The following is a 72,089-nucleotide window of genomic DNA, read 5'->3' as shown; positions in this document are numbered from 1 at the left end:
AGTTCTCACAAGATCTGATGGTTTTATAAGGCGCTTTCCCACTTTGCTCTGCACTTTTTGCTGCTGCCATGTGAAGAAGCATGTGTTTGCTTCCCCCTTTGCCATGTTTGTAAGTTTCCTGAGGCCTTCCTAGCCCTGTGGAACTGTGAGTCAATTATACTTCTTTCCTTTTTCAATTAACCAGCCTCAGATATGTCCTTATGGCAGCGTGAGAATGGACTAATACAGTCAATTGGTACTTGCAGAGTGAGGCGCTGCTGTAAAAATGTAGATATGACATTGGAACTTGGTAACAGACAGACATTGGAACAGTTTGGAGGGCTCAGAAGAAGATGAGAAAGTTTGGTACTTCCTAGAGACCTGTTGAATAGCTTTGACCAAAAGGCTGATAGTGATATGGACAATAAAGTCCAAGCCGAGGTGGTCTCAGATGGAGATGAGGAATTTGTTGGGAACTGGAGTAAAGGTCACCCTTGCTATGCAAAGAGACTGGTAGCATTTTGCCCCTGCCCTAGAGATCTGTGGAACTTTGAACTTGAGAGAGATGATTTAGGCTATCTGGTGGAAGAAATTTCTAAGCAGCAAAGTGTTCAAGAAGCAGCAGAGCATAAAAGTTTAAAAAAATTGCAGCCTGATGATGTAGTAGAAAAGACAAACTGATTTTCTGAGGAGAAATTCAAGCCAGTAGCAGAAGTTGGCATAATAATGAGGAGCCAAATGCTAATCATCAAGAAATGGGGAATATGTCTCTAGGGCATGTCTGAGACTTTCTGGCAGCCCCTCTCATCACAGACTCAGAGGCCTAGGAGGGAAAATGGTTTCCTGGGCCGGGTCTAGCGCTGCACTTCTGTGTGCAGTCTCAGGACTTGGCGCTGGGGTCCCAGCTGTTCCAGACATGGCTAAAAAGGGCCAAGGTACAGCTTGGGCCATAGCTTCAGAGGGTGGAATCCCTTAGCCTTGGCAACTTCCACATGGTGTTGAGCTTGTGGGTGCACAGGAGTCAAGAATTGAGGTTTGGAAACCTCCACCTAGATTTCAGAAGATGTATAGAAATGCCCGGATGTCCAGGTAGAAGTTTGGAATTACTTGTTTTCTTGTTATTGAGTATTTGAGTTCCTTGTATGTTTTGGATATTGGCCCCTTATCTAACATGTTTTGCAAATATCTGTCAATCTGTGGGTTGTCTCTTCACTCTGTTGTTTCCTCTGCTGTGCAGAAACTTTTTAATTTGATGTAATCTCATTTGTCTATTTTTGCTTTCACTGCCTGTGCTTTTGGGGTCATATGCAAGAAATCTCTGCCCATTCCAACATCATGGAACTTTTCCCCTGTTTTTACTAGTAGTTTTACAGTTTCAAGTCTTAAATTTAAGAATTTAATAAATTTTGAGTTGATCTTTCTGTAACTGGTGAAAAAGAGTCTATTTTTATTTTTCTTTATATTGATATACAGTTCTCCTATACCATTTAAAGAAAACTATCCTTTCTACATTATACATCTTTTTTGGAAGTTAATTGACCATAGATATTTGGGTTTACTTTTGGGCTCTCTATCTTATTCCATTGTTTGATGTGTCTGTTTTGAGTATCATGCTGTTTTAATTATTATAGTTTGTAATATATTTTAAAATTCAGTAAGGTAATGCCTCCAGCTTTGCTCCTTTTCCTCAAGATTACTTTGGCTATTTAGGGTCTTTTGTGGTTCCACATGAATTTTGTGGTTGTTTTTTTCTATCTCTGTGAAAAATAGTATTGGAATTTTGATAGGGGTTGCACTGAGTCTGTAAATTGCTTTGTGTAGTATGGATATTTTGACAATATTAATTTTTCCAATCCATGAACACAGGACATTGTTCCATTTATTTGTATCCTTTTCAATTTCTTTTATCAATGTTTTATAGTTTTCAGTGTACAGATTTTTTAGAACTTTTTTTTCCCATAAGTTATTGGGATACAGGTGGTATTTGGTTATATGAGTATGTTCTTTAGTGGTGATTTGTGAGATTTTGGTGTATCCATCAGCAGAACAGTATACACTGCACCATACTTGCTGTCTTTTATCCCTCACCCCCTCCCACTATTGCCCCCAAATCCCCAAAGTCCATTGTATCATTCTAATGCCTTTGCGTCCTCATAGCTTAGCTCCCACATATTAGTGAGAACATACGACGTTTGGTTTTTCATTTCTGAGTTACTTCACTTAGAATAATAGTTTCCAGTCTCATCCAGGTCACTGCAAATGCTGTTAACTCATTCCTTTTTTTTATGGCTGAGTAGTATTCCATTATTTACACACACACACACACACCCCCCCCCCACAATTTCTTTATCCACTTGTCGATTGATGCACATTTGGGTTGGTTCCACAGTTTTGCAGTTGTAAATTGTGCTGCTATAAACATGCATGTGCAAGTATCTTTTTGTAATAATGACTTATTTTCCTCTGGGTAGATACCCAGTAGTGGGATTGCTGGATCAAATGGTAGTTCTACTTTTAGTTCTTTAAGGAGTCTCCACACTGTTTTCCATAGTGGCTATATTAGTTTACATTCCCACCAGGAGCATAGAAGTGTTCCCGGATCACCGCATCCATGCCAACATCTACTGTTTTTTGATTTTTTGATTATGGCCATTCTTGCAGGAGTAAGGTGGTATCACATTGTGGTTTTGATTTGCATTTCCCTGATCATTAGTGATGTTGAGCATTGTTTCATATGTTGGCCATTTGTGTATCTTCTTTTGAGAATTGTCTGTGTTCTTTGCCCACTTTCTGATGGGATTGTTTGTTTTTTTTTCTTACTGATTTGTTTGAGTTCGTTGTAGATTCAGGATATAGTCCTTTGTCAGATGTATAGATTGTGAAGATTTTCTCCCACTCTGTGGGTTGCCTGTTTACTGACTGTTCCTTTTGCTATGCAAAAGCTCTTTAGTTTAGTTAGGTCCCAGCTATTTATCTTTGTTTTTATTGCGTTTTTTGGGGGTTCTTGGTCATGAAATCCTTGCCTAAGTCAATGTCTAGAAGTGTTTTTCCAATGTTATCTTCTAGAATTTTTATAATTTCAGATTTTAGGTTTAAATCCTTAATGTGTCTTGATTTAATTTTTGTATAACGTGAGAGATGAGGATCTAGTTTCATTCTCCTACATGTGGTTAGCCAATTATCTCAGCACCATTTGTTGAAAAGGGTATCCTTTCCCCATTTTTTTTTTTTTTGGAGATGGAGTCTCGCTGTTGTCGCCTGGGCTGGAGTGCAATGACGCGATCTCGGCTCACTGCAACCTCTGCTTCCTGTGTTCCAGCAATTCCCCTGCCTCAGCCTCTGAGTAGCTGAGATTACAGGTGCCTGCCACCATGCCTGGCTAATTTTTGCATTTTTAGTGGAGATGGGATTTCACCATGTGGGCCAGCTGGTCTCGAACTCCTGACCTCAGGTGATCCACCCATCTCAGCCTCCCAAAGTACTAGGATTACAGGCATGAACCACCATGCCTGGCCCCTTTCCTCACTTTATGTTTTTGTTTGCTTTGTTGAATATCAGTTGGCTGTAAGTATTTGGGTTTATTTCTGTGCTCTCTATTCTGTTCCATTGGTCTATGTGCCTAGTTTTATACCAGCACCATGCTGTTTCGATGACTATGGCCTTATAGTATAGGTTGATATCAGGTAATGTGATGCCTCCAGATTTGTTCTTTTTGCTTAGCCTCGCTTTGACTATGCAGGCTCTTTTTTAGTTCCATATGAATTTTAGAATTGTTTTCCTTTATTCTGTGAAGAATGATGGTGATATTTTGATGGGGATTTTATTGAAGGCAGTATGGCCATTTTCACAATACTGATTCTACCCATCCATGAACATGGGATGTGTTTCCATTTGTGTTGTCTATGATTTCTTTCAGCAGTGTTTTGTAGTTTTCCTTGTAGAGGTCATTCAACTCCTTTGTTAGGTATTTTCCTAAGTATTTTTTTTTTTTTTCAGCTATTGTAAAAGTGGTTGAATTCTTGACTTGGTTCTCTGCTTGGTCGCCGTTGGTGTATAAAACAGCTACTGATTTGTGTACATTAATCTTGTATCTGGAAACTTTGCTGAATTATCAGTTCTAGGAGCTTTCTGGAGGAGTCCTTAGGGTTTTCAAGGTAAACGATCATACTGTCAGCAAGTGGTGACAGTTTGAGTTTGTCTTCACCAATTTGGATGGCCTTCATTTCTTTCTCTTGCCTGATTGTTTTGGGTAGGACTTCCAGTACTGTGTTGAAGAGGAGTGGTGAGTGTGGGCATCTTTGCCTTTTTCCAGTTTTCAGAGGGAATGCTTTCAACTTTTCCCCATTCAGTATTATGTTGCCTGTCAGTTTGTCATAGATGGCATTATTACATTAAGGTATGTCCCTTTTATGCCGATTTTACTGGGAGTTTTAATCATAAAGCAATACTGGATTTTGTTGAATGCTTTTTCTACATCTATTGAGATGATCATGTGCTTTTTGTTTTTAATTCTGTTTATGTGGTGTATCACATTTATTGGCTTGCATACATCCCTGCATCCCTTCTATGAAACCCACTTGATCATGGTGGATTATCTTTTTGATATGTTGTTGGATTCAGTTAGAGAGTATTTTGTTAAGGATTTTAGCATCTATATTCATCAAGGTTATCGGTCTGTAGTTTTCATTTTTGGTTATCTGCTTCCCTAGTTTTGGTATTAAGGTGATGCTGGCTTCATAGAATGAATTAGGGAGGGTTCTTTCTTTCTCTGTCTTGTGCAATAGTGTCAAAAGGATTGGTACCAATTCTTTGAATGTCTGGTAGAAATCTGATGTGAATCTATTTAGTCCTGGACTTTTTCTTTGTTGGTAGGTTTTAAATTACCATTTCAATCTCGCTGCTTGTTATTGATCTGTTCAGGGTATCAAAGTCTTCCTGATTTAAGCTGGGAAGGTTGTATTTTTTCCAGGAATTTATCCATCTCTTCTAGGCTTTCTAGTTTATGTGCATAAAGGTGTTCACGGTAGCCTTGAATAATCTTCTGTATCTCAGTGGTGTCAGTTGTAATATCTCCTGTTTCATTTCTTAGTGAAGTTATTTGGATTTTCTCTCTTCTTTTATTGGTTACTCTTGCTAATGGTCTATCCATTTTATTTATCTTTTCAAAGAACCAGCTTTTTGTTTCATTTATCTTTTGTATTTTTGTTTGTTTGTTTCAGTTTCCTTTAGTTCTGCTCTAATCTTGGTTATTTCCTTTCTTCTGTGGGGTTTGGGTTTGGTTTGTTCTTGTTTCTCTAGTTCCTTGTGGCATGACCTTAGAATGTCAGTTTGTGTTCTTTCTGTCTTTTTGATGTAGGTGTTTAGGGCTATGAAATTTCCTGCTAGCACTGCCTTTGCTATATCCCAGAAGTTTTGGTAGGTTGTGCCATTATTGTCATTCAGTTTGAAGAATTTTTAAATTTCCATCTTGATTTCATTTTTAACCCAATGCTCATTCAGGAGCAAGTTATTTAATTTCCATGTATTTGCATGGGTTTTGAAGGTTCCTTTTGGAGTTGATTTCCAGTTTTATTCCACTGTGGTCTGGGAAAGTGCTTGATGTAATTTCAATTTTCTTGAATTTATCGAAGCTCCTTTTATGGCCTATCACATGGTTTCTCTTGGAGAAATTTCCATGCACTGTTGAATAGAATGTATATTCTGTGGTTGTTGGATGAAATGTTCTGTATATATGTGTTAACATTCATTTGTTCCAATGTATAGTTTAAATCCGTTGTTCCTTTTTGACTTTCTGTCTTGATGACCTGTCTAGTGCTGTCAGTGGAGTATTGAAGTTCCCCAATATTATTGTGTTGCTGTCTATCTCATTTCTTAGGTCTATTAGTAATTGTTTCATAAATTTGTGATCTCCAGTGTTAGGTGCATATATGTTTAGGATTGTGATATTTTCCTGTTGGACAAAGCCTTTTACCATTATATAATGTCTTTCTTTGTCTCTTTTAACTGCTGTTGTTTTAAAGTTTGTTTTGTCTGATATAACAGTAAGTTATCCTGCTCACTTTTGGTATCCATTTTCATGAAATACCTTTTTCCACCGCTTTACTTTAAGTTTATGTGAGTCCTTATGTGTTAGGTGAGTGTCCTGAAGGGAGCAGATATTTGGTTGGTGAGTCCATCCATTCTGTGGTTCTGTATCTTTTAAGTGGAATATTTAGGCCATTTACATTCAATGTTAGTATTGAAGTATGAGGTACCATTGCATTCATCATGCTCTTTGTTGCTTGGGTAATTTGGTTTTTTTGTTTATTGTTTTTGCTTTTTAACTCGTATTTTTGTTTTATAGGTCCTGTGTGATTTATGCTTTAAAGAGGTTCCGTATCAATGTGTTTCCGGGATTTGTTTCAAGATTTAGAGCTTCTTTTAGTGGTTCTTATTGTGGGTAGCCTGGTAATGGCGAGTTCTCTCAGCATTTGTTTGTCTGAGAACAACTGTATCTTTTGTTCATATATGATGCTTAGTTTCGCTGGATAAAAACTTCTTGGCTGATAATTGTTTTGTCTGAGGAGGTGGAAGAAACCCTTCTAGCTTGTAGAGTTTCTGATGAGTTATACGCTGTTAATCTGATAGGTTTTCCTTTATCGGTTACCTAGTGCTCCGTCTCATAGCTCTTGAGATTTTTTTCCTTTGTCTTAACTTTTGATAACTTGATGACAATGTGCCTAGGTGATGATCTTTTTGCAATGAATTTCCCAGGTGTTCTTTGCGCTTCTTGCATTTGGATGTCTAAGTCTCTAGCAAGGCTGGGGAAGTTTCCCTTGATTATTCCCCCAAATATGTTTTCCAAGCTTTTAGAATTATTTTCTTCCTCAGGAACACCAATTAGTCTTATGTTTGGTTGTTTTACATAATTCCAGACTCGTTGGAGGCTTTGCACATATTTTCTTATTTTTTTTTTCTTTGTCTTTGTTGGATTGGGTTAATTTGAAGACCTTGTCTTTGAGCTCTGAATTTCTTTCTTCTACTTGTTTGATTCTATTGCTGAGACTTTCCAGAGCATTTTGCATTTCTAAAAGTGTTTCCAAAGTTTCCTGAATTTTTGATTGTTCTTTTCTTTAAGCTGTCTATTTTGTTGAATATGTCTCCCTTCACCTCTTGTATCATTTTTTGATTTCTCTGCATTGAGCTTCACCTTTCTTTGGTGCCTCCCTGATTAGCTTAATAACTAACATCCTGAATTCTTTTTCAGGTAAATCAGAGATTTCTTCTTGGTTTAAATCCATTGCTGTTGAACTAGTGTGATTTTTTGGGGATGATAAAGAGCTTTGTTTTGTCATATTACCAGGGTTGGTTTTCTGATTCCTTCTTATTTAAGTAGGCTCTGTCAGAGGGAAGGTCTAGGGCTGAATGCTGTTATTCAGATTCTTTTGTTCCACAGGGTGTTCCTTTGATGTAGTACTCTCCCCCTTTTCCTATGAATGTGGCTTCCTGTGAGCTGAACTACTGTGATTGTTGTCTCTCTTCCGGGTCTAGCCACCCAGCGAGTCTATTCAGCTCTGGGCTGGTGCTGGGGGTTGTCTCCACAGAGTCCTGTGATGTGAACCGACTATGGGTCTCTCAGCTCATGGAGGTGGTGGTAGGAGGTTGCAATGAACTCCGTGAGGGTTCTCAGCTTTGGTGGTTTAATGCTCTATTTTTGTGCTGGTTGGCCTCCTGCTGGGAGGTGGCACTTTCCAGAGAGCATCAGCTATGGTAGTATGGAGAGGAACTGGCAGTCGACAAGGCCCTAGAACTCCCAAGAGTATATGCCCTTTGTCTTTAGCTACCAGGGTGGGTAGGGAAGGACCATCAGGTTGGGGCAGGGCTAGGTGTGTCTGAGCTCAGACTCTTCATGGGCAGGTCTTGCTATGGCTGCTGTAGGGGATGGGGGTGGGATTCCCAGGTCACTGGAGTTGTGTACCTAGGAAGATTATGGCTGCCTCTGCGAAGTCATCCATGTTGTCAGGGAAGTGAGGGAAAGCTGGCAGTCACAGGCCTCACCCAGCTCCCATGCAAATTGAAGGGCCAGTGTCACTCCCACCATGGCCCCCAAAGCAGCCTTGAGTCTTTTTCCAGGCTGTGGGCAAGAAGAACTTGAAAACTTGTCCGGGGCTACCTGCCTCCAGTTGAGAAAGAAAGAGCTTGATTCTTACCTGCCTGTGGAGTCTGTGCACTGGATTTGCACCCTCCCCTGAGGTCTGGCCAGGAGGCTTCTTGCCCCATTCAAATTGTTACAAAGTTCAAAAAGAGATTTCCTTCTCCCTGTGTAGTTTTACTGCCTGTTCCTCTGGCTGCCCTCCTGATGGATCCTTGTGGTACCAGGCAGGAATGGGCTGCTTGAGGACCCAGTGAGCTCCTAGAGCCTTTCTGCTGCTTCCTCTACCCCTGTATTTTTCCCACCTCTCTAAATTGACTCAACTCCAGGTAAGGTTGGAAACTTCTCCTGCAAACAGACCTACAGTTTCTCCAGTGCAGGTGTGTGTTTGGGAGCGGAGAGTCTCCCTTTCCCACTTCCGCAGTTGCGGCTCTCATAGTATTTGGTGTGTCTCCCAGGTTCTGCAGGAGCCGTCTGCTTCCTTCAGAGGGTCTGTGGGTCCTTTCAGGATTGGTAGTTTGTTCTTGCAGTCGATCTGGAGTTTAAATTCACAATGCGAGCCTGCATGCTGCTTTGTCCTGAGCTGCAATCTAGTCCTGCTTCCTGTCCACCATGATGATCCTTCAGTGTACAGACTTTTGACCCCCTGGTAAAATTTACTCCTCTGTACTTTTTGGATATGATTGTAAGTGGGATTGCTTTCTTAGTTTCTTTTTCAAACAACACATTGTTAATGTACAGACATACTTCTGATTTTTTGTACATTGATTTTGTATCTTGCAACTTTACTGAATTTTTTATCACTTCTAACAGTTCTTTGGTGGAATCTTTACAGTTGTTTTTATATGAGACCCTGTTGTCAGCAAGCAGAGACAATTTCACTTTTTCCTTTCCTAATTGAATGCCTTTTATTTATTTTCTTTGCCTAGTTGCTCTGGCTAGGACTTCCAATATTATGTTGAACAGAGGTGGTGAGAGTGTGCATCCTTGTATTATTCCTTATCCTAGAGGATAAGTCATCATGTTTTCACCATTGAATATGTTGAAAAGTCATCATGTTTTCACTGTTGAATATGTTGAAAAGTCATCATGTTTTCACTGTTGAATGTAATGGGTGTGGGCTTCTCATATATGGACTTTGTGGTGTTGAGGAACATCCTCAATTTGTTGAGAGTTTTTATCGTGAAAGGAGGTTGAATTTTGTCAAATGCATTCTGTGCACCTATTGACATGATCGTACGTTTTTTGTCCTTCATTCTACCAATATTGTGAATCACATTTATTGATTTGTGAATGTTGATCATGTTCACATCCCAGAGATAAGTCCCATTTGATCGTGGTAAATGATCCTTTAATGTACAGTTGAATATAGTTTGATAGTATTTTGTTGGTAGTATTTGTTGCATCTTTGTTCATCAGTGATATTGACCTGTACTTTTCTGATAGTGACTTTGTCTGGCTTTGGTATCAGGGTAATTCTGGCATTTTCTGCTATGAAATTCACTCTTAGAACTGCTTTTGCTACCCCCATAAATTTTGCCATGTTGTGTTTCCATTTTTGACTTAGTGTTTTCATTTTTAAATTTCCCTTTTAACTTCTTTGACCAAATAGTTGTTCTGGAGCATATTGTTTACTTTCCATACAGCTGGCAATTTTCCTGATTTCTCCTGTTACTTACTTCTAGTTTTATGCCATTTTGGTTGGAAAAGATACTTGATATGATTTTGATACTTTTACATTTGTTAAGTTTTCTTTGTGGCTTAACACATGATATATCTGGGAGAATATTCTGCATCCACTTGAGAAGAATGCGTATTCCATTGCTGTTGGGTAGCATGTCATGTACATGTCTATTATGCCCATTTGGTCTAAAGTGTAGTTCAAATCCAGTGTTTCCTTATTGATTTTCTATCTGGGTGATCTGTCTTTTGTTGTAAGTGGGGTACTGAAATATCCTGTTATTGTGTTGCAGTGTGTGTCCTTTCAGATCTCTTAATGCTTGCTTTATTTCGTCATCTTTTTTTTTTGGCAGGATTTTGCCCTGTTGCCCAGGCTGGAATGCAGTGGCACAATCACAGCTCACTGCAGCCTCGACCTCCCAGACCCAAGCAAACAGCTGGAACCACAGGTGTGCACTACCATACCTAGCTAATTTTTAAGTTTTTTGTAGAGCTGGGCTCTCCCTATGTTGCCCATGATGGTCGTGAACTCCTGGGCTCAAATAATCCTCCTGCCTTGGCCTCCCAAACTGCTGGGATTATAGTCATGAGTCACCATGCCCAGCCTGCCTTATGTATTTAGATGCTCTGCTATTGGGTGCGTGTACACACACACACACACACACACACACACACACATACATATTTATGTATATATTTACATATATATTTATACTTGTTTGCCCCTTTTAATGAATTAAACCCTTTACCACAATATAATGACCTTCTTTGTCTCTTTTTACAGTTTTGACTTAAAGTCTATTTTTTTTCTGAAATAAGTATGCCTACCCCTGCTGTGTTTTGTTTTCTATTAGAAAGAAATATATTTTTCCCTCTCTTCATTTTCAGTCTAGGAGTATCCTTTAAGATGATGTGAATTGTAGACAGCATACAGTTGGGTCCTGTTTTTTAGTACATACATTTTCTCTGTGCATTGTGACTGAAAAATTTTGTCCATTTACTTTCAAAGTAATTATTGGTAGGTGAAGACTTACTAGTGCCATTTTGTTAATCGTTTTCTGGTTGTTTTGTAAATCCTTTGTTTCTGCTTTTCTCTGTTACTTTCTTCCTTTGAGGCCTGATGGCTTTCTGCTGTAGTATGCTTTGGATCTTTTCTTTTTATCTTTTGTATATCAAATATAGGCTTTTGCTTTGTGATTATCCTGAAGCTTACATAAATCATCTTATACTTATAATGTGTTGTTTATCTTGGAAACAACTAAATTTTGATTACATACAAAACGTTAAACTTTTACTCCCCTTCCTCTCACATTTTATGTTTTTGAGGTATCACTTTCCTCTTTTTGTAATTTGTATCCCTCAACAAATTATTGCAGCTTTAGTTGTTTTTAATAGCTTTGTCTTTTAACCTTTATACTAGAGATATAATGGATTTACCCACTGCCATAACAGTAGCAGTGTTTTGGTTTTGACAGTGTAGTTGTTTTTTATTACTGGGTTTTATACTTTCATATGTTTTTGTATTACTAACTAGTGTCCTCTTCAGCTTGAAGAACTCCCTTGGCATTTCTTTAAGGCAAGTCTAGTGGTGATAAACTAATCTTTTTTTGTCTGAGAAAGTATTTATCACCTCTTCATTTTGCAAAATAGGATTGCTTGGTATAACATACTGGATTGGCGGTGTTTTATCTTTCTGGATTTTGCGTATATCATCCTATACTTTTCTGGCTTGCAAGGTTTCTGCTGAAAAATTCATTGACAGTTGCATGGTGGTTCCCTTATAAATGATGTTCACTTTTCTCTTGCTGCTTTTAACACTCCATTTGCTTTTAGCTTTCGACAGTTTGATTTCGATATAGCTTGGTGTGGGTCTCTTTTGATTCATCTTATTTGGTGTATTTTGTGCTTCTTGGATCTGGCTTTCTATTTTCTTTTCCAGTCTTGGGAATTTTTCTGCTACTATTTCTTTGAATATGTTTTCTGTTTCTTTCCTTCTCTAGTCTGCTTCTTGTACACTGATAATATGTAACCTATCTTTTTTTTTTTTTTTTTTTTTTTTTTTTTTTTTTTTTTTGAGACAGAGTCCTGCTCTGTAGCCCAGGCTGGAATGCAATGGTGTGATCTCGGCTCACCGCACCTCTGTCTCCCGGGTTCAAGCAATTCTCCTGTCAGCCTCCTGAGTAGCTGGGATTACAGGCAGCCACCACAATACCTGGATAATTTTTGTATTTTAGTAGAGATGGGGTTTCATCATGTTGTAGCCAGGCTGGTCTGAAACTTCTGGTGATCTGCCTACCTTAACCTCCCAAAGTGCTGGGATTACAGGTATAAGCCACCGCGCCCGGCCTTATGTAACCTTTCTTTACTTTTTCATTACTTTTTCTTTTTGTTCCTGAGATTGAATGATTTCTGGTGGTCTGTCTTCAAGCTGATTGATCTTTCCTTCTGCTTGATTAGTCTGCTACTCAACTCCTCTGTTGAATTTTTTAGTTAGGGTTCAGTTATAGTATTCTTCAGTCTATAACTTTTGCTCAGTACTTTTTATTACTATCTTTTATGTATCAATGCTCTCGTTTTGTTTTTGTATTGTTCTCCTGACTTCATTGAGGATCTGTAATACCATTAATTTGAATTCCCTGTCAGATAAACTACAAATCTCCAATTAATTCAGATTGGTTTCTGTAGATTTACCTTGTTCCTGTATTTGGGAAAAATATAAATCTTGATCTTAATTTCCCTTGACTCTCTGTTATGATTTCTTATTTTTTTTTTTTTTTTTTTTTTTTTTTTTTTTTTTTTTTTTTTGAGACAGAGTCCTGCTCTGTAGCCCAGGCTGGAATGCAATGGTGTGATCTCGGCTCACCGCACCTCTGTCTCCGGGTTCAAGCAATTCTCCTGTCAGCCTCCTGAGTAGCTGGGATTACAGGCAGCCACCACAATACCTGGATAATTTTTGTATTTTAGTAGAGATGGGGTTTCATCATGTTGTAGCCAGGCTGGTCTGAAACTTCTGGTGATCTGCCTACCTTAACCTCCCAAAGTGCTGGGATTACAGGTATAAGCCACCGCGCCCGGCCTTATGTAACCTTTCTTTACTTTTTCATTACTTTTTCTTTTTGTTCCTGAGATTGAATGATTTCTGGTGGTCTGTCTTCAAGCTGATTGATCTTTCCTTCTGCTTGATTAGTCTGCTACTCAACTCCTCTGTTGAATTTTTTAGTTAGGGTTCAGTTATAGTATTCTTCAGTCTATAACTTTTGCTCAGTACTTTTTATTACTATCTTTTATGTATCAATGCTCTCGTTTTGTTTTTGTATTGTTCTCCTGACTTCATTGAGGATCTGTAATACCATTAATTTGAATTCCCTGTCAGATAAACTACAAATCTCCAATTAATTCAGATTGGTTTCTGTAGATTTACCTTGTTCCTGTATTTGGGAAAAATATAAATCTTGATCTTAATTTCCCTTGACTCTCTGTTATGATTTCTTATTTTTTATTTTTTTTGAGACAGTGCCTTACTCTGTCACCCAGACTGGAGTGCAGTAGTGCTATGTCAGCTCACTGCAACCTCTGTCCCCCAGGCTCAAGTGATTCTCTTGCCTCAGCCACCTGAGTAGCTGGGATTATAGGCATGCGCCACCACACTCAGCTAATTTCATATTTTTAATAGAGACGAAGTCTAACCATGTTGGCCAGGCTGGTCTTGAAATCCTGACCTCAAGTGATCCACCTGCCTTGGCCTCCTGAAGTGCTGGGATTATAGGCGTGAGCCACTGTGCCCAGCTGTCTGTTATGACTTCTAATTAAAAAGAAATACATGTATCAAATAGGCATGGTAAGACATCCAAACATTATAAAAAGGCATGTGGATGAAAAATGGGCCTTCCTGATACTCCAGATCTCTAGTCTGTCTCTCCTAATGAAACAAACAAAACAACAACAACAACAGATATTTTATGTACCATTAGGCTAGGTGATGGAAATACAAGAATAACAAAATAATGTGGTTTCTGCCCTGAAATGTTTTTAGTGTTGTAAAGAAGATAGACACCAGACAGCATTGTTAATTTTAGAATAGGGAAGTCCAAGTTCTGATAGGGAATTCCAGGTTACTCTCCCGACAATAGGCAAGAGAAGTATGCATGATAATTTAATGAAAGTGATGTCTGTAGAGGTTAGGTAAATTGCCAGAAGTCACAGTTTTGTAAATTATAGAGATAGGATTTCTGAACACATCTGTTTGAATCAAAGTTCATATTATTTCTGGGAACTACTTGATTTATCAGTAGGGTGCTTCAGTTTCAGTTTTACTTTCTGTAATGTCTGAGGAGAGAAACTTAGTAACAAGAGGGAATTTCCCAGCTACAAAAAGGCAGGATTGGAAAAATATTTATTATTAATAGACATTACATAGGAAATTCCATTTTCGTTTTATATTTTACTTGGCAGGTTTCCAAGAATGTGGAAGGACATGTAACTAGTAGTTTGGTTTGCATTAAAACATTCTAGCTTTTGAATTTAGCAGGATAATTTGCTTTTTAATTTTTTTTCAGAATTCAAAATTATATTTTTCACCTGTCACTCCTGGATTGTAAACAAAATATACTAAGGTATATTAACTTATTAGGCAACACACACACACACACACACACACATACATTTTCTTTTTCTTAAGAAGTGACTGTGAAAGGAGGTTATAAGTTCAGTAACCTTTTTAGCATCCTGTTTTGGGCACATATAGTTGTGGAAGAAGGCGGAGCTTTTCTTATTGTAGTAGCCTGTGTAATATAGGTCATCACAGGGCAGGCTGGTGCAATTATCTGGAAGGGGGAACTATGACTGCATCAGGGATCCAACGTCAGCAGCTGAACATGACAAAACTCTGGAGTTTATTGGGAAATAAAGAGCACTCAGGAATCTTCTTTGTCTCAATTTTAATAGTTGTCAAACAGAATAGAAATGTCTGCCCCTCCAGGGCAGCTATTTTTGCACAACTCCAGTGGGGACATTATTCACAATGGGGAGGTATCATTCACATGGAATACATGATCATTGGGGCCCCTGGAGTTGTGCAATGTGGGGGTACTGTGGTCTACTTATCTTCCAAGATTGTTCTGAGAGGCTCAAGTTACACAATGAATATATAAGGACTTTATAAACTTGTCAATGTATGTAAATAATGACAATAATAGTTGTTGTTTTCTGGCCAGTTCAGCCCTTTGAGCAAAGCTTTCTTATCTAGTTTGCACTACTGGCCAAGACTTGGCTTAGCACTCAGAATGAAGCTGTGGAGTTCTCTTGTTGAATATATACATTTTCACAGAACACAAACTTCACATATGATCTCTTTGTGACCATAATGGAGCAAGATAGAAATTAGACTACTTCATGATCATTTCAGAACAGAGAAAAATAAGAACACTGTCCAATCCATGAAAATGAGTGAACAGTCCCCTTTCCTGGCTAATAATGAATATCTGCTGATTCTTTCCAATTATAGCATTAGCTTACTTCATTCCTCTCAGGCCTCTGAGCCCGAGCCGAGCCATCGCATCCCCTGTGACTTGCATGTACGCGCCCAGATGGCCTGAAGTAACTGAAGAATCACAAAAGAAGTGAAAATGTCCTGCCTTACCTTAACTGATGACGTTGCACCACAGAAGAAGTGAAGATGGTCAGTCCTTGCCTTAAGTGATGACATTACCTTGTGAAAGTCCTTTTCCTGGCTTATCCTGGCTCAAAGAGCTCCCCCACTGAGCACCTTGCAACTCCCCCTCCTGCCAATCAGAGAACAAACCCCCTTTGACGGTAATTTTCCTTTACCTACCCAAGTCCTGTAAAACGGCCCCACCCTTATCTCCCTTCGCTGACTGTCTTTTCGGACTCAGCCCGCCTGCACCCAGGTGATTAAAAAGCTTTATTGCTCACACAAAGCCTGTTTGGTGGTCTCTTCATAGGGACGCGCATGACACTTCCTTTCAATGTTTAGATAACAATAATTAAGATACCTAATCAGGGAATTCCCCCTGTTTCTGTACAACATCCAGTCCAGGGAAGATCCCCATTTTCTTGAAAGCTCCCCCAAATCACCTACCACAAGCTCAAATCCTGTAAGTTTTTTCTAATACCTTCTTACTGAGATGCTCCAGGGTCCCCCATGGTATTTGTTTCTCCCCCTTGCAATGAATTAATAGACCCAGTTTTATAGAACCGCAGATGTGTTGCTGATGGTCTTTGACTAGAGGACATCGACAAATTCATGCAGTAGTTATTACTCAGCCAGGAGCCCTCTTTCTATCTCAGTCAGAGAGGTGGCTCCTCTGACTTCTCTAAGGATTTTGTCTATGGCATTTGTGTTATTTCAGAGCCCGAAGCTGGACATGTAAACATCAGAACCAAATCACATAAATTTCCAGTTTTATTTATTTTAATATGTTTTAGAGATGGTGTCTCACTCTGTCACTTGGGTTGGAGTGCAGTGGCTCAGACATGGCCCACTGCAGCCTTGACCACTCAAGGCTCAGGTAATCCTCCCAGCTCAGCACCCCAAGTAGCTGGGACTACAGGCATGCACCACCACACCTGGCTAATCTTTGTATTTTTTATAAAGACAAGTTTTCACCATATCACCCAGGCTGGTTTTAAACTCCTGAGCTCAGGCAATCTGCCCAGCTCAGCCTCCTAAATTGCTGGGTTTTACAGGTGTGAGCCACCTTGCCAGGCTTGCAGTTTTCTTTAGATTTGCTTTGTGATAAGGTGGTAAACTTGTTAGAATAAAGGGATTATGTAAATTTCTATTTAGTGAGTAATCAAATAGTACACACATCTGAATTAAATGTCTAAGATAGCTCAGTTATTAAGCAGCTTACATAGAAGACAGCAGAGTATACATATGTGTATCCACACAAATATTTAACAGAAACACTGTAAAGAGATTCAGTAATATTCATGCTAAAATGAGAAGACTAGGGAGGTAGTGAATGAAGAGTCAAATCAGTAATATTTTGTAGGGTATAAATTATCGAGGAAAATTTACGGAAAGAGAAGATCTGAAGGTGCAAGTTAAACTAGAGGACTATTTTTGCTGTCACAGACAAGAAAAAGTTTTTCCAGAGTCTGGATGGTACATTTTTAATGTGTGGTCATGGTTAATCATGTGTGTATCCTATTATACTCTGGGGCAATAAACTGTTTTAACAGGTGAGTATCATAATGTGAATTTGTAATTTTGTATTCGTAATTTGTAGGCAGGTGTGCAAAGGCTGTAAAAATCTGCATAATGTGTGCCTGGCCTAAATCACACATATAAAAACAGGTTAACAGGATTGTGCTTGGTTTTAAGTTCAGTTTCTATTTTAGTACTCACATTACCCATCCTTGCTGAAACTCACTTTTCTCATTTGTAAGAGTTATAGGAGGTGTGAATACGATAATGCATGTAGAAGTGCTTCAGGAACTGTGGTACATTAATTAACTTTACTTTTGGATCCTGCCTCTGCTCTACGGTTTTCTCTGTTCCAGCTTAGTGTTGTTTTGAGAGTGAACACTGTGCTAGGCACATGCAGAAAAAGTAGCAATTATTCTACCTTTAGATGTTTTCCTGTTAACATAGTTTCCAAAATTACTCATCTGTGGGGTGCTCAATAAATATTTCTCTACTGACTAACATATGACAGGCAGATCAGTTAATTAGATGTAATACTTTCATTCATACAGTGTAGCATGTGATCTTATACATGGAAATTGTTAAAATATGCCAAAGAGTTACCAAAATGGCTTTCAGGATCTAGCTGTGACAGTCAGTTTTGGTTTATTATCTCTCCTGTTATCTGCTGTGACTTGTACCTGTTTATATAATCTCGTGTATAACATCAAATCTCTTAGTAAGAATTTAACACTCTGACTTTTAATGCAGTTAAATCTCAACCCAATTAAGGATTGTTTTCTAATACAACTCTTTCTCTAAACCTCAAAACATTTAGAGAATTCTAAGGCTCTTCATTTGCCTCAGTTACCACTTATAGCACTAATGCAACAGGTTGGCTGCTTTGGCATTACAGGATGCTTGTTTTTACTGTTGAGGTTTTGAGTATTACAAATATAGTGAAACAATAGTGAAGCACAGATTGCCCAGAAAGAGCAAAGGTTCAACATCTTCCCACAAAAACAATGATTGAGTCTTTTCATTAGTTAGCTCGTAAAAAATCAGCATAAAACTAGATAATAATAGGATACCTGTTGATCTGTGAGATAAAAACATTCTTTTGAATTGCATGCTAATTTGAAAAGGTAAATATTGATGCCAATGCACAGATGATGAAGCGGGAGCCTGGGGTGTGGGGATGAGACCAGCTGGCAGGCATTGGCTGAGCCAGGACCCTGGGCTGAGTTGGATTGCATAGGCCTTGTGACTCTATTATTAAACACAGATCCTGAGGGTGAATGACAGCATCTGTGAGATTTTTGAGTCAGTTCTGAAGTAGGTTCTCATCCAAGTTAGGCAGACATACAAAAGTAATTATAAAATGCCTATGCACTAGCCCCACCTGCAGTTGTTGCTTAGAATGAGGTAGATAGTAGCAGAAGGAGCAGTCTTTTAAGTCAGTGAGAAAAAAGCTGAAATAGGTTTACAGTGGGGGAAGGGACAGAATGGGGAAGTCGTTTATCCTGAGCTCTTAAGTATGCCAGGAGCAGATGCCTGATTTTACTGTATGGCATTTTGTGGCCCAGAAACTTTCCAGATTCTGTATTTTCCTATCTGGTTAAATTGAACTGTATTTACCTGTGTTTCAAAGCCTAAATACTTTATTTATGCTCTACTTCATTTTATTTTCCAGTTCTTTCTAACAAGCTTCCCTAGATTTACTTGTTCTCATTTCCTAGACACTGTTTGTCTTCTTTCTTCTTCTCTAGTTCATCGGAAATTTCTGCTTCTTTGAGACTGGGTTTGATTGCACTTCTTCTGACTACACCACCACCATCAATCTCCTTCTCTGAACTCCCGGATCATTACTTCAACCTGAAACAATTCATCAGGTATCTATAAAGGTGGTTATTTGAGTTCCTGTTTTTAGGATTCCAAAATGATGCCAAGATATGTAAAATAAAATATCAATTGCATTTTTTTTTTTTTAATTGAGGGGGTTAGAACTATGTAAGTCCTAAAAGAGACAAAGTTTAGCTCAAAGTTGTCAGATGTTGGACTCAGAAGTTTGACTTAGGTTAATAAAATGTTTTGCTGTTTAGTTTATGAAATTTTTCAAGATCAGGTACCTGGAGGGAAAATAGCAAAAGAAAATTCCTAATAGAGAAAAGTTGCAAACTGCTAATTGTATGTAGTTTGGTACTTTATGTGTAATAAAGTGGTTGAGAGTATGATCTCTGAAGTCAGGCAGACCTGGGTTTGCCACTTTCTATCTGTATAACTCAGTACTTTGCATTGTCTTTTGGAGTCTTGGTTTCTCATCTAGAAAGTGAGTCAAGGCAAATAATTTACTCAGCACAATGCCTGCCATATAGTAAATGTTCAGTAAATGGTATGCATTATCATTATTGTTGTTGCATCTTATTTGCTCTTTTTTGTGGTTTATGTCCTGTGTTAGGCAGAATAGTTGCCTACTGCCCCAACCCCACCAAATGTTCCAGCACCTCTGATATTACCTCACATGGCAAGAGGGCTTTGAAGATGTGATTGATTCAAGGATCTTAAATGGGGAGATTATCCTGAATTATTCAGGTGGACCCAGTGTAATCACAAAGGTTTTTCAAAGATGGAAGAGAGGCAGAAGAGCCAGAAAAGGATATGTGACAATGGAGTCAGTGTCAGAGCTGGAGTGATGTGATGTGAGAAGGATTCAACCTGCTGCTTCTGGCTTTGAGGATGAAAGAAGGGGCCATGGGCCAAGAAATACAGGTGGCTTCTTTCAAGAAGCTGGAAAAGGTAAGGAAATGGGTTTTCACCCAGAACTGCTAGAAAGCCACCCAGCCCTACAGACACCTTGATTTTAGCCCAGTGAGACTCTGTCCAGATTTCTGACCTCTAGAATTGTAAGATAATAAATTTGTGTTGTTTTAAGCCACTAAGTTTGTGGTAATTTGATAAAGCATCAATACAATAAAAAATAAACACTTCACCCCAGCAGGACTCCTTTTGAAGACCAGTTCTGTATACATCATCGTATCTAGTGTTAAGTATTGGATGTAAATATGGATCAATAATTTGGAGTTGACTGAGGTTTCCAGTGGTGAGGCACAATAACTTGTAATTTGCCATTTTTTTTAGTGGAGAAGAGATAACCATGAGTCAGCTCTCTTTCTGCATACACATTTCCATTGCAGCACAAGTTAGATACTGGGGAAATTCCCCATCTCACTACCAAGGACACACCTAACTGACAATAAATTCATCTGTAGCCCAGTCAGGGTTTTCCCCTCATTGTCCCTTCCTTCCACAATTGCAGCTAGTTTTCAAAAAGATACATAAAAATAGCTACCGTGAATTTAGCACATGGTATGTGCCAGGAGCTGGGCTAAATGCTCTGCATATGTTATCTTACTTAATCCTCCAAAATTTTCCGTGGTGGTAAAAGTAAATGTTTCCTGTTTTCAAACTTCAGGTCATGATTCTCAGTGGATTTTAAAATCAATTTTGTAGGGAGTGATCCAGTAGTTATTAAACAATAAAATAGAATATGAAATATTGTATTTCAGGAAGTAAGAATAGGCATAGTTTCATCAAATTTTGGTTTCAATTTTATATATATATCATATAATGTCTATAAAATAAATACATGTGTGTGCACTGGGTTGTGTTACAAACATATTTCTTACAATGAGTCCTAGTAAAAATTACTGTTTTTTTTTTTGAGGCGGAGTTTTGCTCTTGTTGCCCAGGCTGGAGTGCATTGCGCGATCTTGGCTCACTGCAACCTCTGCCTCCCAGGTTCAAGCGATTCTCTTGCCTCAGCCTCCTGAGTAGCTGGAATTACAGGTATGTGCCACCATGCCTGGATATTTTTTTTATTTAGTAGAGAAAGGGGTTTCTCCATGTTGGTCAGGCTAGTCTCAAACTCCCGATGTCAGGTGATCCATCCACCTCAGCCTCCCAAACTGCTGGGATTACAGGTGTGAGCTACCACGCCTGGCCCTTAAAAGATTACTTCTTGGAGTGGGTTGTATTTAAAATTTTTAAAAACCACAAATGAAGTGGTTAAGAATATAGGCTTTAGCAACAGGGCTACTTGAATTTAATCTCAATTCTTTATTTTATCAGCTCTGTAATCTTGAGCATATTACTTACTGTTTTTACCTCAGTTACCTTATTTATAGGATCCTATCTCATAGAGACTTTTGAGGAGTAAATGAGTTCATTCAAGTTAAGCACTTTAAACAGTGCCTTAGTAATTAATGCTTAGCTAATGTTACTTTCCCATGTTTCATGTGGCTTAGTAAGTAGTAAAACTTGCCAGATTTCTGTTCTGTCTGACAAAGTCTAGTCTCTTAGCTACTATATGTCACTGCCTGAGTTTGAAATATAAAGCAATTTACAGTAATTTATGTGGCACCTCAAAACAAACAAATCAACAAAATTAAAAAGTCTCCCTTTATAATAAATAGTACCAGTACATGAAAATACTGGGGATGCTCTTTTTTCTCAGGGAGTTGGCTGATTTGGCATAACCTTATCTCTGAGGGAAAACAGGTTTCATGAATTGTTCCATTCTGAATTTCAAGAGAGGAATATGTGAAAGGTACTGAGTGCTTTTGACATATAGAGAACAAAGCGATGACTCACTTAAACCCTGACAGCAGGGGCACCATATAAATTATTATATCTAAAGGGAATCAAGTTAAAGAAGAAATCTTACAAGAATCTGGAGGGAGATCTGTTTTCTAAAAGCTTATTAGGTGAGTTTTGCTAGTGTTTGTTTTTTTACCTTCCTCTGTCCCAGCAGGCATTTTAGTGATCTTTTGAAACATGTTTTGACTCTACTTGGTGATTGAAATACACAGCGAGGCTGTGCTGCTTTTATAAGCTCTGAAAGTTTAAGAATTTAGGAAGCTAATGACTGTCTTAAATACAGTTGAATCTAATTGATAAAATTATCCTGGGACATTGAACGACTGATTTTAGTATTCAACTAATAACCCATTTAAAATGAATTCCATAGTTCTTTCAACTTGCTTGACTGTAGAGTAATTTTGTCACTAGTTACTGTATTACTGGAAGATGTATTCCTAGGCTTTAAGGTTTGTGAAGGGTGCGTGTCTAACTTCTGAAACCCAATTTGACAGGGACGTAGCAGTGTTTTAAAAAGTCAGTGAAAGGAAAGAGGTGTGTTCAGCATTCCTGTCCCATCTTAACACATTCTTTTTCTCATTTTAACAGTGGTAATATTTTATATTATTTTGTTTTGATTTTTGTTTGTGGCATATGGCTCTGCTGTCCTACAACTCTAAGTAGAAGAGAAAATAGTACCAATAATTTCTTCATGGTGATGCACCTCTCTGTCTTAAGTCTTGAACAATGTTTGAGGTCGATGGTGGCCTAAATGAATAAGCATGTCGTGTGTGGTTACTTAGTGAGTGTAGTTTTGTAAGGTGCAACAAGGAACTAGTAATTAACTGCTGGGCATGAGATTACCCCAAGATTCTACAAATGCACCTAAGCGGTATTTTATTTGTGAAAAGATTAGAGGAGCTGAACTGTGTATCTTCTTGGTCTCCAGTGGGCAGATACATGGGGATTGCAGCAAAGATTGGGGAAGTGGCCTCCAAGGATGCATGTGGATGTCCTCTGATCCTCTGAAACATGTTGGATGGCCATTGTCTTCATTAGAACAAAGAAAAAGCAGAAGTGTATTGCCTTTTAGAGAGAGCTCAGTATTTCTTTTTGACAAACACAGTACCCTCTCACACCTGCCTTTTGGGGCAGGGGTATTTTATTGGACCACAGATATTCTGAGGGGAAAGGAGTTTAAAGTCAGAGCTTGACAAATGCCAGCTCCAGTGCTAATAAGCATTTGTCAAGTGCTCTGATTCTAGGCTTTGAAAAGTCTTGAGTTATTAATGAAGTACCACTATTCACTGTACACTGTGTAAAGTCCCTAAAATGGAAAGAATAATACTTGCTAGTGTCTTTTTAAAGTTCATGTTTATATTGTCTGTTTCCGGGAAAAGTGCCCTCAGCTGGGTCAATGAGAACATTCTTGGCACTCTTTTCTGCAGTGGGCACTGATTGAGGGTCTTCCTGGTGTGGCATCATCAGATCCCTGTTGCTCAAACCCACTAATTAGCTGGTTCTTATCTACAAGTAGCAGGGGACTTAAAGCTCTCTGAGAAGATCTCACACTGTGTCTCCTACATTTCATCTTATTCTTATCTTAGAGATAACAATCTCTTATTCTTAGAGACAGAAAGGTGGTTAAAAGACATCACTTCATTTCTTTCTCTGGATTTGGAAAGGGTTATATATTGGAATTATGCTATTAGTTTATACTTGCATTGTTTAAATTAGAGGAAAGGTTATTTTGTACAGAACAAATAAAAATACTCTTTAACTAGCTTTCATAATATCCCAACTTTTAACATAAGCTGTTTTGTAAAGGCTGGTTATAGTGACTTCCTTCATAATAGACTTAAAATAAGATGCTTTGAAATCTTGTTCTTTTCTTTACAATACCATATATCAACTTTGTTTCGAGAGGCAAACTCAATTTTCCCCTCAAATTAGGAAATTACTGTAAGGAACTGGAATGACACACCAGAAGAGATTACATCATAGCGGGGAGGACTAGCATGGGGGTTTCTTTACAAACACTAGACTACACTATGGATTATAATTTACTTAGTGTTAATAGTTGCAGTCATACATCAAGGACAAAATAGATGTTCTTTAGTTTTTTGTCACTGAGCAGAGGAGAAACAGGGAAACAACAAAGGCCAAATAATTCCCAGCCATTGCTGTTTTGTTTGCATGGAGCCTTTTGAAATGTGAACTAAAAATATTTCTCAGAAGATTTTTAGGTGATTCATACACACAGTAAGGTTTCAGAAGTGCCATATTCAAGGGAATATGGAAACCCATGGCTTTTCTGCTAGAGGATTGTCAAAAGTCCAGAATTTCATAACTAAATACCACGAATTTAGTAGAGCACAGAACTAAAGGTTTTCTTGTGGCTGCAAAGAATTGACTTCACGTAGCATAAACTATAATCCAAGACAGTGACTTAGACATAAGAGAGAATAGAACTTGGTAACTGTTTGGGACTGTTTTACAGAGTGATCATGTATATTTCTATATTATTCTAAAAAAATTATGATCTTTGTACAAAAATTGTTACAACCATGTACAAGTGTGCATAAATAAACAGTGTATTTATGTAGTCTTTATTTGAATGTCAGACCAGTTAGAGAAGCTAGACGTGTATAACCAGTTTCGTTTTAACAGTCAAGTTCAGAAAATAATATGTAGACTTCCACCTAGTTCCTTTTCTGAATAATATTACAGACTTAAGGAAGCTAATAAGAGTCCAAGATTCTCTGAGTGCCTTTGTGAATTACTTCACTTGATTCATGTATGTACTTTCATATAATGGCTTTTAATATTGAGGAATATTTGGATATTAAAAGATTAGAGTAATTCTGAGCTTATTAAATTGTAGATTGTCATTTTTTACGAGGATTTACTTTCTTGGTACAACATGTTTTCGTCACTAGTTATAATGTATATTTTTACTTTTGGCTTAGATTTTGAGCCCTCTATTCATGAAATATCAAATGTAGTTCTTTTTTTTTTTCAGATTCATTTTTTTAAATTTAATTTAATTTAATGTAATTTAATTTTATTATTATTATACTTTAAGTTCTAGGACACATGTGCATAACGTGCAGGTTTGTTACATATGTGTACTTGTGCCATGTTGGTGTGCTGCACCCATCAACTCGTCATTTACATCAGGTATAACTCCCAATGCAATCCCTCCCCTTCTCCCCTCCCCATGATAGGCCCCGGTGTGTGATGTTCCCCTTCCCGAGTCCAAGTGATCTCATTGTTCAGTTCCCACCTATGAGTGAGAACATGCAGTGTTTGGTTTTCTGTTCTTGTGATAGTTTGCTGAGAATGATGGTTTCCAGCTGCATCCATGTCCCTACAAAGGACACAAACTCATCCTTTTTTATGGCTGCATAGTATTCCATGGTGTATATGTGCCACATTTTCTTAATCCAGTCTGTCACTGATGGACATTTGGGTTGATTCCAAGTCTTTGCTATTGTGAATAGTGCCGCAATAAACATACGTGTGCATGTGTCTTTATAGCAGCATGATTTATAATCCTTTGGGTATATACCCAGTAATGGGATGGCTGGGTCATATGGTACTTCTAGTTCTAGATCCTTGAGGAATTGCCATACTGTTTTCCATAATGGTTGGACTAGTTTACAATCCCACCAACAGTGTAACAGTGTTCCTATTTCTCCACATCCTCTCCAACACCTGTTGTTTCCTGACTTTTTAATGATTGCCATTCTAACTGGTGTGAGATGATATCTCATTGTGGTTTTGATTTGCATTTCTCTGATGGCCAGTGATGATGAGCATTTTTTCATGTGTCTGTTGACTGTATGAATGTCTTCTTTTTTTTTTTTTTTTTTTGAGACGGAGTCTCGCTCTGTCGCCCGGGCTGGAGTGCAATGGTGGGATCTCAGCTCACTGCAAGCTCTGCCTCCCGGGTTTATGCCATTCTCCTGCCTCAGCTTCCCGAGTAGCTGGGACTACAGGCGCCCGCCACCTCGCCCGGCTAGATTTTTGTATTTTTTAGTAGAGACGGGGTTTCACTGTGTTAGCCAGGATGGTCTTGATCTCCTGACCTCGTGATCCACCCGTCTCGGCCTCCCAAAGTGCTGGGATTACAGGCTTGAGCCACCGCGCCCGGCCTGAATGTCTTCTTTTGCGAAATGTCTGTTCATATCCTTTGCCCACTTTTTGATGGGGTTGTTTGTTTTTTTCTTGTAGATTTGTTTGAGTTCTTTGTAGATTCTGGATATTAGCCGTTTGTCAGATGAGTAATTGCAAAAATTTTCTCCCACTCTGTGGGTTGCCTGTTCACTCTGATGGTAGTTTCTTTTGCTGTGCAGAAGCTCTTTGGTTTAATTAGATCCCATTTGTCAATGTTGGCTTTTGTTGCTGTTGCTTTTGGTGTTTTAGACATGAAGTCCTTGCCCATGCCTATGTCCTGAATGGTATTGCCTAGGTTTTCTTCTAGGGTTTTTATGGTATTAGGTGTAACATTTAAGTCTCTAATCCATCTTGAATTAATTTTCGTATAAGGAGTAAGGAAAGGATCCAGTTTCAGCTTTCTGCTTATGGCTAGCCAGTGTTCCCAGCACCATTTATTAAATAGGGAATCCTTACATAATTTCTTGTTTTTGTCAGGTTTGTCAAAGACCAGATGGCTGTAGATGTGTGGTCTTATTTCTGAGGACTCTGTTCTGTTCCATTGGTGTATATCTCTGTTTTGGTACCAGTACCATGCTGTTTTGGTTACTGTAGCCTTGTAGTATAGTTTGAAGTCAGGTAGCGTGATGCCTCCAGCTTTGTTCTTTTGACTTAGGGTTGTCTTGGCAATGCGGGCTCTTTTTTGGTTCCATATGAACTTTAAAGCCGTTTTTTCCAATTCTGTGAAGAAAGTCATTGGTAGCTTGATGGGGATGGCATTGAATCTATAAATCACCTTGGGCAGTATGGCCATTTTCACAATATTGATTCTTCCTATCCATGAGCATGGTATGTTCTTCTATTTGTTTGTGTCCTCTTTTATTTCACTGAGCAGTGGTTTATAGTTCTCCTTGAAGAGGTCCTTTACATCCCTTGTAAGTTGGATTTCTAGGTATTTTATTCTCTTTGAAGCAGTTGTGAATGGAAATTCATTCATGATTTGGCTCTCTGTTTGACTGTTACTGGTGTAAAAGAATGCTTGTGATTTTTGCACATTAATTTTATATCCTGAGACTTTGCTGAAGTTGCTTATCAGCTTAAGGAGATTTTGGGCTAAGACAATGGGGTTTTCTAAATATACAATCATATCATCTGCAAACAGGGACAATTTGACTTCTTCTTTTCCTAACTGGACACCCTTGATTTCTTTCTCTTGCCTGATTGCCTAGCCAGAACTTCCAACACTATGTTGAATAGGAGTGATGAGAGAGGCATCCCTGTCTTGTGCCAGTTTTCAAAGGGAATTTTCCAGTTTTTGCCCATTCAGTATGATATTGGCTAGGGTTTGTCATAAATAGCTCTTATTATTTTGAGGTATGTTCCATCAATACCGAATTTATTGAGCGTTTTAGCATGAAGGGCTGTTGAATTTTGTCAAAGGCCTTTTCTGCATCTATTGAGATAATCATGTGGTTTTTGTCTTTGGTTCTGTTTATATGCTGGATTACGTTTATTGATTTGCATATGTTGAACCAGCCTTGCATCCAGGGATGAAGCCCACTTGATCATGGTGGATAAGCTTTTTGATGTGCTGCTGGATATGTTTGCCAGTATTTTATTGAGAATTTTGCATCGATGTTCATCAGGGATATTGGTCTAAATTTCTCTTTTTTGTTGTGTCTCTGCCAGGCTTTGGTATCAGGATGATGTTGGCCTCATAAAATGAGTTAGGGAGGATTCCCTCTTTTTCTATTGATTGGAATAGTTTCAGAAGGAATGGTACCAGCTCCTCCTTGTACCTCTGGTAGAATTCAGCTGTGAATCCATCTGGTCCTGGACTTTTTTTGGTGGGTAGGCTATTAATTATTGCCTCAATTTCAGAGCCTGCTATTGGTCTATTCAGGGATTCAGCTTCTTCCTGGTTTAGTCTTGGGAGAGTGTAAGTGTCCAGGAAATTATCCATTTCTTCTAGATTTTCTTTGATTTGCATAGAGGTGTTTATAGTATTCTCTGATGGTAGTTTGTATTCTGTGGGGTTGGTGGTGATATCCCTTTATCATTTTTTATTGCGTCTATTTGATTCTTCTCTCTTTTTTCTTTATTAGTCTTGCTAGCGGTCTGTCAATTTGTTGATCTTTTCAAAAAACCAACCCTGGATTCATTGATTTTTTGGAGGGTTTTTTGTGTCTCTATCTCCTTCAGTTCTGCTCTGATCTTAGTCATTTCTTGCCTTCTGCTAGCTTTTGAATATGTTTGCTCTTGCCTCTCTAGTTATTTTAATTGTGATGTTAGAGTGTCAATTTTAGATCTTTCCAGCTTTCTTTTTGGGCATTTAGTGCTATAAATTCCCTCTACACACTGCTTTCAATGTGTCCCAGAGATTCTGGTATGTTGTATCTTGTTCTCATTGGTTTCAAAGAACATCTTTATTTCTGCCTTCATTTCGTTATGTACCAGTAGTCATTCAGGAGCAGGTTGTTCGTTTCCATGTAGTTGAGCGGTTTTGATTGAGTTTCTTAGTCCTGAGTTCTAGTTTGATTGCACTGTGGTCTGAGAGACAGTTTGTTATAATTTCTGTTCTTGTACATTTGCTGAGGAGTGCCTTACTTCCAATTATGTGGTCAATTTTGGAATAAGTGTGATGTGGTGCTGAGAAGAATGTATATTCTGTTGATTTGGGGTGGAGAGTTCTGTAGATGTCTATTAGGTCTGCTTGCTGCAGAGCTGAGTTCAATTCCTGGATATCCTTGTTAACTTTCTGTCTCATTGATCTGTCTAATGTTGACAGTGGGGTGTTGAAGTCTCCTATTATTATTGTATGGGAGTCTAAGTCTCTTTGTAAGTCTCTAAGGACTTGCTTTATGAATTTGGGTGCTCCTGTATTGGGTGCATAGATATTTAGGATAGGTAGCTCGTTCTGTTGAATTGATCCATTTACCATTATGTAATGGCCTTCTTTGTCTCTTTTGATCTTTGATGGTTTAATGTCTGTTTATTGGAGACTAGTATTGCAACCCCTGCTTTTTTTGTTCTCCATTTGCTTGGTAGATCTTCCTCCATCCCTTTATTTTGAGCCTATGTATGTCTCTGCATGTGAGATGGGTCTCCTGAATACAGCAGACTGATGGGTCTTGGCTCTTTATCCAGTTTGCCAGTCTATGTCTTTTAATTGGACCATTTAATCCATTCACATTTAAGGTTAATATTGTTATGTGTGAACTTGATCCTGCCATTGTGATATTAACTGGTTATTTTGTTCGTTAGATGATGCAGTTTCTTGCTAGCCCTGATGGTCTTTACATTTTGGCATGTGTTTTGCAATGGCTGGTACCGGTTGTTCCTTTCCATGTTTAGGCTTCCTTCAGGGTCTCTTGTAAGGCAGGCCTGGTGGTGACAAAATCTCTAAGCATTTGCTTATCTGTAAAGGATTTTATTTCTCCTTCACTGATGAAACTTAGTTTGGCAGGATATGAAATTCTGGGTTTAAAATTCTTTTCTTTAAGAATGTTGAATATTGGCCCCCACTCTCTTCTGACTTGTAGAGTTTCTGCCGAGAGATCTGCTGTTATTCTGATGGGCTTCCCTTTGTGGGTAACCCGACCTTTCTCTCTGGCTGCCATTAAGATTTTTTCCTTCATTTCAACTTTGGTGAATCTGGCAATTATGTGTCTTGGAGTTGCTCTTCTCAAGGAATATCTTTGTGGCATTCTCTGTATTTCCTGAATTTGAATGTTGGCCTGCCCTACTAGGTTGGGGAAATTCTCCTGGATGATATCCTGAAGAGTGTTTTCCAACTTGGTTTCATTTTCCCCCTCACTTTCAGGCACCCCAATCAGACGTAGATTTGGTCTTTTTACATAATCCCATACTTCTTGCAGGCTTTGTTCATTTCTTTTTCTTCTTTTTTCTTTAGGTTTGTCTTCTCACTTCATTTCATTCATTTGATCCTCAATCGCTGATACTCTTTCTTTTAGTTGATTGAGTCGGTTACTGAAGCTTGTGCATTTGTCCCGTATTTCTCGTGTCATGGTTTTCATCTGTGTCATTTTGTTTATGGCTTTCTCTGCATTAATTATTCTAGTTATCAATTCTTCCACTCTTTTTTCAAGATTTTTAGTTTCTTTGCGCTGGGTACGTAATTCCTCCTTTAGCTCTGAGAAGTTTGATGGACTGAAGCCGCCTTCTCTCCTCTCGTCAAAGTCATTCTCTGACCAGCTTTGGTCCGTTGCTGGCGATGAGCTGCGTTCCTTTGCAGGGGGAGATGTGCTCTTATTTTTTGTACTTCCAGCTTTTCTGCTCTGCTTTTTCCCCATCTTTGTGGTTTTATCTGCCTCTGGTCTTTCATGATGGTGACGTACTGATGTGGTTTTGGTGTGGGTGTCCTTCCTGTTTGTTAGTTTTCCTTCTAACGGTCAGGACCCTCAGCTGTAGGTCTGTTGGAGATTGCTTGAAGTCCACTCCAGACCCTGTTTGCCTGGGTATCAGCAGCAGAGGCTGCAGAAGGTAGAATATTGCTGAACAGTAAGTGAACCTGATTCTTGCTTTGGAAGCTTCCTCTCAGGGGTGTACTCCACTGTGTGAGGTGTGGGGTGGGTATCTGTCTGCCCCTAGTGGGGGATGTCTCCCAGTTAGGCTACTCAGGGATCAGGGACCCACTTGAGCAGGCAGTCTGTCCGTTCTCAGATCTCAACCTCCGTGTTGGGAGATCCACTGCTCTCTTCAAAGCTGTCAGACAGACTTGTTTGCATCTGCAGAGGTTTCTGCTGCTTTTTTGATGTTGTTGTTGTTGTTGTTGTTTAGCTGTGCCCTGTCCCCAGAGGTGGAGTCTACAGAGACAGGCAGGCCTCTTTGAGCTGCTGTGAGCTCCACCCAGTTCGAGCTTCCCAGCGGCTTTGTTTACCTACTTAAGCCTCAGCAATGGCGGGCGCCCCTCCCCCAGCCTCGCTGCTGTCTTGCTGTTAGATCGCAGACTGCTGTGCTAGCAATGAGGGAGGCTCCGTGGGCATGAGACCCTCCCGGCCAGGTGTGGGATAAAATCTCCTGGTGTGCTTATTTGCTAAGACCCTTGGTAAAGCGCAGTATTGGGGTGGGAGTTACCCGATTTTTCAGGTGTTGTGTGTCTCAGTTCCCCTGGCTAGGAAAAGGGATTCCGGTCCCCCTTGCGCTTCCCAGGTGAGGCGATGCCTTGCCCTGCTTTAGGTCTCGCTGGTCGGGCTGCAGCAGCTGACCAGCACTGATTGTCCAGCACTCCCTAGTGAGATGTACCCAGTACCTCAGTTGAAAATGCAGAAATCACCTGTCTTCTGTGTTGCTCGCCCTGGGAGCTGGAGACTGGAGCTGTTCCTATTCGGCCATCTTGCTCCGCTCCTCCAAATGTAGTTCTTTAGGTATGCTGCCTTTTAATCAGGAAGCAGAATGTGATTGCCTACTATTTTCTAGCCACATACCTACTAGTGAATAAAAGATGGAATTCAGACCATGGTTTATGAAATTCAGGCTGCGTTTTTGAGTACTTCCAAGTATTTTTCAAGTAACTTGGTTGTGGTTTTGAATGACTAGGGAAATGCTTTGCTTTGTTTGAAAGGGAAATTGTTCAAAAATGAGATCCAATGGAGAACACAGAGGGTGCTACAAATGCAGAGACATTGTTTAAACCTATAAGAAATTTTACATGGAAGCAGAATTTTGATGCCTCTTAAAAGGAAACCATTGAGATTCCTTATTCATTAGTATTTTGAAATTTGGCAGTGAAGTGAGGATCTGTGGAGGAAGGCACAGCTGGATCTTGCACTCAGGACTTCTGTCCTCTGCTCCTCAAAGAACTCATTAGTCACTGTTCTCACTCTCACCCTGGCGCCGAGGAAAATGTTGATGTTTCCACCTTTCCCACCCAGGCCTATTTAGGGCATACAACCCTTCCTGAACTTCCTGCAGTACAGTTGAGATCACACTGTAGCCTCTAACAAGCATATACCAGAGATTCAGGGATGACAACAGAGAACTGCAATATAATAAGTAACAGATAACCACTCCATAGTTGTTGCATGCGCTTCAGAGTGTATACAGTCCATTCTCACCTCACAGGAGAACTAGGAAAGGAGAACAATTTGGGAAGGTCTCTCATTTAATTTTTCCCACACTGCTGCCTCTTCTGTCTTTGACTTGTTTCTTCTTCTCACTTAGGAGGAAGTGATTCTCAGATAATTGACTAATCCCTTCTTTATGGTCGTGAACTCAGAGACTTATCTGTTATGAAGGGAGAAGCATAAAAAAGATTACATCATGTGAACTCTTGAAATAAAATGCCTCAAGACATAAGAGAGGCCCTTACCACTGTCATTTTCAAAAGGAAAGCTTAGTAGGCTACAGAAATTTAAAAAGCAAGCGAACAGGCAACCAAGCCAACAACAAAGACATGAAGAAAATTCCAGAATAATCTTCAACCTGTGCTTTCACATGCTAAAATTTCGTAATGAAAAAGATTTCTTAAACTATGTATCTTATGGTGTCAATGGTCAGTGTGGTAGTAGTAGTTGTGATTTGGGCTGCTTTTTTCCTTGTTTATTTTTTCCAAATTTTATTTGGGAAATTTGTGCTGTTCCATTGTGAACTGAAGTTATATATACTGGATGATATAACTTTAACTCCTATGAGTATGTTTGGCTATGTTTTTGGAATTAGGTATTATACATGCCACCTTGTGGCCATTATTAAGAAAACACCTAACATGAAGATGGGAAACAGGATCTTTAGTGATAGCAGCTGGAGCTTGGAGCAGTGCTTTCCGAAGCCTCTTTCTCCAACTTCCTTAGAACTCTTAGAACCTGGATATCACATTTTAGTGGAAGGAGACAGACAGTAAATAAAATAAAGTATAATAAGTGCTCTGGAGAAAAGTAATGCAAAGAAGAGGGCCAGAAAGTATCAAAGAGTTTGAAAGTACAAATAAGGTACTCTTGGAAGACCTCACTAAGGTCACATTTGAGCAGAGATCTGAACAGGATGAGAGACAACTCAGGGTGGGGAACAGAATAATGTTTCAGATATGGACATTGCAACTGCGAAGGCTGAGACAGGAATTTGCCTGGCCTCTTCCAGCTTAGCAAAGAAAGAGGCCTGTGTTGCTGATACTCAGAGAGGAGGGAGACAATAGTAGAAAATGCAATCAGAAAAGTGACCAGATGGAGGAGTGACTAAGGCTTTGTAGACTGCTGTATGGACTCTGAATGAAATGAGTGGTCATTGATGGGTTTTTTGCACAGAAGGATCCTGGTGTGTTTTAAAAGGAACATTCTAGATTCTATGTTAAAAACAGACTGAAAAGTGCAAGGGAAAGAACAGGAAGAGCAATTAGGAGGCTGTGGTAGATTATTATTCAGCAAATATTCACCCTACTGTCCTCTCCATAAAATTTCCCCAGCCCATCATCACTGGATTTGTCTATTTGACTTGCTTTAGTCAATGGAAAGTGAGTGAAAAGTGATTATGTGCCAGTGGGGAGGCAAAACCTTAAAAGACCCAGCAAATTTCTTCCAACCTTTTTGTGCATCTGCCAGAATACTGCGAGCAGTCAGTGCCCCTTAAGCCTGGGCCTCAGAATGAGAGATATGGAGCAAACCTGAACCTGACCAGCAGCCTAGAGCCAAGCCAGGGTGACCCTGCAAAGTCCAGCCAAGCATAGCAAAGCCACAGACTTGTAGACCAATGAGTGTGAAATAACTTGCATTGAAAGCCACTGAGATTGGAGGAATAATTTTTATGCAGTATTACTGCAGTGAACCTGATTAATATAGGAGCTACTGCAATAATCCAGGGAAAGAGAGGATGATGAGCTGAAGTAAACTAGGATGGTTGTGATAGGATTAGATTCTGTATATACTTTTGAAGACAAGATTTGAAAGAATTTGCTGATGGCTTAGCTATTAAGTGTGAAAGAGAAGTTTTGAAATTTTGGTCCAAACAGTGGGAAGGATTGAGTTGCCATTTACTGACACAGGAAACATGAAAGAAGGGGCAGGTTTACTTGATTCAGGGCATGCAGAGGAGAGCAGAGTTAAACTTTGTATATGTTAAGTTTCATATGCCTCTTATATTTGCAAGTAGAGGTATCTTCTTATATTTGCAAGAAGAGGTGTCCAGCAAGTAGTTTGACATTTAAAAAAGATTTCAGGAGATCATTTCTGCTCTGGCTATAATGGGATGACAGAGACTACATTTACTGTATACCTCAAACAAATAGAAAATTGGACAAAACAATGTTTTCATAATAAACAAATTGAACCTTATTGCCCTAGGTTGGCTTGCCACCTAGAGGCAGTTTTCAAGCTTTAATAGATAGAGGGTGTATTCATCTGTTTTCACACTGCTATAATTACCTGAAACTGGGTAATTTAAAAAAGAAAGAGGTTTAATTGACTCACAGGTCCACATGGCTGGGGAAGCCTCAGGAAACTTACAATCATGGTGGAAGGTGAAGGGGAAGCAAGGCATGTCTTTAAGAGGTGGCAGGAGAGAGAGAAAGAGAGAGAGAGAGAAAGAAAGAGAGAGAGAAAGAGAAAGAGTGCAGGGGAAACTGCCACTTTCAAACCGTCAGATCTCTGAGAACTCCCTCACTATCACAAGAACAGCATAGGGAAAACTGCCCACATGATCCAGTCACCTCCCACCAAGTCCCTTTCTTGACACATGGGGGATTACAATTTGAGGTAAGATTTAGGTGGGGACACAGAGCCAAACCATATCAGAGAGAAACCTCGAACAGATCCTGGCAGTCTAGCTTAGTGGAGGGAATAGAAATTAGAGTTCACGGAGACTAAAGTGGATAGAAATTTTGGGTGGCGGGGTGGGGTGGTGCGGGGGCTTGGTGAAGAGAGAGAGAGAGAGAGAGATAAGAGAGAATATACCCAGAAATCACAAAGGGGTCCCTTGAGCCTTGGTATGTGCATGTAAGAGAGGAAGATACCCCCAGCAGGGGGAAGAACTACTGGGAGGCAATAAGTCAAATAATTCCTGAAGCTCACTTAAGACTGGGAAGAGTTTGTGTTCCCATCAGTTAGAGTGGAAAGACCTTATTACACTGTATTATATGGGGGCATTGAATAGAATCCTCAGAAGAATACCTCAGTAGTGAAGTTAGTAGTGAGGCTAAATTAACCCTAGACTAAAATATGCTCTGGCTTTCCTAACAAGCCTCAAAAGAGCTAGACTGCTACTAAGTAACGTAACTGTGTGCTAGAACAAAGCCTAAGGCTACTAGAAGGGTTACAACAAAATCTACCACCCTATTAAGTGAGGTTTCAATGTTGCAAAGCAATAAAACACTTACTAGATATTAAAAAGAATAAGAAACCTAACCCATAATCAGAAGAAAAATGTCAATAAATAGAAATGGAACCAGAAATGACGGAGGTGATGTAATGACTAAAATTGTCCATTATAAATATGCTTCACGTCATCAATAAGGTAGAGGGAAACATGAGCATGATGAAGAGAGATATAGATAATAGAAGACAACCGAAATCAAAGTTACAGAGATGAAAAATACAATAGATTCTTCATTTCAGCTCTGAAATGAAGAATAGATTGAACGGGATCAACAGCTGATTAGATACTGCAGAAGAAAAGATGAATGAAATTGAAGGAGCAATATAATCTATTAAAAATGAAGCTCAGGGAGAAAAATGACTAATAGAAAAATGAACAGAGCATCAGTGACCTGAGGAACAAAGTCGAGAGAGCTAATATACTTATAATTGGAACCACTGAAGCAAGGTGGAGGAGGGTGAAAAGAGAAGACATAATGGCCAAATGTTTGTCCAACTGTGATGAAAAGTATAAACTCATGTATCTTAGAAACTAAAAGAATCCTAAGAAGGAAAAAGCTTACAGAAAATCACACCAACACACATTGTAACTGAATTTTAGAAAACCAGTTTTGATAAAGAGAAAAATCCTAATAGCGACCAGAGGAAAGAAAAAGACAATATCTCAACAGAAACTTCTTGTCAGAAACTACACAAACTGAATGACAATCCTCCAAGTGCTGAAAGAAAAAAAAAAAACCTGTCAATCTAGAATTCTATATCCAGATTTTTGATTTTTTTTTTTTTTTTTGAGACAGAGTCTCGCTCTGTCGCCCAGGCTGGAGTGCAGTGGCCTGATCTCAGCTCACTGCAAGCTCCGCCTCCCAGGTTTACGCCATTCTCCTGCCTCAGCCTCCCGAGTAGCTGGGACTACAGGCGCCGCCACCTTGCCCGGCTAGCTTTTTGTATTTTTTAGTAGAGACGGGGTTTCACCGTGTTAGCCAGGATAGTCTCGAACTCCTGACCTCGTGATCCGCCCATCTTGGCCTCCCAAAGTGCTGGGATTACAGGCTCGAGCCACCGCGCCCAGCCGCCAGATTTTTGATTTTTTAAAAATCAAGGTAAATAAACACTTCTCCAGACAAACAAAAGAGGTAAAATTCATATCAGGAAACTAACTATAAGAAATATTACAGGAAGTTATTCAGGCAGAAGGAAAATGATGCCAGATGGAAACTTGTATCTTCATTTAGGAATAAAAATGCCAGAAATGATAAATATATGGATACATGAAAAATACTTAATTTTCTTAGTTTTTAAGTCTCTATAACAGATAATTGACTGCTTAAAGCAAAATAGAAATAATGTGCTGTTGGCTGTATAACATATATAGAAGTAAAGTATATGATAAGGACACTGTAACTTATCACAGTTGTGTTAAGCAGCTTCTAAGATGCTCCCCAACAGTCTCTGCATTCTATTATTCAACTCTAATATAGTCTCATCTTCCATGGAATAGGGCCAAACTCTGTAAAGAATATGGAGAACTGACAATATATTGGAGCTTCCAACTTGCTCTTTCTTGCATTGCTTCTCTGAGGAAACCCAGCTACCATGTCCTGAGGATGCTCACCATCTACAGAGAGTTTACTTGGAGAGAAACTGAAGTCTCCAGCCAAGACCCAGCGTCAACTTCCCAGTTACGTGAGTGAGCCGTCCTGGAAGCAAACTCTCCAGCACCAGTAAAGTGTTAGATGACTGCAGCCCCTTTCAACATCTTGACTGCAACCTCATGAGAGACCCTTAGCCAGAACCACCCAGCTAAACCCATCCAGATGCACAGAAACTGTGGGAGATCATAAATGTTTATTGCTGTTTTAAGCTTCTAAGTTTGGGGGTATTTTGTTATTCAGCAATAGGTAACTAACACAACACTCTACCCACCAGATGACAAATCATTTCCGACATAGTAAAAGAAACCTTCAACAATATACTTCTATTTCACCTCCTGTCCACATATACTACTTTCTGTGTTTTATTGTGATTCCTAGCTAGTGAAGTTTGGCAAGAAAAAGGAACAGAATACATAGAGATTGGAAAGGAAAGTGTTTTTATTTGCAGATGACATGATAATCCACATTAAAAAAAAATGAAGAATTGCGCTACTGGAACTAATAAGTAAGTTTAACAAGGCTGCAGGATACAAGGTCAATATTCAGAAATTCATTATATCTCTATATAGTCACAATTGACTATATTGACAATTGGGATTTTATATTAATTTAATAATACCATTTTTATGGCACTTGATGGTGGTAAAATGTAAGCATTTTAGGGATAAATGTCATAAAATATGTGTACAATCTGTATACTCAAAAGCACAAAATGTACTGAAAGAAATTAGATAAAACCTCAATAAATGGAGATATAAACCATGTTCACAGATTGGGAGACTAATTGTTAAAATATCAAGTGTCCCCAAACTGATTCCATGTTTATCAAAATCCCAGTAGCTCTTTGGTAAAAATTGATAAATCAGCTCAAGAATTTATATATCAGTCCAAAAGTTCATAAGTGTTGCAACAAGTGTTAGAAAAGAACAAAATTGGAGAATGTATAGTATCTGATCTCTAGTGTTTTGTAAAGCTGTAGTTATTAAATAGCATGACATTGGCATAGAGAGAGACATATACAAAAATAGAAACAAATAATAGTCCCAGAATAGATAGATACACATGTAGTCAATTTATTTTTGACAAAGTTTTCAAGATAATTCAGTGGAGGAAAGGATAGTCTTTGCAATCGATGCAAAAGGTACTGGAACAATTTGATAGCCATCTGGGCCTTAACCCTTGCCACACATCCTATAAAAATTAGCTTTAAATGGACTGTACACTATAAAATTATAGAAGAAAGCATAGGCAAATATCTTTGTAACCTTGATTAGGCAGATGCTTCTTAGATAGGACACAAAATGTATGAACCATAGGAAAAATAAATGGTAAAAAAAGAATTAATTGAAATTAAAAATGTTTGTTTTTAAAACACACAAGAAGAGGAAAAGGCAAACTACAGATAGAAAATATTGGCAAAGTATACATCTGATGAAGGGCTTGTTTCTATAATATAAAAAGAATTCTTACAACTCACTAAGAAGAAGATAAACATTTGAAAACAAAAATAGGTGAAAGATTTGTAGGCACTCTGCCAAATGAATTATGTGAATGGTAAACAGCATATGAAAAGATGGTCAACATTATTAGTTATTAAGGGAATGCAAATGAATGAATACATAAATTGTACATTTATATGTACAATTTTACTCAGCAATAAAAAGTGAAGAACTATTGAGAGATGCAACAATGTTGATGAGTCTCAAAAGCATATCCTAAGTGAAAGAAGCTATTCTCACAATACCACAAAATGTATGATTCCTTTTATCTGAGGTTCTACAAAAGACAGAACTCTAATGAGGAAGAAAATTATTGGTTATCAGGGGCAAAGGGTGGAGAGAAGGGATTGATGGCAAAGGATTGGAATGATGGAAATGTTTTATGTCTTGATTCTGGTAGTGGTTACACGACTATATTCATTTGCCAAAACTCATCAAATTGTATACTGCAAATTGATGAATTTTGTTGAATGTAAATTATACCTCAATGGAACTAATTGCAACAATTCAGGGGAGAGGTCTGGGATAGAGACATAAATTTGGGACTCATGAGCATATAAAATTTAAAGCTATGAAACTGGATGATATCACTGAGAAAAATTGTGTGTGTGTGTGTGTGTGTGTGTGTGTACATATAGTCAAAAGATTAAGTCCTAACATATCCCAATGTTTAGAAAACAGGAGAATGAAAAGGAAATAGCAAATGTGACTCAGAATGAGTAGCCAGTGAAGAAAACCAATTATGTGTGGTGTCCTGGAGGCGAACTGATAAAATTGTTTCAAGAAGGAGTAAATGTGTCAAATGCTGTCGATGCATTAAAAATATGAGGAATTTTTTTCCCCCAAGATGTCAGATTGGAGGCAGTGTTTGCATGCTTCTCCCATCTGGAGACAAAATAGTGTGTACATAGTCACACTGTGAGCTTTTTTTTCCAAGAAGCAATGCAGGAACTTAACAGGAAAACTGAAATCTACAGATTATTTGAAAGAAGTGGCAGGCTGCAGCCTACACCATGAGTCAAGCAAGAAACTGTAAGTCCCCAGAGTGTGTGAGGGGGAGAGACTGCCTCTAGGGTATACAGCCCCACTAGGGAAGCTGGAAATCCAGGCCACAGGAGAAGGCCTTAATCCTATCCAGTACTAGAACTGATTTAGGAGGGTGAGGAATATAAAAGTAGGAGTGGCAGCAGGAAGAGCTTTGTGTGCATTCCCAGTCTCCAGTGTGGACCAAGGGAAGCCATTACCTATTCTGACTCACATGGGACCTTGCAGAAGTCTGCCAACTGACTCAGGCAGTGGTCTCAGGTTGGAAGAAGCTCCCAACTGAACTTTGTGATATAACCTTGAGCAGGGAAGAACTCCTTTTGCCAGAACTGGGGCGTAAGTGGGAAGTATGCTGCAATCATGAGCATAGGAGCTGGGCACCCCAGTTGTGCAGGTGCACTTTTCATGCATGGCTTGAAAGCTGTGGTTGTTATCCCTGCAGAAGGTATATGGCCTGGGGGAGTTTTGAGTTCTGTGCTCAGATGGCCTGGAACTTAGGGTCGCTGCTGCTGGTGGAAAGCTGCGGGTGTGAGATCTGCCTTGCCAAGTGTGTAGGAGCTGGGTGGGACTTACCACTGCCTGCTACTCCACATTTCCTGCAGTACACTTCTGTTCAACAGAGGCAGCTGTGCTTCTCTTTGGAACATTACCCCAGTGGCCAGAGAACTGTCTCCTGACTCCCACAGGGGTTGCTGCTTGCTCTGCACATGGAGAAGTCAGAGCAAAGACCTGCCTAACTCAGCCCCCAGCTGGCTTTGCCCCTCTACCTGCCTGATAGGTTAACACAAAGGACAGAAACTTTTCGGAGCTTTATGCCCATCACCTGAGAAACCAGAGTACCTCTCCTGGGTAACATAAAGCAAGCACAAATCCCACTGCTACTACCATAGCTGCTGCTCTTTTGCAAGTGCCACATTTTGGCCGGAGGCCAACTGACACTGTCCATTACAGCATCTCCAAGTTGAATAACACCGCTCCCAGGAAGGAGAAAACTTGTGTGTGACTTCAGCTATCACTATTGCCTGCATAACCCTGCTAACCAAGAGGTCCTAAGTCTGTACATGTGACCAGTTCATTACTACTACAACCAGCATTTGAGAAAGCCAACACACTAAGGCTATCTATAACCAAGGAATTTCAAAGGATCTACATCACTCCCTTGCCACCCCCATCAGAGCTGGTGCTACTACAGACTCCTGGGAAACCTAAAGACAGGTCACATCTCTGGATCCCTTGAAGACATTCCCCAGAACCAGTCTGGAGTGTATCAGCCCCACTGGGCAACTTGACTCAGAGGGGCAGCAGGATTCACAGTAGTCTGGCTTCAGAGGCTCCTACTCCTTTTTTTTTTTTTTTTTTTTTTTTTTTTTTTTTTTTTTTGAGACGGAGTCTCGGTCTGTCGCCCAGGCTGGAGTGCAGTGGCCGGATCTCAGCTCACTGCAAGCTCCGCCTCCCGGGTTTACGCCATTCTCTCGCCTCAGCCTCCCGCGTAGCTGGGACTACAGGCGCCCGCCACCTCGCCCGGCTAGTTTTTTGTATTTTTTTAGTAGAGACGGGGTTTCACCGTGTTAGCCAGGATGGTCTCGATCTCCTGACCTCGTGATCCGCCCGTCTCGGCCTCCCAAAGTGCTGGGATTACAGGCTTGAGCCACCGCGCCCGGCCAATGAGGCTCCTACTCCTAGGGGAAGGGAGAGTGCAGCACATCAAGGAAACATCCTATAGGACAAAGGAACCTGGATGGCAGGCTTGAGTCCTAGATCTTTCTGCTGGTGGGAAGTTTCTTTCAGCAGATGCTCAGTTGCAATGCTGGGTTCAACGGGGAAAGTCTGCAGTTTTGCCCCAACAATCAGGAGGCCCTGGTGCCCATGAAGGATCTCAGAGAAGAGGGGTTCTTCTCCTCATCCACCAATGCAGACACAGCTGGTGTTTTACCCACATGAGCTTAGCATGAGTGCACCTATACACAGCCCTTCTGTAACACTTCAGGGTGACTGCATCTCCACAGGAGGAGCACCTTCCAGGTGCAGGCTTGCATGAGAGGTAGGGTCACATTTGCTCTCTACTTGGAACATTGGCATTTCTGCAGATGAAAAGAGGCACCTGTCTGATCTGAATAGCTGGAACACTGGGTCAGGAGTGTGTTTGGGTGGTGGATAGCTTTCCTGCTGGCCTGGCAGGGGAGCTGAGATGGCTATGGTCCTTCCCTCTGATAAGACCTCACTGTGTTTCATTGAGGGTGCCCCCAGCCACTTCTGTCAAGGCTGGGACTTCTGCCCACCAACGAGTGTTGCATTTACCCACCTGCTTTAGCCACAGCTGGTTTTGATCTGTAGACACCTTTCCTATTGGCCCCAATCCTAAACTATTCAATCCAGTGAATAAAATACTGGGGAATAAATAAATAAATAAGTACACACCAAGGGAGAATCAAATACACTTCAAGATACCTCTGTCATTCCAACCCTATAGGAGACAGTGAACTTGCTCACTCACTGAGCATGTTGCTACTGCAACCAGCATCCGAGAAAGCCATCATACAAAGGCTCTCTATAACCAAGAAACTCATGCACAGTCTCCGTCCCCGAAAGCACCAAGAGTCAAATTAAACTATAAAGTACAAACATTAAAAGTCACATCCTTAAAGGGGAAAAGAAATTTAACAAAATACAAATAAAAAATAAGTTCAAGAATAATGAGAAGAAACTGTCTACCCAAACTATACCCAAAACTAGCAGAAGAAAAGAAATAATGAAGATCAGAGCAGAACTTAATAAAATTGAAACAAAACACAATACAAAAGAGCAGTGAAACAAAGTTAATTACTTGAAATATAAACAAAATTGATAGACCATTAGCTAGATTAACCAAGAAAAGAGAGAAGATTCAAATAAGCTCAGTTAGAAATAAAACTGGAGAAATTACAACCAACATCACAGAAACACAAAAGATACAAAAGATCCTTTGAGACTACTATCAATACCTCTATGCACACATAAAAAACCTAGAGAAAATGGATAAATTCCTAGAAACATAAAACTCTCCTAGATTAAATCAGGAAGAAATAGAAACCCTCACTAGACCAATAACAAGCAGCAAGATTGAATCAGTAATATGAAAAATTACCAACAACAACAAAAAATGCTCAGGGCCAGAAAGACTCACAGCTGAATTCTACCAGACATTCAAAGAAGAATCAGTACCAATCTTAATGAAACTATTCCACATGACTGAGAAAAAGAGAATCCTCCCTAAATCATTCTATGAAGCCAGCATCAACCCTGATGCCAAAACCAGGAAAGGACATAACAACAAAAAATAAAAAACTACAGACCACTATCCCTCATGAACATAGATGAAAAATCCTCAACAAAATATGGCCTAGCCAACTCCAACAGCGCAACAAAAACATAATACACCATGATCATTTGGGCTTCATCCCAAGGATGGATGGTTTAAAATACACATGTAAATACATGATATATCTTATAAACAGAATTAAAAAGAAAAACCATATGATCAACTCAATAGATGCCAAAAAGTACCTGATAAAATCCAACATTACTTTATGATGAAAGATTACAACAAATGAGGCATAGAAGGGAATCATCTCAAACTAAAACAAGCCATAATATGAGAAACCCACAGCCAACGTCATACTGAATGAGGAAAAGTTGAAAGCATTCCCCCTCTTGAGAAATGGAACAAGACATTCACCACTTCTATTCAACCATTCAACCTAGTACTGAAAGTCCTAGTCAGAGCAATCAGGCAAGAGAAAGAAGTAAAGAGCATCTACATTAGAAAAGAGGAAATCAAACTATCACTGTTCACCTATGATATGATCGTATACCTAGAAAACCTAAAAAACTTCTACCAAAGATTCCTAGAATTGATAAACAAATTCAGTAAAGCTTCAGGTTACAAAATCAGTGTACACAAATCAGTAGCACTGTTAAACATGAACAACGACCAAGCTGAGAATCAAATCAAGAACTCAATCCCTTTTACAACAGCTGCAAAAACAAACAAACAAACAAAAAAACAAACAAAAACCCAAGAATATACTTAACCAAAAAGGTGAAAGATCTTTACAAGCAGAAGTACAAAACAAGGTGGAAAGTAATCATAGTTGACACAAAGAAATGTAAATACATTCCATGCTTATGAATTGGAAGACTCAATATCATGAAAATGACCATACTGCTCATAGCAATCTACTGATTCAATACAATTCACATCAAAATACCAACATCATTTTTCACAGAATTAGAAAAAGTAAAAAAATTCATATGGAATCAAAAAAGAGTCTGAATAGCCAAAGCAATTCTAAACAGAAAGAACAAATCTGAAGGCATTGTATTACTGGACTTCAAGTTATACTGCAAGGTTACAGTTACCAAAACAGTATGGTTTTTGTATGAAAATAAGCACATAGACCAATGGACAAGAATAGAGAACCCAGAAATCAGGCTAAAAACTTACAACCAACTGATCTTCAACAAAGCATACAAAAACATAAACTGGGAAAAGGACACCTTATTTAATAAATGAGGAATGGGAATAAATGGTGCTGGGAAAACTGGCTAGCTACATGGAGAAGAATAAAACTCAATCCCTATCTCTCACTTTATACAAAAGCCAACTCAACTTAAATTTAATATCTGAAACCATAAAAATTCTAGAAGATAATATCAGAAAAACTCTTCTGGACATTGGTTTAGGCAAAGAATTTATGACTAAAACTCCAAAGTGAATGCAACAAAAACAAAAATAAATAAGTGAAACTTGATTAAATTAAAAAGCTTCTGCACAGCAAAAGCAATAATAATCAGAGTAAACAGAAAACTCATAGAGTGGGAGAAAATATTTGCAAACCATGTGACAAAGAACTAGTGTCCAGAATCTACAAGGAACTCAAATTAACCAGCAAGAAAAAAGCAAATAATCCCACCAAGTGATCAAATGACATGAGTAGACATTTCTCAAAAGATATGCAAATGGCCAAAAAAAATGACAAAATGCTCGACATTACTAATCATCAGGGAAATGAAAATTAAAACCACAATATCACATTACTTCTGCAAGAATGGCCATTATTAAAAAGTCAAAAAATAATAGATCTTGGCATGGATGTGGTGAAAGGGGAGTGCTTACGCACTGCTAGTGGGAATGTAAATTAGTACAACTTCGATGGAAAACAATATGGAGATTCCTTAAAGAACTAAAAGTAGATCTACCATTCAATCTAGGAATCCTACCACTGGGTATCTACCCAAAGAAAAATAAGTGATTATGTGAAAAAGACACATGCACCTGTATGTTTATTGCAGCCCAATTTACAACTGCAAAGACATGGAACCAACCTAAGTGTCCATTGACCAATGAGTGGAAAGAGAAAATATTACACAAACACACACACACATACACACCCCCCCATGGAATACTACTCAGCCATGGAAAGGAATTACATAATGTCTTTGCAGTAACTTGCATGGAATTGGAGGCCATTATTCTAAACAAAATAACTAAGGAACGGAAAACCAAATACCATGTGTTCTCACTTGTTAAATGAAAGCTAAGATATGAGTATGCAAAGGCCTACAGAGTGATATAAGTGACTTTGGAGACTCATAAGGGGGAGGCTGGAAGGAGTATGTGTGATAAAACAACTACATATTGGGTACGATGTACACTACTTATGTGACAGATGCACTAGAATCTCAGAATTCATGACTATATAATTTATCCATGTAATAAAAATCCACTTGTACCCAAAAAGGTATTGAAATAAAAATATATTAAAAAATAAAAATAAGAGGACTAAGTATGTCTTGTAGAATGTAACAATCAAATATGAAAGGGATTCATATTTTCTCTTGATAAGAGCAGTTTGGCTGGGGCTGCCTGGAGTTGATTCAAAAGAGAATGAGTACAGGTAAATTAGATACATTGAATATAGAAAACTCTGAAATAGGAGTTTTGTTTAAAGGGAAGGCGTGTAATGGAGTTTAAGCTGGAAGGGTAGTAAGACAATGAGAGAATTTATCATTATCATTGTTGTTTAAGATGGTAGCAATGTTAGCATATTTTTGTGCATATGGGAAAGATTTCAGCAGGAGGAGAAATATTTATGACATGGGAAAAAAGAGGGAATTGGGAATATTTGCAGGTGTGATGTCTTTGACCAGGAGTAGACAAGATGAAGCATTAAGCTTGCATAGAAGTGTGACAACTAATCTGTATTAACAGTAAAAAAGAGTGTAAGGAGGTACATATATGATGAGATGGGTAGATGTGACGGTGATGGGAGCTTATGGGGATTCTCTTCCACTTTTATTTTCTCAGAGATATAGGAAGCATGATTGTCAGCTGAAAATTAGGATGAGCAAAGAGGTGATGGAGGTTTAAGGTGAGATTAGAAGATATGAAACAATTATACAGGGTGGGAGTGCGAATGACTAGGGAAATATGGGTTGATTGTTCGGTAGTATTAAGAGCCCACTTGTGCAGATGTGGCCAGGCATTAAAAGTGAGACCAGTCAGCATGGTAGTATGTTTTTCCCCAGATTCCTTCAACTGCAAGGATACAGGCACAGAATAGATGGAGTGATGGCTTGCCCAGTGTTACGGTTTTGCCAGGAGAGAGTGAGAAGCTGAGAGAGAGGCAAGGGAGTTGAGAATATGTGCAAAAAAATAATTATGAAGTTGAGCTGTAGATTTAAGCTGTGAAAGGAAGTGAGTATATAAAGAAAATGATGGACAGTGAAAAGGTGGTAGGATAAATGGATGGTAGGATCCAATAAGGTTTAAGAATGGTTAAAATCGGAGCTAAGATGGCTCACTAGATATGGCCAGGAAGAGCATCTCTTACTGAGAGACCAGACCATCAAGAAGACTGGCACATTCTGAGCAGATCTTTGGAAGGTGGGAATTGAGAGTGGATGGAGGGAGCATGCAAACCTTGGGGCAAAGGAAGAGGAAGCTGGGAATTTTGCATAGGGCTGACAAGAGCCAGAACTTGTTTCTACCCTCCACCCCCACCAGTGGCTGTCGGGGAGGCAGTGAGTTAAATAGGCAAGGAGTGGCCCACTTTTACCGGACCTCTGGAATCCTAGCTGCAGGAGACCCCATGACCGCCATGGACATTTGAAATGGCAGGGAGAGCTACTTGGAGAGGTGGCAGAGACAGGACTTCAGCCTGTGCCAAACCCAGAGGGTTTGGCATGGGAATGGTTGCAGTGGAGCATGGCCAAGGAAGCCCATTCCCCAAAGTTCACCATGCTCCTCTAGGTGAATTTGGCTTTTGTTGACTGCGGGACATGGACATAAAAGAACTGTCTTGCACATGGACGGGGCCAGTCAGATCAGAGCACGCCTATCTGCTGACCTACCTCTTAAGGTCCCTCCCTGGCTATATCCACTTGCAGCATAGCCTTGGATACCCAACTGGGGTTCCTCCTAGTGGCTGCCATCATAACTCCTTTCACCAAAAGGCCATGCCTAACCATTGAAGAGCTTCAGCAGATGTGCCCCCATGGAAGAGCTTCTGCTGGCATCCCCATTCAATTGTTGTTGTCAGTAGATTGGGAACATCTCAGCTCTGCCAGTTCAGCAGGTGTTTAACTTCAAGGGGCCAGAGAACAAAGGTATGGGCCTGGTCTCAGCCTCCTGGGATTACAGCATACAGCCCAAATGTGCTGAACTGAACCCAGACACCCCGAAAGTATCCAGAAAGGAAGCCAGTTGATGGAACTCAGCTTATTCCACAGTCAAACCCTCAAGGGCATCAAAGAATATAAAAGCAAAAAGCTGTATCCAAAGCATAGCAACTTCCAGCATTAAAGGGACATCAGCTTATACAGATGAGAACCAGCACAAGAACTCTGGCAACTCAAAAAGCCAGAGTGTCTTCTTACCTCTAAATGATTGCACTGGCTCCCCAGCAATGTTCTTAACCAGGCTGAAATGGCAATGACAGACTTAGAATTTAGAATCTTGAAGGCAACAAAGATAATCGGGATTCAGGAAAAAACTGAAGCCCAATTCAAGGAATTTAAGGAATCCAGTAAAATTATACAAGAGACGAAAGATGAAACAGTCATTTTTAGAAAGAACCAAACTGATCTGATAGAGCTGAAAAACTCATTGAAAGAATTTCATAATACAATTAGAAGTAATAACAGCAAAATAGGCCAAACTGAGGAAAGAATCTGAGCTTGAACATTAGTTCTTTGAATCAACTCAGGCAGACAAAAGTAAAAAAAGAATAAAAGAGAATGAACAAAACCTATGAAAAACACGGAATTATGTAAGGAGTCCTAACCTGTGACTCATTGGCATACCTGAGAGAGAGAGAGAGAGAGAGAGAGAGAGAGAGAGCGAGCTAGCAACTTGAAAAATATATTTGAGGATATTGCCCACAAAAATTTCCCCAACTTCACTAGAGAGGTCGACATTCAAATTCAGAAAATTGGTGATGCTCTCCCACCTTCAGTACATGCTATCTCCGTGCTTTTCTGCCTCAGATCTTTCTCTGAAACCTTAAGGTCTCCTTCAGTCCAGGGAAGGCAATTTTGAAACATGTAGGGGTTTATATTTCTGATGATAAATCCATGCCAACTGGGAAAAGGAGTTGGATAAATGCCTCAGTTGCTCTTCTTTGGAAGGGTGGTTCAGTTCAACATGATTCTCCAGAAGGTACTCAGAAGGATTGAACTGCTACAGTGTATTCTGGCAACTAATGCCATAGCATACACCTCAGTCTCACTCGTGCTCCCTCACTGTTGCTTCTTGGAATTGTCTCTCTTTTTTTTTTTTCTGAGATGGAGTCTCGCTCTGTCGCCCAGGCTGGAGTGCAGTGGCCGGATCTCAGCTCACTGCAAGCTCCGCCTTCCGAGTTTACGCCATTCTCCTGCCTCAGCCTCCCGAGTAGCTGGGACTACAGGCGCCTGCCACCGCGTCCGGCTAGTTTTTTGTATTTTTTAGTAGAGACGGGGTTTCTCCGTGTTAGCCAGGATGGTCTCGATCTCCTGACTTCGTGATCCGCCCGTCTCGGCCTCCCAAAGTGGGAATTGTCTCTTAAACTGACTGCATTCAGGTACTTATCTTGGAATTCACTTTCGGAAATCAAATTCAAGTATGAGAAGTCAGATTATTCAAAGGATGATCCAAATGGATATTTAAAAGACAATGGTAATATTGGGGCAAATGAAGTAATCTAGGAGTTACAATCCGCTAGTATCAGGGAGTGCATTACTTATCACTTAGCTTAGTACCTGAAAGTAATGATAGGTAAATATTTTTTGAATAAACAATGCATAGAGCACATGCATTGTTCATGATCCTTCACCATCCCGTTCTTGTGAATTTCAGTTCCCTACTATAGAAACTCCTTGAAGAATCATTCTAATGTCCAGTGTGTGACATCTGTACCACACTGATCTGACAAATAAAAGTGGTGAGATGCATCTAATGGCTGGCTGAGACCAGAAAATACCACTAAGTAGGAAAATCAACCATGCTGCTTTGAATTTTCTATGGAAGGACAGAGCTGGATATTTACTGAAAACTATTAAATTGGAACCATCTTGTATAGCTTGGGGAACTGTAGCAATATACTCCAAGGCCACTCAAGTCTTCCTTACCATCCTCTTTTAATTGTGCCAGGAAACCGCTTTGTGAGTGCAATTACTTTCACAGGATGAGTAAAATGTAGGGGCTTTTCTATTGTTGCCCTTATTTTGTATCAAAGGGCTCTAAATTTAATGAAATGTAACTAAATTCATTAAGAAATACATTTACAGCTTTAATATTTATGCTCCCTCATATATACCTGAATGGTTCCTGAAAGCTAAACATGATGTAGGTAGTTGATTAACTTAAAACATTATCAGTAAATGAAACATAGCACATTTATAGAGAAAGAGTTGATTAATGTCGAACAGGAAAATGAGGGGAACTGATGGAAATATTCACCAAGGAGTTACACCCGAGATGCTGAGTTTCTAAATGTAATGCCTTTTCTTATCTCTATAATGAAAATTGTCATTAGGAAGATGGCAGAAGTAGGTCGTTACTGCTGGTAGTGAAATAAGACATGAAACACTTGAGAGTCTGTTCATAAAATTGTATTTATCAGTATAAGGGAAAATTGCCTCATTTATGTTTTAGAGAAAGATGCTACTGTATGTGTTAAAAACAACAGATTCTGTTATTATTATTCTAATAATTTAAAGCATACATTAAGCATAGGCTATTTGTTTTAAATGGCTAAATATCATGAAAGGATACTTTACAGCTCAAAATTAAGTTTTATAGTTTTATAACGAACAAAATGACGTGGATCCATAAATACATAATTTGGTATATGCATCTATTTATCTGTTAATTGAGAGAGAGAGAGAGAGAAGGAGAGATTGTTTTGAAATATTCCGAGTACCTATATTTGACTCACTGGAGAAAAATTGGAAAAATTGATAAATAATAAAAAGGAAATTTAAGTTACCCATAATCCCACTTCAGAGTTCACAGCTGTGACCACAATATTATATTTTGGGGGGACAATCTGACAATTTGTATCAAAAGGTATACCTAGTTGTTGATTCAGAAAGTACTTACCTAAAAAACAAAAATAGTAACTGGATGGGTGTTAACCCAGCTGGTTCCATAAATACTATAAACTGGGTGGCTTATATACAAAAGACCATAAACTGGGTGGCTATACACAAGAGAAATTTATTTCTCACATTTTTGAAGGTCTGGAAGGTCCAAGGTCCATGTGCCAACAGACTCTGTTGTCTGGTGAAGGCCTGCTTTCTGGTTCATAGTCAGCCATCCTCTTGCTGTGGTCTCACATGGTTGTACAGGCGAGGGTGGATGGCTCTGGCTCTCTGTCCATCCCATTATTCTTCCCTAGAAAGTCTGTGATAGAAGCCGAGAAAATAGGAACATGGCTGGTGAAGCTGCAAACATATTAATGTTCTGCAGATGTTATTCTAGCAAGATTTGTTTTTCTTTAATAAGTTATAAGCTCCTCTTTTAAAAGTAGAAGGATTGAATCTAATAGTCAAAACTTACCATAAAATAATTATATAATCCCCTTTCTCACCTTTTAATTAAAATACACGTAAATGAATATTTTATGGGAGAAAAGGAGATCAGGGAAGTAATGGAGGGAGTTATTATAGGTGGTGAAAGCAACAGGGGCTTTGACTCACCAGAAGGGCATGTTGATCCCTGAGGTGAGGGAGACAGAGTACCAGAAAGTGAGAGAGTACAGAATGTGTTGGCAAGCTAGACAGTAGCAAGCCAGGCAGTAACAATTTTGGGCTGTGAGGACAGTGCCGTTTCTGCCACAACTGCCTGACTCTGTTGTGGCACTCGAGCGGCCATCGACAATGCTTAAACAAGCAGCATGGCTGTGTTCCAGTAAAACTTACAAAAATAGGTGGCAGGCTGGATTTCACCTGCTGGTGTCATTCGCTGAGGCTTAAAAAAGTAATGGAGAAAATGTTAATAATTCAGAATAAACCAAAAAGTGCATTGTATCTATAATCTTTGCAGTAAGAATAGCACACAAAATTGAGAAAATATTCTCTTAGTGTCGGAAAATACTCTTTTATTTAGCAAAAGAGTTGCTCACGTCATTGACGAATGAGTGAAGTGCCACAGTCCACCTATACTGGTGCGGTTTCTCTCCCACATGCTTTCTGCTTCCACAACGCTGAGATGTCTGATTACCATGCAGAGATTGGTGAGATGAGTTGTTTTCTAAAACTGAATTTTCAACATATTCTCCAGGGTGACTCTTTTTCTTACTGTACAGACCATGTCTCAGGTTCTGTTGTTGAAGAGGTAAAATTTCATTTCTGGTGGGCCAGCTCACTATCTCTAGATTTGTTTTATTTTTTATTTGACAAATAAAAATTATATATATTTCCTGTATACAAAATGTTTTGAAATATACTCTAGGTGTTTCTTAAATATATGAGAAGTGTTGAGAGTATGCTGGGGACAGAATTTCTCATCAGAAGAGTCATCTTTTATTTCAGTAAATCACTTTAAGGAGCTACTTGGGTGTGAAAAGAGGGAGCTCAGGAGTTGGTCTGAAAGGGAGAATAGATAAAAGACTGATAGAATTGGGCCGGGTGCGGTGGCTCACGCCTGTAATCCCAGCACTTTAGGAGGCCGAGGTGGGCGGATCACGAGGTCAGGAGATCGAGATCATCTTGGCTAACACGGTGAAACCCCGTCTCTACTAAAAATACAAAAAATTAGCCAGACATGGTGGCGGGCGCTGTAGTCCCAGGTAATCCAGAGGCTGAGGCAGGACAATGGCGTGAACCCGGGAGGCGGAGCTTGCAGTGAGCCAAGATCGCGCCACTGTACGCCAGCCTGGGCAACAGAGCAAGACTCCATCTCAAAAAAAAAAAAAAAAAAAAAAAGAATGACAGAATTGCTTTGAATGAGAAAATTAGACGGTGTGACTACTATCCAGCAACTACTCTTCTAGACACTGGATATAAAGTGGGGAGTTTAGAAGGGGCTCCTGCTTTTTTTTTTTTTTTTTTTTTTTTTTTGAGACGGAGTCTTGCTCTGTCGCCCAGGCTGGAGTGCAGTGGCCGGATCTCAGCTCACTGCAAGCTCCGCCTCCCGGGTTTACGCCATTCTCCTGCCTCAGCCTCTGGAGTAGCTGGGACTACAGGCGCCCGCCACCTCGCCCGGCTAGTTTTTTCTATTTTTAGGAGAGACGGGGTTTCACCGTGTTAGCCAGGATGGTCTCGATCTCCTGACCTCGTGATCCGCCCGTCTCGGCCTCCCAAAGTGCTGGGATTACAGGCTTGAGCCACCGCGCCCGGCCAGGGGCTCCTGCTTTTAAGCAGCTTCTTTTTAGTTTTACTGGAATGAGAATGAAGAACAGCTGCAGGTACACAGACCAAGAGAGAACTCAGCAGAGGAAGGATATGATAGCAAGAGATGAATAAGATAAATTTTTTTTTTTTTTTTTTGAGACGGAGTCTCGCTCTGTCACCCAGGCTGGAGTGCTGTGGCCGGATCTCAGCTCACTGCAAGCTCCGCCTCCCGGGTTCACGCCATTCTCCTGTCTCAGCCTCCCGGGTAGCTGGGACTACAGGCGCCGCCACGTTGCCCGGCTAGTTTTTTGTAGTTTTTAGTAGAGACGGGGTTTCACCGTGTTAGCCAGGATGGTCTCGATCTCCTGACCTCGTGATCCGCCCATCTCGGCCTCCCAAAGTGCTGGGATTACAGGCTTGATCCACCGCGCCCGGCAATAAATTTAAATCCTACAAGGGTCATGTGGAGGTAGAGGTAGGGGAAAGGGATATGAAGGATAGCACATTTCCTCACTTATATGGCATAGGTGCTTGGGCGAATTTTTAAACAAAACTTTCCCTTTAGCAAGTGAATCCAGAGTAATTGTAAAGAATTTTTGTGGTAAATATTTAAAATAATCCCCTGCAATTATTAAGAAGACTGCTTTTTAATATTCATTCTAGATTTGGTGTTCAAAAGGTTTACAGTCCATGACCTGTGGGCTTTTATGATCTACTATAGAGGAAACATTTTGACAAATATAAAGAAAATGCATTCAGTTGTCAATTCTAGAAACAAATTAGAGAACATAAAGACAGCTGACCTTGGGTTACATATATTAACCCCAGACAGCCACTGTTTTTTTTTTTTTTTTTTTTTTTTTTTTTTTTTTTTTTTTTTTTTTTATTGTAGTCTTTCTCTTTTTTTTTTTTTTGAGACGGAGTCTCACTCTGTCGCCCGGGCTGGAGTGCAGTGGCCGGATCTCAGCTCACTGCAAGCTCCGCCTCCCGGGTTTATGCCATTCTCCTGCCTCAGCCTCCCGAGTAGCTGGGACTACAGGCGCCAGCCACCTCGCCCGGCTAGCTTTTTGTATTTTTTTTTTTAGTAGAGACGGGGTTTCACCGTGTTAGCCAGGATGGTCTCGAACTCCTGACCTCGTGATTCGCCCGCCTCGGCCTCCCAAAGTGCTGGGATTACAGGCTTGAGCCACCGCGCCCGGCCTATTGTAGTCTTTATCTTTATTCCCCCTTCTCCCCCATCAAATGGCATAGTATCAAAAGATCTGTAAGATCTTGATTTAATTAATGTTGGTAAGATGCCACTAGTGATGATTGTGTTACATGTGCATATGACTGAAATGAGACACTCCTGCCTGGGACCACGCTTATCTGATTTAGTGCCACTTTTACACGAATGCTTTAGAAATGAGATAGGACAGTAGTACAGCCTTCTACAACATCACCCTCCCCCTCCCATTTTGCAGTTGGGCCAACATATAAGCTTGCTTCCTGGAGGCTCGAACTTTAGTTCTTCACGTTGTAAGCAACACTGTGCAGTGAAATTTCTTCCTGAAGGGAATGTTTACACCTGCCTACTTAAAATCTGCACAATGTGTGAAACAATGGAGCAGTGTGTCAGCTGTGTTTTGGGATTATCTATAGCTAACTCCCAGAAAACTGTGTTAATTCTTTATTGCCTAAAGTGCCCCACTAAATGTTTTTGTTTCTTCATCTTAAAGAAAAATAGAATGCTACTGTGTGGAATCTAAAGTTCAGAACAACATATACATATAGTAGAAACTGTAGGCTGAAAAATAACACAGAAAAGAAATAATTGGTCAAACATTTTCCTTGGCTTCAATGGATAAACAGTAGTATAAAAGTGAATTATTAGGAAGTCTAATTTCAACTTAAATGGTGACCTTAGTAACTGCCTACCAGATATGGCTTTGTTTCCAGGTTGAATTTATGTTTTGAATTTCTCTAGCTTCATGTAAGTACTAATCATAAACAAATAAAATGCAATTTGAATTATTTGAATAGCACATCTCTTTTCTTAACTCTTTGTACACAGTTAGGAGGGTTCATACCACAGGTGACTTCTGGAAATAATAGGGGCAGAAATAGTAATTATTTTTATGATGTGCATTTTTTTCTCCAAGAATGCACTTCAGTAAAATAGTCACTAGATGTCACCATTGCAACACACAGATAGAAGCAAATACATTTGTGTCAGAGAAGGGAACTGAGTGGATGTTGCATATGACAGCTTCAGCAACACATCTGTTTAAAAAGTAAGTTCAAATAAAAGTGATTTCTTAATGTGATCCAATTAAAGTTCTTCTTCTATAGCTCAAGTAATTTATTTTATTTATTTATTTATTTTTGAGACGGAGTCTCGCTCTGTCGCCCAGGCTGGAGTGCAGTGGCCGGATCTCAGCTCACTGCAAGCTCCGCCTCCGGGTTTACGCCATTCTCCTGCCTCAGCCTCCCGAGTAGCTGGGACTACAGGCGCCCGCCACCTCGCCCGGCTAGTTTTTTGTATTTTTAGTAGAGACGGGGTTTCACCGTGTAGCCAGGATGGTCTCCATCTCCTGACCTCGTGATCCGCCCGTCTCGGCCTCCCAAAGTGCTGGGATTACAGGCTTGAGCCACCACGCCCGGCAGCTCAAGTAATTTAAAATCGGGTAGGTGTGTTTTGGGAGTTCTTATTTAGGTAATTATTAGTACATTTTTATTCATCTATCTTCCTAAGAATTTAGGTTACAAAACCTAAATACTATCTTTTGGTTTCTATTATATCTATTGAAAAACTTTATTTTTTTTTTTAAACATGGGGTCTCACTATGTTGCTGAGGCTAGAGTTGGACTCCTGGACTTAAGCAGTTCTTCTGCTTCAGCTTCCTTAGTAGCTGGACTACAGGCCCACGCCACTGCACTTGGCTCATATCTATTTTTAGGACCTAAAAAAAGGTACATTTTGCCGTGCTTTCCTGTCTCTGTGACTTTATGGCATCGCTAAAACTGCTAAAGATCACACAGGAATTGCCCACCCCACCATTCCCCCATGTTTGTGTATTTTGTAAGTCTTTATGCCACTTGGTGTGAACTTAGTATCTCTGGCCATTGCTTTTCCTTTTATAAAAAGGTATTATCATTCCCATCTGGCAGGGTTTTTTTTTTTTTTTTTTTTTTTTGGTGAAGATTAAATGAGGTAAGATATACAAAGTGCTCAGTACAGTATTTTTTAACTTAAAAACAGCATAAAAAGAATATTGCTAATATTATGTAAACATGCAAAGACTGATGTTTGTTTCAACATTTTTGAGACAGAATTTAAGAGTGATCATGAGATAGTTTCTTTCCCTTTAGCAAGTGAATCCAGAGTAATTGTAAAGAATTTTTGTGGTAAATATTTAAAATAATCCCCTGCAATTATTAAGAAGACTGCTTTTTAATATTCATTCTAGATTTGGTGTTCAAAAGGTTTACAGTCCATGACCTGTGGGCTTTTATGATCTACTATAGATGAAACATTTTGACAAATATAAAGAAAATGCATTCAGTTGTCAATTCTAGAAACAAATGTACACAAAGTATAGGATTACCTAGCAGCATCTGGAACATACTGGGCACTCAGTAAATGCTAATGGATGTAATTAAATTAACATATTTTGAAGTAAAGAAATACTGTATATTATTATAAATTATTGACCAGATACTCATTGTCAATCCATATCTCTTCAGGGTAAACTCCCTGTATTACTTCCGTGAAATCTGTTTTTCTGTTGCTGGGTTGGGGAGTCATGAAGTACAGAATTGGATAGCATAGGTAACCTCTTCTGCATCATATTAGATGGCCATGCTATTCTGAGTACATGATTTTTAGGAGCTGGTATTAACATAGCCTATCAAAAAAATGCTGATGTTGATCAGATTTAATATTGAATATAAAACTATAATATCATCCCATTCTTGTTAAAATAATAGATATTTACAAATATAAAATCATAAATGAATTGTTGCTAATGCATCTGTTCTTCAGTCATTGAGATGAAATATGAAAAGTTTTCTTTTTCTCAAGCCACTGCTTTTAAATGTATTCTGTCCAATTTCTCTTCTTATCCTTAAATAACATCTCAGGCAAATCTCATAACAACCAGTTCATTTCTAGTTATTAAAACTCATTCCAGTACAGTTTAAAATTTCCAAAATTCCACATTGGTGGTTCTCAAACTTTAGTGTGTATCAAAATCACCTGAGATTGGGGTGCTTTTTAAAAATACAAATTATTGGGTGCTAGCCGCAGAGTTTTTTTATTCAGGTCTGTGGAAAGACCTGAGAACATGTTTCTAATAAGTTCCTAGGTGATGCTGTTGCTGCTTTTTGGAATCAACATTTAAGGAGCACTGCTGCAACCAAAAAAGAGCTCATATAGCCAAGACAATCCTAAGCAAAAATTACAAAGCTGGAGGCATCATGCTACCTGACTTCAAGTGATACTACAAGGCTACAGTAACCAAAACAGCATGGTACTGATACAAAAACAGGCACCTAGACAAATAGAACAAAATAGAGGACTCAGAAATAAGACTGCACAACAACAACCATCTGATCTTTCACAAATCTGACAAAAATAAACAACGGGGAAGGAGTCCTTATTTAATAAATAGTGCTGGGAGAACTGGCAACTGGCTAGCTACATGGAGAAAATTGAAAGTGGACTCCTTCCTTACACTTTATACAAAAACTAACTCAAGATAGATTAGACTTAAATGTAAAACCCAAAACTATAAAAACCCTAGAAAACAATCCAGGCTATGCTATTCAGAATATAGGCACAGGCAAAGGTTTCTTGATGAAATCACCAAAAACAAGTGCAACAAAAGGAAAAATTGACAAATGGGATCTAATTAAAGAGCTTCTGTACAGCAAAAGAAACTGTTATCAGAGTGAACAGGCAACCTACAGAATGGGAGAAGATTTTTGCAATCTATCCACCGGACAAAGGTCTATTATCCATAATCTACAAGGAACTTAAAAAATTTACAAGAAAAAACAAACAACCCCATTAAAAAGTGGGCAAAGGACATGAGCAGACACTACTCAAAAGAAGACGTGTATGCAGCCAACAAACATATGAAAAAAAGCTCAACATCACTGATCATTAGAGCAATGCAAATCAAAACCACAATCAGATGCCATCTCACTCCAGTCAGAATGATGATTATCAAAAAGTCAAGAAGCCAATGCTGACGAAGTTGCAGAGAAATAGGAAAGCTTTTACATTGTTGATGGGAATGTAAATTAGTTCAACCATTGTGGAAGACGGTGTGACGATTCCTTAAAGATCTAGAACCAGAAATACCATTTGACCCAGCAATCTCATTACTGGGTGTATAACCAAAGGATTATAAATCATTCTGTTTAAAGATACATGCACATGTATATTCATTGCAGCACTATTCACAAGAGCAAAGATATAGAATTAACCCAAATGACCATTAATGATAGAGTGGATAAAGAAAATGTGTACGTATACATCACGGAATACTATGCAGCCATTAAAAGGAACAAGATCATGTCCTTTGTGGGACATGGATGGAGCTGGAAGTCATTGTGCTCAGCAAACTAATGCAGGAACAGAAAACCAAACACCGCATATTCTCACTTGTAAGTGGGAGCTGAACAATGAGAACACAGGGAGGCCAATAACACACACTGGGGCCTCTCAGGGGTGTGGTGGGGGTAAGGACAGCGTTAGGAAAAAAAAGCCAGTGCATGCTGGGCTTAATATCTAGGTGACGGGTTGATAGGTGCAGCTAACCACCATGGTACATGTTTGCCTTTGTAACCTGCACATTCTGCACATGTACCTGGAACTTAAAATAAAAATAAAAATTAAAAAAATAAACAAAACAAACAACAAAAAAAGAAACACTGCTGCGTACATTCTATCCTGTCTTTTCTAGATTCTAGTGCTCTAGCGCTCAGTTGTGTTAGAATGGAGAGGAAGAAGAGGGAAAGGGAAATGTCTCTTTACTTCGCTGGCTATTGTCATGGTCCTCTCTTGGATGACCGCTTCTCTCTGGCATCGTAACTATCAGCTGTTGATGTCTTCTGACCCTACAGTATCCACATGCTGACTCTCTTGGGATGTCACACATGTGTATTCTTTAAAGGGCTCTGAGGAGTGTGTGTCTTCCCACTACACAATTTCCTAATGGGTTAGATTCTGCTCTGGTGGAGTCCCTTCCATGTTTACCTTTGTTCTCACCATTGGTAGTCCACCCCATTCTCTTGTTGGTGTGTGCTCCTCTAAACCAGTCTCCACATGGCTGCCAGGGTGGTTTTTTAAGATCCTAAATTGTATCATATTCTGCTTAGCCTCTCTCACTCTTATTTCCCCTCCTTAGCCCCTGCTTAACACCTTTCAGATGAGATTGGGCGCGTTCAGGGTGGTGTGGCTGTAGACACACCTTTCAATAACTTCATAAAATATTACCTCCTTAACATGGCCCCAAGGGTCCTGGACGATTTAACCTTTGTCACTGTTAACATTTATTGTACTGCCTTCTGGACTTTTTCATACTATTTGTTTATCTTCAATATTAACAGTAGTATATTACTGTTATATGTATACATTTGCTTACACAAAAATTTTGTGTATATTTTTATACATAAACATAAATGCTTATATGCACATATACACACAAACATACACACATTTACACAATTTTGCTTTTATAAACACAGGCTTGTTCTATACATATTTTTCTGAATCTTTCCTTTTCTTCTAGCAGTTTTATTTAGGAGCGCTTTCCCTGTTGGAACACATAATAGTGGTTTTCAAACTTTTATGGATAAGAACAAGTGGAGGCTCTAATGAAAAATTTATATCCAATGAATTCAGTAGGTCTGGGATGAGGCTCAGGGTATCTGCTTGTTTAACAAAATGCCAGTCAGCCTTAAAAAAGGAGCATCTGCAATGTGCCACAACATGGATGGACCTGGAGGGCATTATGCTAAGTTAAATAAACCAGACACAGAAAGACAAATATACCATGATCTCACTTATATGCGGAATGTAAAAATAAAAGATCATATATATAGGGGAGAATAAAACAGTAGTTACCAGGGTTGGGGTGGAGTAGGGGGAGAAAATGGGGAAATGTAGGTCAAAGGATGTAAAGTAGCAAATATGCAGGATAAACAATGCACAACATGAGGACTATAGTTAATTAAAGTGTACTGTATTCAGGATTTTTGCTAAATGAGTAGATTACAGATGCTCTTTTGATGAGGGGATGAGTAACTATGTGAGACAATGGATGTTAACATTTGTTCCACTGTAGTAACCATTTTACTATTGTAAACAAAATGGCATCTGAGACAGGTCTCAATCAATTTGGAAAATTTATTTTGCCAAGGTTAAGGATGTGCCTGTGACACAGTCTCAAGAGGTCCTGACGACATATATCCAAGGTGGTTGGGGGACAGCTTGGTTTTATACATTTTAGGGAGTCATGAGACATCAATTAATATATGTAATATGTATGCTGGTTCAGTCTGGAAAGGCAGGACAATTTGAAGCAGGGAAGGGGCTTCCAAGTCATAGGTAGATAAGAGACAAATGGTTGCATTCTTTTGAGTAGTTTCTGATTATCTCTTCACTGAATGCAAAATTTATGGGAATAGTCACTTATGCCTTAGTCTGGCTTAGTGACACAGTAGAGCAAACGAAGCAATCAGATTTGCGTTTGTCTCACGTGATCAGAGGGATGACTTTGAGTTTTTCCTTAACCTTGGCAAAATGAACATTCTAAATTGGTTGGGACCTGCCTCAGATGCCTTTTGGTACACTATATATATAGCTTGTAACATTATGTTACATACCTTAAATATACACAATACGATTTATTTATTTTAAAAAACCCAATGATTTTGGTGTAGGTGATCACTGGATCATAGATAAATACTAATAGAAATTTTTCTTATTCTTTCTATGACTGTGTTTCAGTAGCATAAATGTTACATGATTTATCTATTATTTTTTATTCAACTTTTATTTTAAGTTCAGGGGTATATGTGTAGGATGTGAATGTTTGTTACATAAGTAAATCTGTGCCATGCACATATGTGCCCATCATCCCATCACTTACATATTAAGCACAATATCCATTAGCTATTCTTTCTGATGCTCTCCTCCTCCAATCCCCCAACAGGCCCCAGTGTGTGTTGTACACCACCATGTGTCCATGTGTTCTCATCATTCAACTCCCACTTAGAAGTGAGAACATGCAGCGTTTGTTTCTTTGTTCCTGCATTAGTTTGCTAAGGATAATGGCGTCTAGCTCCATCCATGTCCCTGCAAATGACATGATCTCATTCCTTTTTATGACTGCACAGTATTCCATGGTGTATATATACCACATTTTCTTTTTTTTAAAAATATATACCACATTTTCTTTGTCCAGTCTATCATTGATAGGCATTTAGGTTGATTCTATGCCTTTACTATTATGAATAGTGCTGCAATGAACATATGTGTGCATGTATCTTTATAATAAAATGATTTATTATATACCCAGTAATGGGATTGCTGAATTGAATAGTATTTCTGGTTCTAGATCTTTGAGGAATTTCCACACCGTCTTCCATAATGATTGAACTAATTTACATTCCCACCAACAGTGTAAAAGCATTCCCATTTCTCTGCAACCTCACCAGCATCTATTGTTTCTTGGCTTTTTGATAATCACCATTCTGACTGGCATGAGATGGTATCTGATTGAAGTTTTGATTTGCATTTCTGTAGTGATCTGTGATGTGCTTTTTTTCATATGTTTGTGGGCTGCATGTATGTCTTCTTTTGAGAAGTGTCTGTTCATGTCCTTTGCTCATTTTTCAATGGGGTTGTTTTGTTCTTGTACATCTGTTTAAGTTCCTTGTGGACTCTGGATATTAGACCTTTGTCAGATGATAGATTGCAAAATTTTTCTCCCATTCTGTAGGTTGTCTGTTTATTCTGATAATAGTTTCTTTTGCTGTGCAGAAACTCTTTAATTAGATCCCATTTGTCAATTTTTGCTTTTGTTGCAATTGCTTTTGGTGATTTCATCATGAAACCTTTGCCTGTGTCTATGTTCTGAATGGTATTGCTGAGATTTTCTTCTAGGGTTTTTATAGTTTTGGGTTTTACATTTAAGTCTTTAATCTGTCTTGAGTTAACTTTTGTATAAAGTGTAAGGAAGGGGTTCAGTTTCAATTTTCTGCATATGGATAGCCAGCACTCCCAGCATCATTTATTAATAGGGAGTCCTTTCCCCATTCCTTGCTTTTGTCAAGTTTATTGAAGATCAGATGGTTGTAGATGTGGGGTCTTATTTCTGAGTTCTCTTTTCCATTCCATTGATCTATGTGTCTGTCCTGGTGCCAGTACCATGAGGCTTTGGTTGCTATAGTCTTGTAATTTAGTTTGAAGTTGCTTAGTGTGATCCCTCCAGCTTTGTTCTTTTTGCTTAGGATTGTCCTGGTTACTTGGCTCATTTTTGGTTTCATATGAATTTTAATATGTTTTTTTCTTATTTGGTAAGAATGTCAATGGTAGTTTAATGGGAATAGCATTGAATCTTTAAATTACTTTGGCTGTATGGCCATTTTTGCAATATTGATTCTTCCTATCTATGAGCATAGACTATTTCTCCATTTGTTTGTGGCCTCTGATTTCTTTGAGCAGTGGTTTGTAGTTCTCCTTGAAGAGGTCCTTCCTTTCCCTTCTAGATGTATTTCTAGGCATTTTATTCTTTTTGTAGTTACTGTGAATGGAAGTTTATTCATGATTTGGCTTTCTGCTTGCCTGTTGTTGGTGTACAGGAATGCTAGTGATTTTTGCACTTTGAGTTTATATCCTGAGGCTTTGCTGAAGTTGCTTATCAACTTAATTAGCTTTTGGGCTAATACAATGGGGTTTTCTAGATATGGGATCATGTCATCTACAAACAAAGATAATTTGACATCTTCTCTTCCTATTTGAATAGGCTTAATTTTTTTCTCTTGCCTGATTGCCCGGCCAGAACTTCCAATACTGTGTTGAATAGGAGTAGTGAGAATGGGCATCCTTGTCTTGTGCCAGTTTTCAAGGGGAATGCTTCCAGCTTTTGCCTATTCAGTATGATATTGGCTGTGGGTTTGTCATATATGGCTCTTATTATTTTGAGGTATGTTCCCTCAGTACTTAGTCTATTGAGAGTTTTTAACATGAAGGGATGTTGAATTTTATTGAAGGCCTTTTCTGCATCGAGATAATCATGTGTTTCCTGTCTTTCGTTCTGTTTATATCATAAATCACATTTATTGATTTGCATATGTTGAACCAACCTTGAATCCTGGGGATGAAACCACCTTGATCATGATGGAAAAGCTTTTTGATTTGCTGCTGAATTCAGTTTTCCAGTATTTTATTGAGGAGTTTGTATCAATGTTCATCAGGGATATTGGCCCAACCTTTTCTTCTTTTTGTTATATCTCTGCCAGGTTTGGCATCAGGATGGTGGTGGTCTGATAGAACAAGTTGGAAAGGAGTGCCTCCTTTTCCATTTTTTGGATTAGTTTCAGTAGAAATGGTACCAGCTCTTCTTTGTACCTCTGGTAGAATTCAGTTGTGAATCTGTCTGTCCTGGGGTTTTGTTTTTTTGGTTGGTAGGCTATTTAATACTGCCTGAATTTCAGAACTCATTATTGGTTTATTCAGGGATTCAGTTTGTCCCTGGTTCAGCCTTGGGAGGGTGTATATGTCCAGGAATTTATGCATTTCTTGTACATTTTCTAGTTTATGTGCAGAGGGGTGTTTATAGCATTCTCGGATGGTTGGTTGTATTTCTGTAGGGTTGAGTCAGTGTTGATGCCTCCCTTATCATTTCTGAGTGTGTTTATTTGATTCTTCTCTCTTTTCTTCATTATTAGTCTAGCTAATAGTTTATCTATGTTATTAATTTTTTCAAAAAACCATTTCCTGGATTTTTTGAGTTTTTGAAGTTTTTTTTTTGTGTGTGTGTGTGTGTGTGTGTATCTTCTTCAGTTCCTCTCTGATCTTAGTTATTTATTGTCTTCTACTAGCTTTGGGGTTTGCTTGTTTTGGTTTTCTAGTTCTTTTAGTTGAGATGTTAGGTTGTTAAGTTGAGATCTTTCTAACTTTTTGATGTGGGTATTTAATGCTATAAATTTCCCTCTTATCACTGCTTTAGTTGCATCCCAGAGATTCTGGTACGTTGTCTCTTTGTTCTCATTAGTTTTGGTGAACTTCTTGATTTCTGCCTTAATTTCATCATTTACCCAAGAGTCATTCAGGAGCAGGTTGTTTAATTTCCATATAGTTGTGTGGTTTTGAGTTAATTCCTCAGTCTTGAGTTCTAGTTTGATTGTGTCGTGGTCTGAGAGACTGTTTGTTATGACTTCAGTTCTTTTGCATTTGCTGAGGAGTGTTTTACTTCTGATTATGTGATCAATTTCAGAGTAAGTGCCATGTAGAAATGAGAAGAATGTATATTGTGTTGAATTTGGGTTGAGAGTCCTGTATATATCTATCAGATCCATTTTATCCAGACCTGAGTTCAGGTCCTCAATATCTTCGTTAAGTTTTTGTCTTAATGATTTCTCTAATATTGTCAGTGGGGTGTTAAAGTCTCCCACTATTATTGTCTGGGAGTCTAAGTCTCTTTGTAGATGTCTTCTTTTATGAATTCATAAAGCAAGTTCTTTAAAGAAAGAACTTATGAATCTGGGTGCTCATGTATTGGATGCATGTATATTTAGGAGAGTTGGCTCTTCTTGTTAGCTCTTCTTATCACCCTTTACCATTATGTAATGCCTTACTTTGTCTTTTTTGACCTTCGTTGGTTTAAGGCCCACTTTACCAGAAACTAGGATTGCAACCCCTACCAGAGGGACAAAGAAGAGGTGCCACCATTTCTACTGAAACTAATGCACTTTTTTCTGTTTTCCATTTGTTTGGTAAATTTTCCTCCATCCCTTTATTTTGAACCTATGTGTGTCTTTGCATATGAGATGGGTCTCTTGAAGACAACATACAGATGTGTCTTCGCTCTTTATCCAGCTTATTCTATGTCTTTTAATAGAGAATTTAGCCCATTTACTTTTAAGGTTAATATTTTCATGTGTGAGTTTGATCCTGTCATCATGATGCTAGCTCATTATTTTGCAGACTTGTTTCTGTGATTGCTTCATAGTGTCACTGCTCTGTGTATTTCTGTGTGCTTTTGTAGTGGCTGGTAATGGTTTTTCCTTTCTATATCTAGTACTTCCTTCAGGTTCTCTTGCAAGGTAGGCCTAGCAGTGATGAATTCCTTCAGCATTTGCTTGTCTGAAAAGGGTCTTATTTCTTTTTCACTTATAAAGCTTAGTATGGCTAGATATGAAATTGTGGGTTGAAAATTATTTTCTTTAAGAACATTGAGTATTGGCTCCCAATCTCTTTTGGCTTATAGGGTTTCTTCTGAGAGGTCCACTGTTAGTCTGGTGAGTTTCCCTTTGTAAATGACCTGGCCCTTCTCTCTGGCTTCCCTTAATGTCTTTTATTTCATTTTGACCTTGAAGAATCTGATGATTGTGTGTCTTGGGATTGATTTTCTCATGGAGTATTTTACTGAGGTTCTCTGGATTTTCTGAAATTGAATGTTGGCCTGTCTTGCTAGGTTGGGGAAATTCTTCTGGGTGATACCCTGAAGTATGTTTTCCAACTTGGTTCCATTTTTCCTGTCTCTTTCAGGTACCCCAATCAATCACAGGTTTGGTCTCTTTACATAATCCCATATTTCTTGGAGGGTTTGTTTGTTCCTTTTCATTCTTTTTTTCCTCTATTCTTGTCTGCCTCTCTTATTTCAGAAAGATAGTCTTGGATCTCTGAGATTCTTTCCTCCCCTTGGTCTATTCTGCTGTTAATATTTGTGGTTGCATTGTGAAGTTCTCATGTTGTGTTTTTCAGTCCCATCGTGTTCGTTATGTTCCTTTCTAAACTGGCTATTCTGGCTGTTAGTTCCTGTATTGTTTTATCATGATTCTTTGCTTCTTTTTAGCTCCTTTAGCTCAGTGAAGTTTGGTATTATCCACCTTCTGGAGCTGACTTCTGCCAGTTCAGCCATCTCAGCCTCAGCTCAGTTTTGTGCCCTTGCTAGAGAGGTGTTGTGGTCATTTGGAGGAGAAAAGGCAATCTAGCTTTTTTAGTTTTCAACGTTTTTGCATTGATGCTTTCTCACCTTTGTGGGCTTATCTACCTTCAATCTTTGGGGTTGCTGACCTTTGATAAGGTTTATCTGTTTGTTGTTGTTGTTGTTGCTGCTGTTGTTATTGTTTCCATTTGTTTTTCTTTTAATAGGCCACTCTACCCTAGGGCTACTGTGGTTTGCTGGGGATCTGCTCCAGACCCTAGTTTTGCTGGTTTCTCTTGTACCTGGAGGTATCACCAGTGAATCCTGCAAAAGAACAAAGATGGCAGCCAGCTTCTTCCTCTGGAAGCTCTATCCCAGGGGGGTACTGGCTTATTGCTGGCCTGCATTAAGATGTAGCTGGAACCCCCACTGGGAGGTCTCACCCGGTAAGGAATAATGGAATCAGGGACCCACCCAAATAAGTAGACTGGCTGCTTTTTGGTAGAGCAGGTGTGCTGCATTGAGGGGATCCTTCCCCATTTGGACTGCCTGTATTCTCCAAAGCTGGCAAACTGGAGCAGCTGAATCAACTGAGCTGCAGAGATGGTGACCACCCCACTGCCTGGGAATTCAAACCCGTCTCAGATGGACTCCAGCCCACTCTCGTTGGCTGGCTGGGATTCCAAGCCAGTGAGTTTTAACTTGTGAGGTGCCATGGAAGTGGGATCCATGGAGCAACACTGTTTGGCTCCTTGGATTCAGCCACCTTTCTAGGGATATGTATGGACAGATTTCCCATCTTGCCAGCAATCCCCTGGCCAGAATATGTAAAATGCTTGTATGTGCCTGAGCAGCTGCTCTGCCAAGCCTCCACACAGCTTTGCATATAAGACCCAAGGCCACAGTGGCATGGGCTCATGAGGGGATCTCCTGATCTGTGAGTTGCAAAGATCCATGGGAGAAGTGTGGTTTCCCATGCAGGGTCACACAATCACTCATCAATTTCCTTGGGGCTAGGGTGGGTGCTCCTTTGGCTCTGTGTTGCTCCCAGTTTGGCCTGCTCTACCCACTCCAAAGCTTTTCTTTGTTCTCCATGAGTCACATTATTTGCTTGGTTAGTCCCAGTGTAAGAATGTGGATATTCCCTGATGAACATCGATGCAAAAATTCTCAATAAAATACTGGCAAACTGAATCGAGCAGCACATCCAAAAGCTTATCCACCATGATCAAGTGGACTTCATCCCTGGGATGCAAGGCTGGTTCAACATATGCAAATCAATAAACATAATCCAGCATATAAACAGAACCAAAGACAAAAACCATGTGATTATCTCAATAGCTGCAGAAAAGGCCTTCGACAAAATTCAACAGCCCTTTTTGCTAAAAACGCTCAATAAATTCGGTATTGATGGAACGTATCTCAAAATAATAAGAGCTATTTATGACAAACCCACAGCCAGTATCATACTGAATGGGCAAAAATTGGAAGCATTCCCTTTGAAAACTGGCACAAGACAGTGATGCCCTCTCTCACCACTCCTATTCATAGTGTTGGAAGTTCTGGCTAGGGCAATCAGGCAAGAGAAAGAAAGAAAGCATATTCAGTTAGGAAAAGAAGAAGTCAAATTGTCCCTGTTTGCAGATGACATGATTGTATATTTAGAAAACCCCATTATCTCAGCCCAAAATCTCCTTAAGCTGATAAGAAACTTCAGCAAAGTCTCAGGATACAAAAGCAATGTGCAAAAATCACAAGCATTCTTATACGCCAGTAACAGACAAACAGAGAGCCAAATCATGAATGAACTTCCATTCACAATAACTTCAAAGAGAATAAAATACCTAGGAATCCAACTTACAAGGGATGTAAAGGACCTCTTCAAGGAGAACTACAAACCACTGCTCAGTGAAATCAAAGAGGACACAAACAAATGGAAGAATATACCATGCTCATGGATAGGAAGAATCAAATATCATGAAAATGGCCATACTGCCCAAGGTGATTTATAGATCCAATGCCATCCCCATTAAGCTACCAATGACTTTCTTCACAGAATTGGAAAAATCTGCTTTAAAGTTCATATGGAACCAAAAAAAACCTTGCATTGCCAAGACAATCCTAAGCTAAAAGAACAAAGCTGGAGGCATCACGCTACCTGATGTCAAACTCTACTACAAGGCTACAGTAACCAAAACAGCATGGTACTGGTACCAAAACAGAGATATAGACCAATGGAACAGAACAGAGTCCTCAGAAATAATACCACACATCTACAGCCATCTGATCTTTGACAAATCTGAGAGAAACAAGAAATGGGGAAAGGATTCCCTATTTAATAAATGGTGCTGGGAAAATTGGCTAGCCATGAGTAGAAAGCTGAAACTGGATCCTTTCCTTACTCCTTATACAAAAAGTAATTCAAGATGGATTAGAGATTTAAATGTTAGACCTAAAACCATAAAAACCCTAGAAGAAAACCTAGATAATACCATTCAGGACACAGGCATGGGCAAGGACTTCATGTCTAAAACACTAAAAGCAACGGCAACAAAAGCCAAAATTGACAAATGGGATCTAATTAAACTAAAGAGCTTCTGCACAGCAAAAGGAACTATCATCAGAGTGAAAAGGCAACCTACAGAATGGGAGAAAATTTTTACAATCTACTCATCTGACAAAGGGCGAATATCCAGAACTTACAAAGAACCCAATCAAATTTACAAGAAATAAACAAACAACCCCATCAAAAAGGGGGCAAAGGATATGAACAGACACTTCTCAAAAGAAGACCTTCATACAGCCAACAGACACATGAAAAAATGCTCATCATCACTGGCCATTAGAGAAATGCAAATCAAAACCAGAATGAGATACATCTCGCACCAGTTAGAATGGCAATCATTAAAAAATCAGGAACCAACAGGTGCTGGAGAGGATGTGGAGAAATAGGAACACTTTTACACTGTTGGTGGGAATGTAAAGTAGTTCCACCATTGTGGAAAACATTGTGGCGATTCCTCAAGGATCTAGAACTAGAAACATCATTTGACCCAGCCATCCCATTACTGGGGATATACCCAAAGGATTATAAATCATGCTGCTATAAAGACACATGCACACATATGTTTATTGCAGCACTATTCACAATAGCAAAGACTTGGAATCAACGCAAATGTCCATCAGTGACAGACTAGATTAAGAAAGTGTGGCACATATACACCATGGAATACTATGCAGCCATAAAAAAGGATGAGTTTGTGTCCTTTGTAGGGACTTGGATGCAGCTGGAAACCATCATTCTCAGCAAACTATCACAAGAACAGAAAACCAAATACCGCATGTTCTCACTCATAGGTGGGAATTGAACAATGAGATCACTTAGACACAGGAAGGGGAGCATCACACACCGGCTCCTATTGTGGGGAGAGGGTGGGGGGAGGGATAGCATTAGAAGATATACCGAATGTAAATGACGAGTTAATGGGTGCAGCACACCAACAAGGCACATGTATACATATGTAACAAACCTGCACGTTGTGCACATGTACCCTAGAACTTAAAATTTAATTAAAAAAAAAAAGAGAGAGAGAGACAGAGAGAGAGAAATCCAAAGGTATACATTTATAATCAACTACTTATATTACACAGGTACATAATTTTAAAATAGAATTTCCAAAATTGTAAAATTATAAGTCATATAAATATAAAAACAGCATGAGTCAGGAAAAAAAAAAAAGAACGTGGATATTTCAGTTGGTGGTGTTGAATTCACTTGCCCCTTTCATTCCTCTCTGTGAGTGCTGCAGACTGCAGCTGCTTCTTATTGACCATCTTGGATAGATCCATTCAGCAGATTTTTTTGGTTTATCCATATCTTTTTTGATGAACAATTAGGTTGTTTTTATTTTTACAAATGAGGACTACACTGAACATTAACTTTTCTTGTGGTATCAAGTAAACAGTGTATGTTTATACATAAAACATTCTTATGTAAGAGTGTATACGTTTGCTTTTCTTGAAGTTGACACTAAAGATTGGTTAGGTCAATTGTTTAATGTTCTACTTAGCACAAATTAATGATACGATTTTCATGATGTTAATTTTGAGTCATATTATGAATGCATAAGCTGGCATTTTGAAGCTTGATTATAGGATATATGTCAAATCACATCTATATTTATAGCCTTGCCCAATATCTTTGAGCGCTCTTTTTTTTATTGCCGTAGTTATTCTAATAATTAATGAGAAAATGTTCCCTAAAGCTAGGCCTAAGGAGAAAGGAAATATTTAAGAAAATATTTGTTACAATCCAATTTGGGTTCAATGCAATCTGGTTTCTGAAAATGACTGCTGACAAATATCAAACCCAGATGTAGAGGTTAAATTAGATTTATAGATCAGTGGTAATAGGCTTTATGAATGTGTAGAAATCATAATTTTTTGAGTTGGTTATTTGCTTTTCTTCGTTAATCCAAAAATTATAAGTTTTGCAGCAGTAGGCAAAAGAGTATTTCTTTTTCATTTCTCTCATCAAAAGGAAATCCTTATATTATGGAGTCTAATTCAAAGGGACTATTATGCCATAGAAATGTGACTCTTACCTGAGGTCTTTGGTATGCCTACAACCTCCTTAACTAGGGGCCATCTTCTATCCCATCCCACCTCTTATCACTGGGCCTGGAAGTGGGACGGTGATTTTCTTGATCATCATTTCTTCTTCTGGGCCACTCTCCCATTCCCTCTTACTCCTCCTTAAACTCTTCCAGCTTTGAATTTCACATACCTGACTGTAATGCCCATTATCTCTCTCTATTGCAGTTATCTACAGACTTCTCATTCCTTAAAAATGTTCACTTCTTGCCCATTCTCATTCTTCCTAAACTACCATGGTCATAATTCTTGGTTGTTTCAATGTCCTGAGAGATAAACCTTCAAATACCCTGGTATACGTCCATGACTGCTCTCATTCTGCCTTATCCATTCAACCCTGGACATATCCTAGGCTTTGTCAGTAACATTTAAAAAAAATCACCAGTGTCTTAATATAGATCTTCCATCCTTATTGCCAACTCTCATCTTTCCAGTTGGCTCCCTTTAGTAAAATGAGTCTAACATTCTTAGCCTTATCCAAGTCAGAGTATAGGCATGGCTTAACTAGGTCCTCTGCAAGACTATAGTAAAGGTGCCAGCTGGGGATGTGGTCTCACCTGAGGCTTGAATGGGGAATGATCCACTTCCTTGCTCATGTGGTTGTTGGAAGAACTCTGTTCCTTACAGGATGTTGGACTGTGTGCCTCAGTTTCTTTCTGGTTGTCATCTGGAGGCTGCTCTCAACTCCTTGCCACATGGGCATCTCCACAGACAGCTCATAATGGAAAGTCGCCTCTTTGCAAGAGAGAATCTCCTTGCAAGACAGACGTTATTATCTTATGAAATATAATCATGTACATCCCATTTGCCTACTTTCTTGGCCAGGAGGAAGTCACCGGTTCTGTCCACATTTAAGATAGGGGCACTACACAAGAGAATGAATGCCAGGAGGTGGGACCATAAAGGCCACCTGATATGGTTTAGATCTGTGTCCCTGCCCAAATCTCATGTTGAATTGTAATCCCCACTGTTGGAGGTGGGGCCTGGTGGAAGGTGATTGAATCATGAGGGCGGTTTCCAGTGGTTTAGCAGCATCCCCCTAGTCTTGTCCTGTGATAGAGTTCCCATGAGATCTGGTTGTTTAAAAGTGTGTAGCACCTCCCCACTTCCTCCTCCTCTGTCCATGTGAAGTGCTGACTCCCCCTTGCCTTCCACCATGATTTTGTTTCCAGAGGCTTCACCAGAGGCTAAGCAGATGCCAGCATCATGTTTCTTGTACAGCCTGTGGAACTACAAGCCAATTAAACCTCTTTTCTCCATAAATTACACAGTCTCAGGTATTTCTTTGTAGCAGTAAAGATAATACACCATCATATGATATGTCCATCTCAGATTGATTGTTCATCTGACTTTGACATTCTTACTCCTGTTAACATAGAGTGACACTGGCCAGTATATTATCATCAAACTAAAATGACAGCATTCTCAAGTTATAGACTGTTTGGTTACAGGAATCCTGGATCAATAACACACTATTTTTAAACATTATTATTAAATAAAATTTAATTAATTATTATTACTATACAAAATTAACTTTAAAAATGAAGTATTGTTCTCTTTAAGGTTAAGTCATTGATTTTATTAAAAATTTATTCTGGAATATACATGCAAAGATATGTGAACAAACGGGTTAATAATAGTAGTAAAGTAAATATTAACATATCCAACACCAGATTGAGAAATTATTTGGGTAGTGGCTTAGAAATCCCCTGAGTGCTCCTCTTTTATAATTTATAATCAAAGTGCTCTTTGATAATTTTCCTTTCTGTCCTTTCTCAGTGCTTATTACTCTCCTGAATTTTCTGTTAATCCATTCCTTTGTGGTTCTTTACTGTTTTAACAGGTATATTTCTATCCCTAAACTAAATAGTGTTTATTTTGCCTCCTTTTGAATTTTATACATAGTGTGATTCTTCTCTTTCACTTAAAATTATGATCTTAACTTATCTTTATTGATCTTATTCTTACATATTAATGTGTGGCTGTTGATATTTCACCATATACTATTGTATTATACACCATTTGAATATATTGCAATTTACATATCTATTGTACCATTTTTTCTAATTTTTTTTTATCATGAGCAATGATGATGTGAGATTTCTTGTTGATGTCTTCAGTCATAGATGCTCAAGAGTTTCTCTTTGCCACTTAAGAGTGGAAATACTGAATTATAGGTGATGTGCACCTT

General features: G+C 39.1%; 1 long non-coding RNA gene across 2 annotated transcripts; it reads left to right on the top strand.

The window, feature by feature from the left end:
- The first annotated feature begins 12,063 nt into the window (after window positions 1-12,063).
- Window positions 12,064-38,467, top strand: LOC117079638. 2 transcript variants are annotated; one of them, XR_004435519.1, is made up of 5 exons: window positions 12,064-12,115; window positions 15,294-15,601; window positions 18,707-18,829; window positions 19,396-19,733; window positions 36,552-38,464. It is a non-coding gene; the product is annotated as an uncharacterized LOC117079638 (long non-coding RNA). The 2 variants fall into 2 exon arrangements; XR_004435518.1 differs by lacking the exon at window positions 12,064-12,115 and having other exon boundaries at window positions 13,511-15,601; window positions 36,552-38,467.
- Window positions 38,468-72,089: the final 33,622 nt, after the last annotated feature.

This window comes from Trachypithecus francoisi, unplaced genomic scaffold (genome assembly GCF_009764315.1).
Source record: "Trachypithecus francoisi isolate TF-2019V2 unplaced genomic scaffold, Tfra_2.0 Lachesis_group7, whole genome shotgun sequence".
NCBI lineage: Eukaryota > Metazoa > Chordata > Mammalia > Primates > Cercopithecidae > Trachypithecus > Trachypithecus francoisi.
Note: the sequence above shows the minus strand (reverse complement) of the source record. Positions and strands in the feature narration are given on the sequence as shown.